The 72089-nt window shown below is 41.4% G+C and overlaps 1 non-coding gene and 2 pseudogenes across 10 annotated transcripts; 2 read left to right on the top strand and 1 right to left on the bottom strand.

The window, feature by feature from the left end:
- The first annotated feature begins 11646 nt into the window (after positions 1 to 11646).
- LOC123573464 (translationally-controlled tumor protein-like) lies at positions 11647 to 16129 on the top strand (annotated as a pseudogene).
- Positions 16130 to 27177: 11048 nt separating this feature from the next.
- Positions 27178 to 28184, top strand: LOC102139500 (aminomethyltransferase, mitochondrial pseudogene; annotated as a pseudogene).
- Positions 28185 to 43104: 14920 nt separating this feature from the next.
- Positions 43105 to 64138, bottom strand: LOC101866450 (4-hydroxybenzoate polyprenyltransferase, mitochondrial). Of its 10 annotated transcripts, XR_012434835.1 has the most exons (9): positions 63853 to 64111; positions 60900 to 61045; positions 58403 to 58569; positions 53074 to 53195; positions 51328 to 51413; positions 50779 to 50865; positions 49100 to 49233; positions 46836 to 47024; positions 43105 to 43641 (listed from the first exon to the last, which is right to left on the bottom strand). It is a non-coding gene; the product is annotated as a 4-hydroxybenzoate polyprenyltransferase, mitochondrial (transcript). The 10 variants fall into 10 exon arrangements; XR_010586825.1 differs by lacking the exon at positions 60900 to 61045 and having other exon boundaries at positions 63853 to 64138; XR_012434836.1 differs by lacking the exon at positions 60900 to 61045 and having other exon boundaries at positions 51328 to 51408; positions 63853 to 64138.
- Between the last annotated feature and the right edge of the window lie 7951 nt (positions 64139 to 72089).

Genomic DNA, 72089 nt, shown 5'->3' with positions numbered 1-72089 from the left:
TCACTACAACTTCTGCCTCCTGGGTTCAAGTGATTCTCCTGCTTCAGCCTCCCAAGTAGCTGGGACTACAGGCATGTGCCACTACGCCCAGCTAATTTTTGTATTTTTAGTAGAGACAAAGTTTCACCATGTTGGTTGGCCAGGATGGTCTTGATCTCTTGACCTTGTGATCTGCCCACCTCAGCCTCCCAAAGTGCTGGGATTATAGGCGTGAGCCACTGCGCCCGGCAAGTGTCATGATTTCTGCAAAGTACTTTCAAAAGGCTCAGCCAAATATAAACAGACAGACACATAGACACACACACACACACACACACACATACGCACACACACACAGAGAGACAGAGAGAGAGAGAGAGAGAGAGAGAAAGAAACAGAGAGAGAGAGAGAGACAGAGAGAGAAAGAGAAAGCAAATATGGTCAAATGTTAACAACCACTGAACCTGAGCAAAGGATATATGGGTCTTTATTGTAGTTTCTTTCAGCTTTTATTAGAATAAAAAATTTCAAAGAAATAAATTTAATATCTAAAAGAGTTTTGTGATTCTACCAGGAAAGAAGGATATGGAAAATTCCGTCTAGCTCATGGTCTTCAGAGCTAGATAAAAGACATTATATTAAAGATTTGCAGAAATATGGACGCTGACCAAGCAGACTGGGTGGGGATGTGGTCCTCTGCAATGAGGCAAAAGTGAGAAGTAGAGATGTAGACTATGTGGACTCTAAGGGCTACAGGACCACCCCATGAGAGTCACTCGAAGGAGGGCTCGGTATGTTCCATCAAGGTCACCAGCAACATTCAGTCATCCAGAAGGCATTGCCTGGAAAGGCATCTCTCAAATTGTTGGGTTGGCACAACTGTCTCCCTGGTGAATGTTATGGGCTGAATTGTGTCTCCCCCTCCAAATTTATATGCTGGAGTCCAAACTCTGAGTATCTCAGAATGGGACTTTATTTGGAGATAGGGTCTTTATTTATTTTTTATTTATTTTTATTTATTTTGAGACAGAGTCTCACTCTGTTGACCAGGCTGGAGTGCAGTAGTGCAATCTTGGGTCACTGCAACCTCCGCCTCCCAGGTTCAAGTGATCCTCCCACCTCAGCCTCCCAAGTAGCTGGGACTACAGGTACCTGCCACCATGACTGGCTATTTTTGTGTTTTCAGTAGTAGATAGAGGGTTTTACTATGTTGGCCAGGCTGGTCTCGAACTTCTAACCTCAGGTGATCTGTCCACCTCAGCCTCCCAAAGTGCTGAAATTTCAGGTGTGAGCCATCATACCTGGCCTGGAGATAGGGCCTTTAAAGAGGTGACTGATTTAAAATTAGGCCATTAGGGTGGGCCCTAATCCAACCTGACTGGTGTCCTTATAATAAGAAGAAATTTGGGGTGGGGGTGGTGGTTCGTGTCTGTAATCCCAACACTTTGGAGGCTGAGGTAGGAGGATTGCTTGAGGGCAGGAGTTTGAGACCTGCCTGGGCAACATAGCAAGACCCCATCTCTATAAAAAATACAAAAATTTTCTGGACATGGTTGTGTACACCTGAGGAACCTGAGTGGGAGGAATTGCTTGAGCCCTGGAGGTTGAGGCTGCAGTGAGCTATGATCGCACCACCGCACTCCAGCCTGGGCAGCAGAGCAAGGCCCCAACTCAAAAAAAAAGAAAAAAGAGGAAATTTGGACACAAAAATAGGCACTAGGGATGTACACACAAAGAAGAAAGACCACTTGGGAACACAGTGAGAAGGCTGGTCTCTGCAAGCCAAGAAGAGAGGCCTCGGAAGAAACCAAACCAGCTGACGCCTTGGACTTTCCAGCCTTCAGAACTACGAGAAAATAAATTTCTGTTGTTTAAGCCACTGAGTTTGTGGTATTTTGTTATAGCAGTTCTTGCAAACTAACATGGTGGGTAATCATATTTCAACCTTGCGAAGATTTAGATTTAGGAGTAGAAATGTTTAAGAGGATATTACCTATGGTATTAATATTTTTGTATTAATGCAGAACCTATACATTACTTACTGTAAGTAGTTGTAATGTTTAAGAGAATTTGGTCTGGTGAAACTAGAGATCAGTCTTGTGTTTCCTAAACACCAAAGGGAGTAAGTGACTTACATTCTAAGTCAGATTCTTACTAAGATCTCTTAAGAACTTAAAAATCACCATATTTATATGCTTGATCTACTAGATTTGTATGCATTATTTAGGTTCCCAGGAAAGTTTTGACATTAAATTGAATAATTATTGATATTAAGAAAATAAATTATGTTAAATTTATAAATGCACCTTAAGAGGTTTTAAGGAGTTTATCTAATAGCATTTTTTTTTTTTTTTTTTTTTTTGTATTTTTAGTAGAGACGGGGTTTCATTGTGTTAGCCAGGATGGTCTCGATCTCCTGACCTCATGATCCGCCCGTCTCGGCCTCCCAAAGTGCTGGGATTACAGGCTTGAGCCACCGCGCTTTGTTAATGGAAACAAACAATATTTAGGCCCTTCAAGTGGTTTGAAAATTTGCTATATTTGTGAAAGAACAACAAGAATTCTAAGTTGAACTTAAATTTTAAGGTAAACGAATTTTTTTTTTTGAGATGGAGTCTTGCTCTGTCACCCAGGCTGCAGTGCAGTGGGGTGATCTTGGCTCACTGCAACCTCCGCCTCCCAGGTTCAAGCGGTTCTTCTGCCTCAGCCTCCTGAGTAGCTGGGATTACAGGTGCATGCCATCACACCCAGCTAATTTTTGTATTCTTAGTAGAGATGGGGTTTCACTATGTTGGCCAGGCTGGTCTCGAACTCCTGACCTTGTGATCCGCCTGCCTCGGCCTCCCAAAGTGCTGGGATTATAGGCATGAGCCACCACGCCTGAAGTTTTTAAGTTGTAAATTTAGTAAATTAAATATTAATTTTTAAAGCTAAGTAACCGCTGAATAACCTTTTTCTATGCCTAAAGCCAACCTCAAGGGTATCAAAAGACTCATCTACGTTTATATTTGAACTCTGTAACTTCTGAATAATGTGCAAAGCATGCCCTCTGGGATTCGAGGGACCAGGTGTAACGGGGTTAAGTTGAACTCAAAGGTTGAACATGTAGCCTTCTTGTTTTCTGTAACTACTCTCTTTTGTCCAGAAAGCCCCATTTCCTCCGATGGGGAGATAGGGTGATGAAGTGAAAGTAGATCACCAAACAGAAACTTTCCAAGCAAAGGTAGCCAGAGTCTACTTTGGGGTTAACCTAATCTCTTTTGGGGACATGCTCCGCTTTTTAGGCATTTTCTTCTCTCCCCTTCCGTTAGCCAAGATGGCCTCTGGGAGAGGGAAAGTTTATGCACTCACCTGGCATTGGCGGGGTTGTGACTGGTTCACAGAGGGCTTTTGTTTGACCCAGTGGGCTCTTGTTGGGCTCTGGTTGCAGTGTTTTGTCTCACTGAAACCAGGGCGTTGGTCTCTGATGTCATTGCCTCTTCTTGACCTCCAGTGGCATTATTGCATTGACTCGGAGCTCTGCAGACTGACTAGGCCTTTTGAACTTTTCAGTTTTATCCAAAGCACACAGGAGGCCCCTACAAAAGAACACTTCCCAGGAAACCTTTGTCTCAGAAAATCTTTCCAAGCTCTGCCTCTGAACTACTCTCTCTGTCCTGTCCTCTACTCCAGACTTTTCCCTTGGGATTAACTTCTTGTCTCCTTGGACTAGGTCCTTTGTATGAGACAGAAAGCTGCCCTTGTGTGAGTGGGGGCTTAAGTCTCTCTTTGGTTCCACCCTCTGATCCTGGGGCAGCCCTTCTCATTCTCAAGCAGAGTCCTGGATCCCAAGACCCTAGCCTGGACCTGTATCCCATCCCCATAATTTGAGTAGGTGAAGCAAATATGATCAAATCTGGCGAGGTATGGTGGCTTATGCCTGTAATCCCAGCACTTTGGGAGGCTGAGGTGGGAGAACTGCTTGAGCCCAGGAGTCTGAGACCAGCCTAGGCAACATAGTGAGACCCTGTCTCTACAAACAAACAAACAACCCAATCTGTGAATGCCAAGATTGCTTAAGAATTCACACACAGTATTTGAAAAAGATGTAGTAAGAATTGTTAGGAACATAAAAGTTATAGGATACTAATTCCTTAAAAATAAAAATGCAAAATTTCTTCCTAATTAACTTTTTTCTAACACTTAGTTTTGAGATAATTGGAAGAAAGGTTTACATATAGATTAGCGTCAGTATTAGCCAAATAGTGCCTTTATAAAAATTACAGAGAGGCCTTTTTCTCTGGTGGTGGGGGGTGGCATACAATCCTAAGCAGGACTCACAGCGTGGCAAGGCAAGAGGAGCACAGACTGGATTTCAGTCCCTACTCACCCCTCAGGTGGTTGCTTTTTGGTAATAAACATCCTGCCCAATCATACGAAGTGGCCTGATAGAGATGATATTTATTAACTACATGACCTTGGGCAAACATCTGTGTCCTTAGAACTTTAGATGCCTCATATAACAAGTGAGAGGGGCTGACTTCTTAGGTCCTTTTTCTCCACAAATACTATGCTCCATGGCATCAGTAATTTTTTTTTTTTTTAAACTAAATGAGAGTCTTCACAGAAAGTGGAGGAAGTAAGCACCAAATGCTGGCCACAAGAAGGAACTAGTCTGAGAAGTAGAAGTGACAGAAACCCATGGGCAAAAGTGATCAGGTTATTCTAGAGTTCATGACAGGGAGAGTTGGCCATCATTAGAAATATATCTGAGACTTTGGTAAGACACATCTAAAAATTTTTCCTAAATAATAAGGTTCCCTGGACAGAGACTCCCAAAGGGAAGATGTCAAGTGTTTGGGAGAAGTGCTGCAAAATGAAATCTGTGTCTTTCAAACAGGATGATGTGGAACAGGAAAAAAAGGGGGAGAGTTATTTAAAGAGAGACACACTTGGCTAGGCATACTGGTTCAGGGCACTTTGGGAGGCCGAGACAGGTGGATCACTTGAGGCCAGGAGTTCAAGACCAGCCTGGCCAATATGGTGAAATCCCATCTCTACAAAAAAAAGAAAAAGAAAAAAAAAGCTGGATGTTAATACTCTGAGATGACAGACTTTTGGAACTGCAGATATAAAGCCTACAGACCTTAACATTAGTGTGTTCAGCCTCATGACATTTCATTAGCTTATGGCTTCTGCTCCAGAAACTCCCACCATTTCCCCATTGACAAGGGAGAGGAAGAGGGCAGTAAGAGATCATTTAAAAACAGTTGTGAAACTACCAAGGTCTGTGGTTGAGGGTTGGTTTTCTTTTCTTTTTCTTTTTTTTTTTTTTTTGAGACGGAGTCTCTCTCTGTCGCCCAGGCTGGAGTGCAGTGGCACCATCTCGGCTCACTGCAAGCTCCACCTCCCGGGTTCACGCCATTCTCCTGCCTCAGCCTCCCGAATAGCTGGGGCTACAGGCGCCCACCACCACTCCTGGCTAATTTTTTGTATTTTTAGTAGAGATGGGATTTCACCATGTTAGCCAGGATGGTCTCGATCTCCTGACCTCGTGATCTGCCCGCCTCGGCCTCCCAAAGTGCTGGGATTACAGGCCTGAGCCACAGCGCCCGGCTGAGGGTTGGTTTCCTAACCAACCTTTGTCTAGTCTAGTCTAACCTTTGACTGCAGACATCATATAAGGAACATGGTTGCCTCAGATCCAGAAGATATCAGGAAGGGCTGATTTGTTCCACACTATTTGACCAAACTGATTGCAACAAGATGTGGACAAGTTTTGCTATGAGTTTGTCCCAAAACATTGGAAAGAAACCCCACATCCTGTCACCCTCCCTGAGGGCAAGGACACTCAAGAGTTGAGAAATCTGAGGTTTAACCTGTGCTGGGGATGATGACTGATACAAAGGATATAGAACCTCACCTAATGGATTTCAAAGATTGCTGATGTAAGAACAAATGTTGATGCCCTGGTAGTAGAACAAGGGACCCCTTGTGGGTCCTGTCTTTGATCTCAGGAACACAAATCTTACATCATATTTATCACTGTGAAGGCAAAAGAAATCTTCAATGATGAGGTCTGGAAATTCTGAATATTCTATGCAAAGTATTAGAATTTCACAAGAGAGGACTTTGCTCAGAAGAGAAAAATGAATGGGCACCAAGTGGTAATTCACAGAATTGTCATTCCCATGCTCTTAACTCTCAAGTCTGTTTTGAGATCAGGAAACATGGAGTCTTTATTCTCACTGTGTCCCCTGATTTGAAGACTGTGATTAATTAAGGTGTCATTCATGACATGATGAGCCATCTTGAGATATTTGAATATCCTGCCATCACGGGAACCCAGACCTACCTCTGGACTAATTATTGGGAGGGGACTGTGGGAAAGAATAATGACTTGAAAATAGAAATCTTTAAGATGTTCTTGAGTAGAACAAACTTCTCCAATAAAGATGTCCATGTGTTTGTATTTGGCATGGATAATACCACATATTCTGTAACTCCAATTCTTTAGTATTAGCTCTTTGTGAAAACCTTCTTAGAAACAAGGTGTAGATTTCACTAGATTGTGTTTGGGGGCTATGATCCTATGAAAGATTATCCCCTACTGTGTTTGCCACTTCTGCCAATAAGACCTCTATGTCCTGTCTGCTCTCTCGTTCCCCCAAATAAAGCTGGGATTTCTGTACCATTAACTAACTGCCCAGCATACAAACCTTTAAGTAAGAAAGAAAGCTTCCTCTTAACCTTCATCAAAAAAACAAAAAAACAAAAAAACACCAAACACACAAACAAAAGAAAATCTGAACTAAGAATAGAGAGCTTTGGTACTTCTTAAGTACAATGACTAATAAAATATAAACATACTTGCTGTCTCCAGGGGGTTTATAATTAAAATCATAACATATATTGACATTGTTTATCAGGCTAAAGACTATACTAATTGGCAGGAATAGAATATTCTTTCCTTTTTTTCAAAATTATAAGTACTCAAAAATTTAAGCAATCTCTATATTCTACTTACTACTTCTAATGAAGACCTGACAATTCTACATTAATTCAATAGTAATTTTAAGCATTAGATATGTTGATTTGTAATTATCAAGAGAGACTGAGATCAAGCATTTATGTTGGTGTCTACATTACTAGAAATGATGCAAAAATAGGGCTTTAATAAAATGAAGAAACTATTTTTTTTTGTTCATATGCACCTAACACAAACTGAGATCAATATGTGCAGCCTACGTCTCTGCCAAATTTATCCTCCTTCCAGCCCTACCTTGGAGAGCGGTAATCATCTAAAATTAAACTATTTGCAGACAATTTTTCTTGGAAATGTAATACTAATGGAGGCAATTATTTTTCTTTAGGCTATAGAAAAACAAATTTTTATTTTATTTTTTATTTAAAAAAAAAATAGAGTGGCAGGGTCTTGTTGTGTCGCCCAGGGCTTGAATTCCTGGGTTCAAGTGATCCTCCCACTTTGGTCTCCCAAAGTGCTGAGATTACAGGCATTACTGGCCTAGAAAAATTCTGAAGAAGTATGATAAGACAAACTCCTCACCAGCAACCAAATTTTAGAAAATATAGTTTTTAATCTTAGGTAACTTGGGATGGCAGAAACAAACTGTCTTACTGTATATTCTTGAAATATACACTAAGAAACCTATATTCATAAGAAGAAGTCTTTTAAAAGGGATCACATTTCATAGAAACTTTATTATTGACTTACATTTAACATATGAGCTGTAGTATTTTTCTAGAATTTTATATTCATATTTGTTTTCCTGAGTTTTTTGGTTTTGGTTTTGGTTTGGTTTTGTTTTAGTTTTTGGTTTGTTTGTTTTTTATTTTTTGTTTTTTTTTGAGACAGGGTCTCACTCTGTCACCCAGGTTGGAGTGCAGTGGCTCACTGTACCCTCGATCTCCCAGGCACAAGCAATACTCAGTAGCTGGGACTACAGGCACATGCCACCATTCCTGGCTAATTTTTTTATTTTTAGTAAAGATAGGATTTTGCCATGTTGCTCAGGCTGGTCTCAAATTTCTGAGCTCAAACAGTCCTCTTGCCTTGGACTCCCAAAATGCTGGGATTGCAGGCGTAAGCCACCACACCAGCCTATTTTTTATTTTCTTGAGTATTAAAGGCATTCCATGACTATTGAAGTCAACTAGTTTAAGTTTAATGAAGACCTGATTAAAGTTAAATATTCACCAAAATAAAAACAATTATTATCACCAAAAAACCACCAATCTTTAAAAATCATTCCAAAAAATTAAAGTATCCACATAGCATCCCTGCAGGGACTATATTCAGCATGAGAGATGAAGTAGGGAATTTGTCACAGAACATTCAGCAGACAAACTTAAAGAGGGAATTTTAAAGTAGCTTTCAGAACCTAGGCTCAGAGGCAGTACTCAAGTGAGGTCCTGCTGCAGATGACAACTGCAAAAGAAAATGAACACTGATTTTCTCCAAGTTAGACTCATTTATTTAGCTGTTACTCATAAAGTAGAAGCCAGGTAAGCAGTAGTGTTGACTCATACATAATTTGCAAAGAGTTGATAAATTTGGACAACAGTAGTGGGACTGCTTTATAGTTTCAAAAGCTTCTTAACATCTTCTCTGTTTTGAGTTGATCATCTTGATGAATTATCTTCAGATCAAATTATAAAAGCCAATCTGCAATGGAACAAGTTGGAGGAGATTTAGATTCACTAAGAAGTTCTCTAGAGAAAAGTGTTAGTTTGTTTAAAAGAAATACTTTAAACTGAGGGAATTCATCATGACTAGACCAGTCCTACAAGAAATGTTTGAGAGTCCTTCATCTAGAAGTGAAAGTGTCAGGCCTCTGAGCCAAAGCTAAGCCATCATATCCCCTATGACCTGCACATATACATCCAGATGGCCTGAAGCAACTGAAGATGCACAAAAGAAGTGAAAATGCCCAGTTCCTACCTTAACTGATGACATTCCACCATTGTGATTTGTGCCTGCCCCACCTTAACTGAGCGATTAACCTTGTGAAATTCTTTCTCCTGGCTCAGAACCTCCCCTACTGAGCATCTTGTGACCCCCACCCCTGCCCATAAGAGAAAAATCCCCTTTGACTGTAATTTTCCACTACTCACCCAAATCCTATAAAACAGCCCTACCCCTATTTCCCTTTGCTGACTCTCTTTTTGGACTCAGCCCGCCTGCACCCAGGTGAAATAAGCAGGTTTGTTGCTCACACAAAACCTGTTTGGTGGCCTCTTCACATGGATGCACACAACAGAAAGGATGATTTCTACCATCAAGAAAACACACAAGAGTGTAAAACTCACTGGCATAGCAGATACACAAATGAGAACGAGAAAGGAATCAAATGTTACCACTACAGAAAACCACCAAACCTCAATGATAAATAATGAAAGAGGCAAAAGATCAATGAGACAAAAAGTTGGTTTTTTGCAAAGGAAAACAAAATTGATAAACTGCTAGCTAGATTAACCAAGAAAAGAAGAGATAAGATCCAAATAAACATAATCAGAAATGAAAAAGGAGACATGACAACAGATACCACAGAAATGCAAAAGGTCATCAGAGAGAATTATGAACAACTATATGCTCAAAAACTAGGAAACCTAGAGGGAATTGATTAAATACCAGGAAACACACTACCTCATAAGACTGAACCAGGAAGAAACAGAAAACCTGAACATGAAGGGGTGGCCTGCCCCTCCACACCTGTGGGCGTTTCTCGTTAGGTGGAACGAGAGACTTGAGAAAAGAAATGAGACACACAGACAAAGTATAGAGAAAGAAAAAGTGGGCCCAGGGGACCGGTGCTCAGCATACAGAGGACCGGCGCTGGCAATGGTCTCTGAGTTCCCTTAGTATTTATTGATCATTATCTTTACCATCTTAGAAAAACGGAAATGGCAGGATAATAGGATCATCGTAGGGAGAAGGTCAGCAGTAAGACATATGAATAAAGATCTCTGTGACATGAATAAGTTTAAGGAAAAGTGCTGTGCCTTGATATGCATATGCAAATATCTCCATAAACCTTTTTAGTGCATAAAGAGCAGCATTGCCGCTGGCACGTCCCGCCTTCAGCCCTAAGGCGGTTTTCTCCTTTCTCAGCAAACAGAATATACAATCGGGTTTTACACCAGATGTTCCATTGCCCAGGTACGGGTAGGAGACAGATGCTTTTCTCTATCTCAACTGCCAAGAGGCCTTCTTTCCTCTTATACTAGTCCTCCTCAGCACAGACCCTTCACGGGTGTCAGGCTGGGGGATGATCAGGTCTTTCCCTTCCCACGAGGCCATATTTCAGACTATCACATGGGGAGAAACCTTGGACAATACCTAGCTTTCCTAGGCAGAGGTCCCTGCGAACTTTGGCAGTGTGCGTGTCCCTGGGTACTTGAGATTAAGAGAATGGTGATGACTTTTCACAAGCACACTGCCTTCAGGCACTTGTTTAACAAAGTACACCCTGCACAGCCCAAAATCCATTAAACCTTGAGTCACCACAGCACATGTCTCTTGCAAGGACAAGGTTGGGGGTAGGGTCACGGATTAACAGCATCTCAAATACAGAACAAAATGGAGTCTCTTATGTCTACTTCTTTCTATATAGACACAGTAACAGTCTGATATCTTTCTTTTCCCCACAGAACAGACCAATAATGAGATTACATCAGTAATAAAAAGTCTCCCCACAAAGAAAGGCCCAGAACTGGATCACTTTACTGCTGAATTCTATCAAGCTTATAAAGAACACCAATTCTTCTCAAATCATTCCAAAAAATTAAAGAGGACGGAAATCTTTCTAATTCATTCTGTAAGGCCAGCATTATCTGATACTAAAACCAGACAAGGACACACACAAAAAAGAAATCTATGAGAGAAAAATACCTCTCAGGAACATAGATGTAAAAATCCTCATCAAAATACCAGCAAACTAAATCTAACAACACATCAAAAATATAATACACTATGATCAAGTGGGATTTATCCCAGGAATGCAAAAAATGGTTCAACATATGCAAATCAATAAATGTGATACATTAACCAAAGGAAGGACAAAAACCATATGATTATCTCAATAAACACAGAAAAAGCATTTGATAAGATTTAACATCCTTCATGATAAAAACTCTCAACAAGTTAGGCATAAAAGAAACATACCTCAAAATAACAAAGGCCATATATGACAAACCCACAGCTAACATCATACCACTTGAGGAAAAGCTGAAAGCCTTTCCTCCAAGAACTGGAATAAGACAATGATGCTCACCTTTACTATTCTTATTCAATATTGTGCTGGAAGTCCTAGCCCGATCGATTAGGAAAGAGGAAGAAATAAAGGCATAATCCAAGTTGGAAAAGAAGTGAAAGTGTCCCTCTTTACAGATGACATGATCTTATACCTAGAAAAACCTAAAGACTCTACCAAAAAACTCTTACAAATGATAAATAAATCCAGTACAGTTGAAGGATACAAAACCAATACACAAAAATCAGTAGTGTTTCCATACAACAAAGATGAACTAACTAAAAAGAAATCAAGAAAGCAATCCCACATTTCCACCCACTTCCCCACCTAGTGCCACTCTGGCTACCCTGCACTCACTCTGAGCTCCAGGCTCCTGCTAAGTTAGTGCCCCCATGGTCTCCCTTTAGCCACTATCATGATTATCTACCCTGGCATCATCAGTCATAACAGTTCTCCAACATGTATAAGATTTGGGAGATTGCAGACAGGCTTGCCTGGAGGTGGAGGAAAAGATGGTAAGTAGGACAGAAGGTAGCACTCAAGACTTGTTCACTGGTGGAAATGCCTCTGCTGAAGGCCCCCTAGAGCAAAGGTACCTAAAGCACAGTAATCACTGGTGTTGATATTGTCAGGAACCTCACTTACAGGAAACCAGCTTCACAAAAGAAGCCTACAAGAAGTACATCAAAGATTACATGAAATCAATCAAAGGCAAATGTGGAGAATAGAGACCAGAAAGAGTAAAACGTTCTGTGACAGAGGTTACAGAACAATCAAGCACACCCTTGCTAATTTCAAAAACTCCAGTTCTTTACTGGTTAAAACATGAATCCAGATGGCATGGTTGCCCTACTGAACTACCATGAGAATGGTACGACTTCATATATGATTTTCTTTAAGGATGATTTAGAAATGGAAAAAATGGTAACAAAGTTGGCAATTTCTTTGGATCTATCACCTGTCATCATAACTGGCTGCTGCTTGTCATCCATACAACACCAGTACTTAAGATGGATTGGACTGATATAATCTTGAGCTCTTCATTTATTTTGACTATGATTTATTTGGAGTGAAGGCAGTTTTTAAGAAAACTATGTCAGGCTGTCTAAAAATAAAATGTACTTAAACTAAAAAAAAAAAAAAAAAAGCAATTCCATTTATAATAGTTAAAGAAAGAAAGAAAGAACATACCTAGGAATAAATTTAACTAAGGAGGTGAAAGACTTCTATAAGGAAAACTGTAAAACACTGATGAAATTGAAGAGAACGCAAAAACAGAACAACATACTATGCTCATGGATCAGTAGAGTTAATATTGCTAAAATGACCATACTACCAAAGCAATCTACAGATTCAATGCAATTCCTATTGAAATACCACTGACATTCTTTTCAGAAATAGAAAAAAAAAAAAAAATCCCTAAAATTGGTATGGCACCACAAAAGACTCTGAATAGCCAAAGCAATACTGAACAAAAGCCAAGCTGGAGGCATCACACTACCTGACTTCAAAACACACTACAAAGCTATGGCAGCCAAAACAACATGCTATTGGTATACACATAGACATATAGAGAAATGGATCAGAATAGAGAACCAGAAATACACTCCATGTACTTATAGCAAACTGATTTTGACAAAGGCACCAAGGACATACACTGGGAAAGGAACACCCTCTTCGATAAATGATACTGAGAAAACTGGATAGTCATATGCATAAGAATGAAACTAGACTCCTATCTCTCACTACTTATAAAATCAACTCAAAATGCAATAAAGACTTAAGCATAAGATCTGAAACACAAAACTACTAGAACAAAATGTAGGAAGAATGCTTTCGGACATTGGCCTAGGGAAAGATTTTATGGCTAAGACTTTAAAAACACAGGGAACAAAAACAAAAAATAGACAAATGAGACTATATTAAACTAAAAAGCTTCTGCTCTGCAAATGAAACAATCAACAGAGTGAAAAGACAGAGTGAAGAGACAACCTGTAGAATGGGAGAAAATACTTGTAAACTATTCATATGACAAGGGACTAATATCCAGAATATATAAGGAACTCAAACAACTCAATAGCAAAAACAAAATAAAACAAAAATACCCTCAAATAATCCCGTTAAAAAGTGGGCATAGGATCTGAATGGACATTTCTCTAAAGGAGACATCCAAACTGGGCACGGTGGCTCACACCTATAATCCCAGCACTTTGGGAGGCCAAGGCAGGAGGACTGCTTGGGCCCAGGAGTTCAAGACCAGCCTGGGCAACATAGTGAGACCCTGTCTCTATTAAAAAAAAAAAAAAAGGCATGGTGGCATGTGCCTGTGGTCCCTGCTATTTGGGAGGATGAGGTGGGAAGATCACTTGAGGTGGTACATGCCTATGGTCCCGCTACTTAGGAGGCTAACGCTGGGAGAACAAGCCTGCAGTGAGCCGTGATCACGCCACTGCACTCCAGCCTGAGTGACAGAGTAAGACCATGTCTCAAAAAAAGGAAGACATACAAATGGCCAACAGGTATTTGAAAAAAAATGTTGAACATCACTAATCATCAGGGAAATGCAAATCAAAGCCATGAGATAACATCTCACCCCAATTAGAATGGCTATTATAAAAAAGAAAAAACTAATGCTGGTGAGGATGTGGAGAAAAGGAAACTCACACACTGTTGGTGAGAAGATAATTTGTTACACCCATTATGTAAAACAGTATGGCGGTTTCTCAAAAAACTAAAACTGGAATTACTATTCGATGCAGCAATCCGAATACTGGGTATCCAAAGGAAAGGAAATCAGTATATACAAGAGATATCTGTACCCTTGTTTTTTTGCATCATTATTCACAATAGCCAAGATATGGAATCAACTTCACTATCCATCAATGGATAAATGGATAAGGAAAATGTGGTGTGTATATATATATATATATATATATATATATATACACAATGAAATACTATTTGGTCATTAAAAAAAAAAAGAAATCCCATCATCCACAGCAAAATGAATAGAACTGAAGGTCATTATGTTAAATAAAATATGCCAAACACAGAAAGACAAATATCACATGTTCTCATTCATATGTGGGAATAAAAATGGTGATCTCATGAAGGTAGAGAGTAGAATGACAGTTACTGAAGGCTGGGGAGGGTAGTGGGTAGGGAGATGAAGAGAAATTGGTTAATGGGTACAAACATACAGCTAGACAGAAGGAGTAAGTTCTAGTATTTGACAGCAGAGTAAAGTTACTATAGTTAACAATAATTTATCGTATATTTCAAAATATCCAGAAGAGAATATTTGAAATATTCCCAACACAAAGAAATGATAAATGTTTGAAGTGATGGATATCCTAATACTCTGATTTGATCATTATACATTGTATGCATGTATCAAAATATCAGTCATTTGTATAATTATTATGTATCAATGACAACATTCCTGAAATCCTAAAAAAAAAGACCTTTAAAGAACCAGTGAGGGTAAAGGATAAGACCAAGGTCCGGCTCAAGCAACAGAAGATAGTTACAGAATTATTGTGCACATTCTGGAGAAGAAGCCATGTTGTTCCTAAGAGGGAAAAGAAATGGAAAAGGAGGGAAGAGAAAAAGTTGGATAAGAAGAAGAGAAGCAAGCAAGAGGATAGAATGCAGGGCCAGTATGGTGGCTATGGTCTGAATGTGTGCCCCAAAATCATACGTTGAAACTTAGTCACCAATATATAATATCAAGGGGTGTGTTCTTCGGGAGGTGATTAAGTCATGAGGGCTCCTTGCGTGTGAATGGGATTCATGCCTTATAAAAAAGGCTTCACACAGTATTTGCCCTTTTTGCCCTTCTGCCTTCCACCATGTGAAGACACAGTATCCAAGGCTCCATCTTGGAAGCTGAGCCTGAACCCTCATTAGACACAGAACCTGCTGGTGCTTTGATCTTGGACTTCTCAGTGTCCAGAGCTGTCAGTATTGAATGCATGTTGTTATAAATTACCCAGTCTCAGCTGTTTTGTTAGCAGCAGGAACAGACTAGGACACCAGCCCCCACTATTTATGAGTTTTGGCCTGTTCATACTGGCTCAAGAGAGCCAACTGGGTCAATTCCACGTTCAATGACATCACGTGGATAGTGCAAAATCACCGATGGGTATTTATATCGTGTAAACTGGCACATGCTATAAATCAGGGCTCACCAATGCCATCTTTCCTCTGGGAGCCTGTTTCCCTCAACACCTCTAGGTCTGGGGCAAGAAGCCAACATAACATTGGTCTGAATATTTATTTATTTATTTTGAGACAAAGTCTTGCTTTGGACCTAGAAGTCAACATAACATTGGTCTGAATATTTATTTATTTATTTTGAGACAGAGTCTTGCTTTGTCACCCAGGTTGGAATGCAGTGGCGCGATCTTGGCTCACTATGACCTCTGCTCCTGGGTTCAAGTGATTCTCCTGCCTCAGCCTCCTGAGTAGCTGAGATTACAGGTGCCCACCACCATGCCCAGCTAATTTTTTTTTTTTTTTTTTTTTTTGTATTTTCAGTAGAGACAGGGTTTCACCATGTTGGCCAGGCTGGTCTCCTGACTTTAAGTGACTTGTCTGCCTCCCAAAGTGCTGGGATTACAAGTGTGAGCCACCGTGTCCGGCCAGGTCTAAATATTTGTAACAAGCTGTTAAATAAAATATGTTCTACCCTCACATCTTGACAAATATACTTTTATAATGATCTGGAAGGGCAGGATCCTATTTAGAATTCTCAGACTCCTTGGGGTCTCCAGATTATGGAGCTAGCTGGCTCCCTGGCTGCCCATCCCTGGTCTGAGGGCAGTTCCTCTGTTATTTCTACCTATGCCCCATCCTACACCGCAAAGGGCTTTGTGGACACATGTGTGGACACCTGATGCTGCACAGCTAAGCTGTAACCACACCCACTTCATAAAATGTGTGTCCCCTGGGCTTCCTTAGCCTCTAGGGTTGTGTACTCCAGCTGTGCAGTCTGCCCTTAGGAGGACTTAATCAGGAAAGAGGCTGTACTGGCCCTGTAAATAGGCTCCAAGTGGTTTGGGCAGATAATTCTGTGGTCTAAGGCACCCAGACGTAGATGAATAGTATGCCATTGTATAGACCACTTTGGGTAATATGGACATTTTAACAACTTTAATCCTTCTAGTCCATGAGCATGAGCTATCTTTCCAATTATTTGTGTCTTCTTCTATTTTTCTAATGATTTTTTAAAAGTTTTCAGTGTATTGATTTTGTGTCCTACAACTTTACTATATTTGTTTATCTTAACAGATTTTGGGGGGAGTCTCTGGGGTTTTCTATATATAAGGACACGTTATCTGCAAACAGGTGTAACTTAACTTCTCCCTTTCCTATTTGGGGGATGTCTTTTATTTCTTTCTCTTGCTTAATTGCTGTAGCTAGGATTTCCAATACTATATGTTGAATATAGGTGGCAAGAATGGACATCTTTGTGTTGTTCTGATCTTAGAAGAAAGGCTTTCCATTTTCACTGTAGTGTAAAATATTAGCTGTGAACAAAGTCTGCATTTTAAAACACCTGTTAGATTCTTACTGGGAGATGCTGAAGGCCTCTACATGTAAGAGATAGGGTAGGGCTTTGTGTTGCTGTTCCCTCCAAACTCACTAAATTTTGGCATGTTACCCTGGTATCCAGCCCTAGATGGAATTCTGCTACCTCTGTCATCATTAGCAAGCAGGCATCCTCTTCTTACAAGCTCAGCTCAGTTCCTTAGGCACTGTATCAGTTGAGATAAGGAAAAGCTGCTGTAATAATAACACAGCGGTTTAAAGCAAGAGACCGAGGTGAATGTTCCAAGGTGGCAGGTGGTCTGCTTCATGAGCCACTCAGGGGCTCAGGTTCCTTCCAGCATGATTCTGCACTACTGGCTGGGCCTTTTGTTGTCTGCATAGTAAAGTTCTAGCCAACCAAATGGCAGGAAGGGAACAAGAAGGGAATATGCCTCAGGAGAGGCATATTCATGTTCTTAAGGTGTAGGCCCAGAAATCTAGGTATACATTCTTCTATTCACATGCCATCGGGTGAAACTTAGCCACATGACTACAGCTATCTCTTAGGTGAGCTGGATGGGTGGGGTAGCCAAGCCCCTAGGAAGAAGAGGAGAATGGACTATCTGGTAGAAAGCTGGTTGTCTCTACCATTGGCACACTGCCAAGTATCTTGCAGGAAAGAATTAATCAAGGCAGATGCAATAATATTCTAGAGGCAAGTTAAGCTCACTTACTATTCAGAATAGGTACGAGAATCTTCAGGTCCAAATCAGAGTCTAAGCCATGAAGACCACTCTGAAAGATATAGATAGGCAGCTGGGCTTATAAATTTTATGCTCTCCTATACATATAAGGACACAAATTCTTCTACAGTATTGCTCATTAATCCACATATTTTATTTCATTTTTATTTATTTATTTATTTTTATGCGGAGTCTCGCTCTGTCACCCAGGCTGGAGTGCAGTGGTACGATCTCGGCTCACTGCAACCTCTGCCTCCCGGGTTCACGTCGTTCTCCTGTCTCAGCCTCCTGAGTAGCTGGGACTACAGGCGCCCGCCACCACGCTCGGCTAATTTTTTGTATGTTTAGTAGAGATAGGGTTTCACCGTGTTAGCCAGCATGGTCTCAATCTCCTGACCTCATGATTCGCTCACCTTGGCCTCCCAAAGTGCTGGGATTGCAAGCGTGAGCCACTGCGCCTGGCCTCACACATTTTATTTTTTAAATTTAAGTTTATTTTTTTTTTAGACATGGGGTCTTGCTATGTTGCCCAGGCAGGATTCAAACTTCTGGGCTTGGCTGGGCATGGTGGTTCATTCTTATAATCCCAGTGTTTTGGGAAGCCAAGGCAGGAGGATTGCTTGAGGCCAGGAGTTTGAGACCAGCCTGGGCAACATAGCAAGACACCATCTCTACAAAACAAAAACAAAAACAAACAGACAAAAACCTCCTGCATTCAAAGAATCCTCCCACCTCAGCCTTCTGAGTAGTATCACACACACACAAGCCACTGTGCCTGGCTAATCCACATATTTTAAACACCACATATTTTGCCAACTAAAAACTATTTCTATCATTTAAAAAGTATATTAACAACTCGTACATTGAGATAGCAATAGTCAAACCACTTGTAATAGGTCCTCTGGAATGTGGAGATCTGAGAAAAACATTTCAAGGCCACGCATGGTGGCTCATGCCTGTAATCCCAGCACTTTGGGAGGCCGAGATGGGCGGATCACGAGGTCAGGAGATCGAGACCATCCTGGCTAACACGGTGAAACCCCGTCTCTACTAAAAAAATACAAAAAACTAGCCAGGCGTGGTGGCAGGTGCCTGTAGTCCCAGCTATTCGGGAGACTGAGGCAGGAGAATGGCATGAACCTGGGAGGCGAAGCTTGCAGTGAGCCGAGATCACACCACTGCACTCTAGCCTGGGCGACAGAGTGAGACTCCATCCCAAAAAAAAAAAAAAAAAATTTCAAACCTGTCCTGGAGAGTATATTCCTGATTAGGGCACTTCAAATGCTAAATTCCTATTTCTAGGTTAAAAGTAACAAACACGCATATATCACATTGTCCAGGCCCTTTATGCATATTGAAAACATTCATACCACACACACACACTCACATACACATGCACACACACACACACACACATGCACACAGGAAATACAGAAAACTATGCACCAAAATAGAGATGATTATTACTAGGTAGGGTCTATTTTGTGCAGGTATCAACATATAAATATTCCCAGAGGAATTTCATAATTCACGATTTCGTGAAGACAACAAAAGAAGTAAAGAATGACTGCATCTATTCTGAACTTGATGCAATTCTGAAGTCCTGATGTCAGTCGCTCCTTCTTCCTTTCTAAGGCACTGATGGTAACAATTCACTTCTGTGGTCAGGGGACTATTTCCAGGATGGCCTGGATCCTATTTTTGCCATCCCATACTGCTCTCACACCACACTGTCTGAGAGGTCTACTTCTGCATCTGGGCCCTTGTTATAAATGAAAGTAGTTCTTCTTTGCTTTGGTCCTGGATCAAAAGATAGCCCTCAACTACTGAGTCTTTAGCAATTCCTTTGCATCTGATTGCAGATGCAATTGAAAATTGCAATATAACTGCAGTTGCTTTGCCTGTGAAAAGGCAATATAACTGATGGTTGAAAGCAAAGATTCTTTCAGTTCCCTCATCTGAATAATGAGTTGGCAGATGTAGGGTGCTTAGGACAGCACCTGGCACGTAGTAAGTAGCACTGTGGGTGCCAGCTGTTATCATTTCCCTATTATCTGTTTCTCTTGACAGACCTTAGATAGTGGGACTTTGAATCTTCTTCACTTTATTTTATTGTTTTAATTAATTAATTAATTTATTTATTTTTTAAAAAAGATAGAGTCTCACTCTATTGTCCAGGTTGGAGTAAAATGAGCCAATCATAGCTCACTGTAACCTCAAACACCTGAGCTCAAATGATCTTCCTGCCTCAGTCCCCCAAGAAGCTAGGACTACAGGCATGCATCACCTCACCCAGCTAATTTTTAAATTTTTGTAGAGATGAGGTCTTGCCATGTTGTCCAGGTTGGTCTTGAGCCCCTGGCCTCAAGGGATCTTCCTGACTTGGCATCCCAAAGCTCTGGCATTACAGGTGTGAGCCACTGTGCCTGGCCTCCACTTTATTTTAAGAAGGAAACCACAGGTAAATACTCTTACACTTTATCACTCTTGACACTACCCTTCCACAAGTTAACTGCAGGAACAGGGTCAGATGGCTGCTGGGGTTGTTTTGAAACTTGACATGATTAAGCCTGTGATGCCAGGATAAAAAAAAAATACTTTTCTCTTGGCCTTTATTTGTTGTCTGCCTTTTAGACATTTAACTATCAGTCTTCCTACATGAAGGAATAAATGGGGTTAAAAACAAAAAAAGAGTTTTTCCCGTTCCGAGATGGCCAAATAGGAATAGCTCTGGTCTGCAGCTCACAGTGTGACTGACGCAGAAGATGGCTGATTTCTGCATTTCCAACTGAGCCTCCACTGGTGCTACTCAGGCACACAAGGTCTGGAGTGGACCCCCAGCAAACTCCAACAGACCTGCAGCTGAGGGACCTGACTGTTAGAAAGAAAACTAGCAAACAGAAAGGAATAGCATCAACATCAACAAAAAGGACATCCACACCAAAACCCCATCTGTAGGTCACCAACATCAAAGACCAAAGGTAGATAAAACCACAAAGATGGGAGAAACCAGAGCAGAAAAGCTGAAAATTCTAAAAACCAGAACACTTCTTCTCCTCCAAAGGACTGCAACTCCTCGCCAACAATGGAATAAAGCAGGACAGAGAATGACTTTGACTAGTTGACAGAAGTAGGCTTCAGAAGGTTGGTAATAACAAACTTCTCCGAGCTAAAGGAGGATGTTTGAACTCATCACAAGGAAGCTAAAAACCTTGAAAAAAGATTAGACAAATGACTAACTAGAATAAACAGTGTAGAGAAGACCTTAAATGACCTGATGGAGCTGAAAACTATGGCACGAGAACTACGTGACACAAGCACAAGCTTTAGTAACCAATTCGATCAAGTTGAAGAAAGGGTATCAGTGATTGAAGTTCAAATTAATGAAATAAAGTGAGAGAAGTTTAGAGAAAAAAGAGCAAAAAGAAATGAACAAAGCCGCCAAGAAATATGGGACTATGTGAAAAGACCAAAGTAAAGTTTGATTGGGGTGCCTGAAAGTGACAGGGAGAATGGACCCAAGTTGGAACACACACTTCAGGATATTATCCAGGAGAACTTCCCCAACCTAGCAAGGCAGGCCAACATTCAAATTCAAGAAATACAGAGAACACCACAAAGATACTCCTCAAGAAGAGCAACCCCAAGACACATAATTGTCAGATTCACCAAGGTTGAAATGAAGGAAAAAATGTTAAGGGCAGCCAGAGAGAAAGGTTGGGTTACCCACGAAAGGAAGCCCATCAGACTAACAGCGGATCTCTTGGCAGAAACTCTACAAGCCAGAAGAGAGTGGGGGCCAATATTCAACATCCTTAAAGAAAAGGATTTTCAACCAAGAATTTCATATCCAGCCAAACTAAGTTTCATAAGTGAAGGAGAAATAAAATCCTTTACAGACAAGCAAACACTGAGATTTTGTCACCACCAGGCCTGCCTTACAAGAGACCCTGAAGGAAGCACTAAACATGGAAAGGAGCAACCAGTACCAGCCACTGCAAAAACATGGCAAACTGTAAAGACCATCAATGCTAGGAAGAAACTGCATCAACTAACAGGCAAAATAACCAGCTAACATCAAAATGACAGGATGAAATTCACACATAACAATATTAACCTTAAATGTGAATGGGCTACAAGCCCCAATTAAAAGACACAGACTGGCAGATTGGATGAAGAGTCAAGACCCATCAGTGTGCTGTATTCAGGAGCCCCATCTCATGTGCAGAGACACACATAGGCTCAAAATAAAGGGATGGAGGAAGATCTACCAAGCAAATGGAAAGCAAAAAAAAGCAGGGGTTGCAATCCTAGTCTCTGATAAAACAGACTTTAAAATAACAAAGATCAAACAAGACAAAGAAGGCCATTACATAATGGTAAAGGGATCAATTCAACAAGAAGAGCTAACTTTCCTAAATTTATATGCACCCAATACAGGAGTACCCAGATTCATAAAGCAGGTCCTTAGAGACCTACAAAGAGATTTAGACTCCCACACAATAATAATGGGAGACTTTAACACCCCACTGTCAATATTAGACAGATCCATGAGACAAAAAGTTAGCAAGGATATCCAGGACTTGAACTCAGCTCTGTACCAAGCAGACCTAACAGACATATACAGAACTCTCCACCCCAAATCAACAGAATATACATTCTTCTCAGCACCACATCACACGTATTCCAAAATTGGTCACATAGTTGGAGGTAAAGCACTCTTCAGCAAATGTAAAAGAACAGAAATGACAACAAAGTTTCTCTCAGACCACAGTGCAATCAAATTAGAACTCACGATTAAGAAACTCACTCAAAACTGCTCAACTACATGGAAACTGAACAACCTGCTCCTTAATGACTACATAATGAAATGAAGGCAGAAATAAAGATGTTCTTTGAAACCAATGAAAATAAAGACACAACTTACCAGAATCTCTGGGACACATTTAAAGCAGTGTGTAGAGGGAAATTTATAGCCCTAAAATGCCCACAAGAGAAAGCAGGAAAGATCTAAAATCAACACCCTAACATCACAATTAAAAGAACTAGAGAAGCAAGAGCAAACAAATTCAAAAGCTAGCAGAAGGCAAGTAATAACTAAGCTCAGAGCAGAACTGAAGGAGACAGAGACACAAAAACCCTTCAAAAAATCAATGAATCCAGGAGCTGGTTTTTAGAAAAGATCAACAAAATTAATAGTGTGGGGAAAAGAAAGAAAGATCAGACTGTTACTGTGTCTATATAGAAAGAAGTAGACATAAGAGACTCCATTTTTGTTCTGTATTTGAGATGCTGTTAATCTGTGACTCTACCCCCAATCTTGTCCTTGCAAGAGACATGTGCTATGGTGACTCAAGGTTTAAAGGATTTTGGGCTGTGCCTGAAGGCAGCTTGCTGGTTAAAAGTCATCACCATTCTCTTAATCTCAAGTACCCAGGGACACGCACACTGCCAAAGGTCGCAGGGACCTCTGCCTAGGAAAGCTAGGTATTGTCCAAGGTTTCTCCCCATGTGATAGTCTGAAATATGGCCTCGTGGGAAGGGAAAGACCTGATCGTCCCCCAGCCTGACACCCGTGAAGGGTCTGTGCTGAGGAGGACTAGTACAAGAGGAAAGAAGGCCTCTTGGCGGTTGTTGGCAGTTGAGATAGAGAAAAGCATTTGTCTCCTACCCGTCCCTGGGCAATGGAACATCTTGGTGTAAAACCCGATTGTATGTTCTGTTTACTGAGAAAGGAGAAAACCGCCTTAGGGCGAAAGGCGGGACTTGCTAGCGCAATGCTGCTCTTTGTGCACTAAAAAGGTTTATGGAGATGTTTATATATGCATATCAAGGCACAGCACTTTTCCTTAAACTTATTCATGTCACAGAGAACTTTATTCATATGTCTTACTGCTGACTTTCTCCCTATAATGATCCTATTATCCTGCCACTTCCTTTTCTTTAAGATAATAAAGATAATTATCAATAAATACTAAGGGAACTCAGAGACCGGTGCCGGCGTGGGTCCTCTGTATGCTGAGCGCCGGTCCCCTGGGCCCACTTTTTCTTTCTCTATACTTTGTCTCTGTGTCTCATTTCTTTTCTCAAGTCTCTCGTTCCACCTAACGGGAAACACCCACAGGTGTAGAGGGGCAGGCCACCCCTTCAAATAGACCGCTAGCAAGACAATAAAGATGAAAAGAGAGAAGAATCAAATAGATGTAATAAAAAATGATAAAGGGGATATCACCACTGATCCCACAGAGATACAAACTACCATCAGAGAATACTATAAACCCCTCTATGCAAATAAACTAGAAAATCTAGAAGAAATGGATAAATTCCTGGATGCATACACCCTCCCAAGACTAAACCAGGAAGACATTCAATCTCTGAATAGACCAATAACAGGCTCTGAAATTGAGACAATAATTAATAGCCTACCAACCAAAAAAAGTCCAGGACCAGAAGGATTCACAGCCGAATTCTACCAGAGGTACAAAGAGGAGCTGGTACCATTCCTTCTGAAACTATTCCAATAGATAGAAAAAGAGGGAATCCTCCCTAATTCATTTTATGAGGCCAGCATCATTCTGATACCAAAGTCTGGCAGAGACACAACAAAAAAGAGAATTTTAGACCAATATTCCTGATGAACATCAATGAGAAAATCCTCAATAAAAGACTGGCAAACTGAATCTGTTATGCCCAGACCGTTTGTTCCCCGAAGAAGACCACCAGAGTCCAGAGTCAAAGCCAAGCGGCAAGGATCTTTACTGCAAGTTCGAACTTGGTCCCTCCATTCCACAGCATACAAGAGGGCCCCGAACAATGCGAGTGCTTGCTTTTTATAGCCCGATGTAAACAGGATATGTAAAGTTACAGGGGAACAAGGTAATTCTCTCGGTTACAGCACATTTAGCATTTTTTATTGGTTCCCGCTGTGTCCTTATCGGGGATTTCCTAGGTGGTGTTTTTCTGAAGTTTGAGAGAAATATGGAGGAATGTGTTTGTGCTGGGCTCAGGAAGGTGGGAGATATATGGGGGATGTGCCTCATTCCTTTCAAATCCAGCAGCACATCAAAAAGCTTATCCACCACAATCAAGTTGGCTTCATCACTGGGATGCAAGGCTGGTTCAACATATGCAGATCAATAAATGTAATCCATCACATAGACAGAACTAAAGACAAAAATCACATGATTATCTCAATAGATACAGAAAAGCCTTCCACAAAATTCAACAGCCCTTCATGCTAAAAACGCTCAATAAACTAGGTATTGATGGAAGGTATCTCAAAATAATAAGAGCTATTTATGACAACCCCACAGCCAATACTGAATGGGCAAAAACTGGAAGCATTCCCTTTGAAAACTAGCAGAAGACAAGGATGCCCTCTCTCACCACTCCTATTCAACATAGTGTTGGAAGTTCTGGCCAGGGCAACAGGCAGGAGAAAGAAATAAAAGGTATTCAATTAGGAAAAGAGGAAGTCAAATTGTCCCTGTGTGCAGATGACATGATTGTATATTTAGAAAACCCCATTGTCTCAGCCCAAAATCTTCTTAAGCTGATAAGCAACTTCAGCAAAGTCTCAGGATACAAAATCAATGTGCAAAAATCACAAGCATTCCTATACACCAATAACAGACAAACAGAGAGCCAAATCATGAGTGAACTCCCTTTCACAATTGCTACAAAGAGAATAATATTCCTAGGAATCCAACTTACAAGGGATGTGAAACACCTCTTCAAGGAGAACTACAAGCCACTGCTCAATGAAATAAAGGAGGACACAAACAAATGGAAAAACATTCCATGTTCATGGATAGGAAGAATCAATATTGTGAAAATGGCCATACTGCCCAAGGTAATTTATAGATTCAATGCCATCTCCATCAAGCTACCAATGACTTTCTTCACAGAATTGGAAAAAAAACTAAAGTTCATATGGAACCAAAAAAGAGCCTGCATTGCCAAGACAATCCTAAGCAAAAAGAACAAAGCTGGAGGCATCACGCTACCTGACTTCAAACTATACTACAAGGCTATGGTAACCAAAACAGCATGGTACTGGTAGCAAAACAGAGATATAGACCAATGGAACAGAACAGAGGCCTCAGAAATAACACCACACATCTACAACCATCTGATCTTTGACAAACCTGACAAAAACAAGAAATGGGGAAAGAGTTCCCTATTTAACAAACGGTGCTGGGAAAACTGGCTAGCCATATGTAGAAAGCTGAAACTGGATCCCTTCCTTACACCTTATACAAAAATGTATTCAAGATGGATTAAAGACTTAAATATTAGACCTGAAACCATAAAAACCCTAGAAGAAAACCTAGGCAATACCATTCAGGACATAGACATGGGCAAGGACTTCAAGACTAAAACACCAAAAGCAATGGCAACAAAAGCCAAAATAGACAAATGGGATCTAATTCAACTAAAGAGCTTCTGCACAGCAAAAGAAACTACCATCAGAGTGAATAGGCAACCTACATAATGGGAGAAAATTTTTGCAATCTATCCATCTGACAAAGGGCTAATATCCAGAATCTACAAAGAACTTACACAAATTTACAAGAAAATAAAACAAACAATTCCAACAAAAAGTGGGCAAAGCATATGAACAGACATTTCTCAAAAGAAGACATTTATGCAGCCAACAGATACATGAAAAAATGCTCATCATCACTGGCCGTCAGAGAAATGCAAATCAAAATCACAATGAGATACCATCTTATACCAGTTAGAATGGCAATCATTAAAAAGTCAGAAACAACAGATGCTGGAGAGGAAGTGGAGAAATGGAAACACTTTTACACTGTTGGTGGGACTGTAAACTAGTTCAACCATTGTGGAAGATAGTGTGGCGATTCCTCAAGGATCTAGAACTAAAAATACCATTTGACCCAGTGATCCTGTTACTGGGTATATACCCAAAGGAGTATAAATCATGCTAATATAAAGACACGTTGTACACATGTGTTTATTGCAGCACTATTCACAATAGCAAAGACTTGGAACCAACCCAAATGTCCATCAACAATAGACTGGATTAAGAAAATGTGGCACGTATATACCATGGAATACTATGCAGCCATAAAAAAGGATGAGTTCGTGTCCTTTGCGGGGACATGGATAAAGCTGGAAACCATCATTCTGAGCAAACTATCACAAGGACGGAAAACCAAACACCGCATGTTCTCACTCATAGGTGGGAACTGAACAATGAGAACACTTGGACACAGGGTGGGGAACATCACACACCGGGGCCTGTCATGGATTGGGGGCCTGGGGGAGGGATAGCATTAGGAGAAATACCTAATGTAAATGACCAGTTAATGGGTGCAGTAAATCAACATGGCACGTGTATACCTATGTAACAAACCTGCACATTGTGCACATGTACCCTAGAACTTCAAGTATAATTAAAAAAAAAAAAAAAGAGAGAGCAATAATTTTTTTTTAAAGAAAAAGGCACTCCATGGGCAGTGTTCGAAAGAAAGTCTAAAAGAGAGTTCCTCACTTCCTGTGCATTAAGTTTATCTATATACTTACCTGTTCCCTTTAATAACTGTAGTTTTTGCTGGTGTTTAAATATGCTAAGAACTACATCTCCCAGCGTGTGTGGCAGAGTGGTGGCCTCTGTGCACCATCTGCACCCATCAAAGGGGACAATGCAGTGGGCTGTGAGCACAGTGGCCCATCGGGGTTTTCTCCTGCAGGCATTCCCTCCTGTCTTGTGTCATCCACTTAGTTGTGCACAGACCAAGATACATGGTGGCGACCCGGTGAAGCTGACGCAGAGTCTAGTGGTTGGAGACATTGCCAAGCTAAGGCCAAACCAGAGGACACTGTTGCTGTTTACCGATGACTTGATTGTGACCAGCACTTCTGAGGGGCATCTATATGTGATGTCCAACACTGGCTGCTGGGAAAAAGACTTGGCCTTCATGCAGGTCAAGGTCAGAGAACTTCAGAGGCAGGGCAGAGATGTAGGCCTGGAGGTGGTAGATACTGCCCTGCTAGCCCTGCAAGGGCCCCCTGTGGCTCAGGTGCTATAGGCCGCCGCGGCAGCTGACCTGAGGAAACTGCCTTCATGACTAGTGCTGTGATGGAGGTGTTTGACATGTCTGGCCGCCACCTTACCCACTATGGCTGCACAGGAGAGAATGGCATGGACATCTTGGTGCCAGCAGTGGGGGCAGTTCACCCGGCATCAGCTTTTCTGAAAAACCCAGAGGCGAAGCTGGCAGTGCTGGCAGCTTGTGCCTGGAGGCGGGCCTCTGGCTGTATGGGAGTGACACTGATGAACACACTACCCCTGTGGAGGGCAGCCTCAGTTGGACATTGGGGAAGTGCCACCGAGCTGCTCTTGACTTCCCTGGAGCCAAGGTCACTGGTCCCCAGCTGAAGGGGAAGTGCAGTGGAGGCTTGTGGGGTTGATGTGTGAGGGGGCCCTGATGCAGGCACACAGTCCCACCTGAGCATTGAGGGTCCATGACTGGTACTGTGACCAGTGGCTGTCCCTTGCCCAACCTGAAGAAGAATGTGGCAATGGGTTACATGCCCTGCCAGTGGTCAGCCAGGGACAATGCTGCTGGTAGAGGTGTGGCAGAAGCAGCAGATGGGCGCGGTCAGCAAGATGCCCTTTGCATCCATGAACTGCTCTGCCCTCAGGTGAGGATGGCTCAGGGCAGGGCCACCCCCTCCAGAAGTCTTGCCCTAGAGGGCATCCTACAAGGGCTTTCGCAGGAAGCTGAGGCAGAACTCACTGGGGGTGGGCAGCTAAGGGGGAGGTTGGTTCTAGTTATCTGGTTAGGGGGGTCATACCACCTACTCTCCCCACCCAACCCATGCCACTCCAGCTCCAGGACCCCATTTCTGAGTGACAGACCAGCCCATTCAATGTCTTCTTTCGGTCCATGATCCCACTGACCTACTCTAGCCTGATGGAGGGAAATGAGAAGCTCTGGTTCTGCCATCTCTCCCACTCTGCCAGGTGCCGGCTGTGGAACAAAGGCTTGCCTTTGTGGGGAGGATAAAACCTGCCCAACCTGCCTCACCTTGGTTATTCGCATTGCAAGGAGTCATTACCATGGGCAGTGTGGGCTCAGGCCACCCCTCCAGTTTGCTTTCCATAAATGCAAATTGTCCCTACTGTGAATGAGGAATGACTCACAGGCATGCGCCACCACATGAACCGCCACACCCAGCCATAAAGTTATTTTTAACTCAGGTTTATTTACAAAGAAATGGAATCCCAGAGAATCCAGAGAGGCAGAGTCAGAGTGACTGCGTTTAACCACCAAAGACAAGAAGCGTGGGCATATTTACAATACAGGGCAGCAGGAACGTATTGCTAACCAGTTGCCTTAGCTCACAAAGACCTGTGGTGGTAACTGATCATAGTGTTCCTAGGAACAAAATGGATGGGTAGTCAAAAATGTAGCTTGCATCATTATAGTGGAAAGTCACAGCCTTTTACCCAGTTTTCAGACTTAATAACTTTACAGATGCAGAGGGCCTTGATTGAAGAATGTCTCTGGTGGTCCACCCTAACCAGAGCCATGCAGGCAGGAGAATTCTGGGACATGTAGTTCAGTCTAGCCAAGTCTAGCCAAGTCGACAATTATAAAGCCACCACTCCTAAGGAAGACGCAGAGCAGGGATTTGACCATAGGTGGTCAGGAGTCGCAGGCTCCACTCTTAACTGTTACTCTATTTTACCTCCTTGGGGTACCCAGGTTGGTCTTGAATTCCTGGGCTCAAGTGATCCACTGCCTCTGCTTCTCAAAGTGCTGGGATTATAGGCATGAACCACTTTGAGAAGCAGAGGTGCCATAAAGTTATTTTTAACTCAGGTTTATTTACAAAGAAAATGTATCACAGACCTTACGTAGTTCTGGGCCACGAGGCTGCCTCAATGAACTTTCCATCTATTGAGCTTATGGTAAATGTTCCACCATCTTCTAATTGGAATCTACACTAATGGCCAAATAATACGTAGACTCGAAAGTATGTATGCTTTACAAAAAAATTACACTTACATTAACATACCTGATTCTATCCTGAAGTGGAGCCAAAAGTCTCTGTAGTTTGTTTAACAGATTCAAAATAGTAGAGAGAAAATTTCAGCAAATCACCGTACTATTTTGCTGTCCTCCCTCCCAAACAATGCAGCAGCTGAGTGGTGGCTGGACTGCCGGATTCTGGGGGTGCTGGTCTGCCCGGGATTTTCATAGTTTAGTGCAGAAACTCCCATGCCCTGGCAAACCAGGAGGTTTGGTCACCCTAGCTGGGGGATAAGCAGGCCTTACATGCCCACCTAGGAAGGTCTGAGTTTATCAGTACGGTAGCATCATGAACACACAGGCACCAGGTACAGCTTTCCAGAAGCCTCTTTTCTCAAAGAAGAAAAGACAAGATCATAAGCCCCACAAAATGGCAGATTTGCCACTGGATCCAGTTGCCTTGTGCTTTCCTCATCACTCACACTGTGGTGGGCGTGAGCTGGAGTTCCAGGCCCTCCAGACCAGGGTTGAGGGTTTTTTCACCTCAACCTGCAAAAGAGACACCCACAGAGCTTTTCCAGTCTGCAGGTGCCTTAGTGCAGGAAGTTGTCTCCTGGTTCTTTTCCTGGAACATGCCGGAATGTTGGTGTGCAGGTTGCACATGGTAAATCCAGTCCCACATGCCTATCTCCCTAAGCCTTTGGAGTCTCTCTTCCATATTGTGACAGGAAAGCTCTCTAGTAAGTGCGCTCATGTGAATGAATTTAGCCTGCTCTAGTGTTCTATTCCATTATTCTTGTTTGAACATCTTTAGGATGTACTTCCACACATGTTCCCCAGGTCTCTGAAGATACACATTAGAAAAGTGTGGCAATTCTTTTGGCGTATAAACTATTTCTTCCTGGGTCATGGTGGGTCCCTGTCCTACTGGAACGTGCTGAGATTTGGCAATAATCATGAGTCTAGTGGCAACACGGGGTGGTTGTGGTAGATTTAGAGCAGAATGAGTAACTCCTTTTAAGGCATTTGTCTCCAGATGAGCTTATCACAGATATTTAAGCAGAGGAAAGCTAGTCTTCTACCGAGAGCAAGCTACTTCCACAGGAGAGGGAAGCTCAAAACTATGCATTCAACTCTTGTTGTAAGTCAGTGACCCACACTCTTAAATTGTATGTTTAATGTTTTAGTGTTATGCCCAGACCATTTGTTCCCCAAAGAAGACCACCAGAGTCCAGAGTCAAAGCCAAGCGGCAAGGATCTTTACTACAAGTTCGAACCTGGTCCCTCCTTTACACAGTATACAAGAGGGCCCCGATCAATGCGAGCGTTTGCTTTTTATAGCCCGAAAGTTGCAGGGGAACAAAGAAATTCTTTTGGCTCCCGCGCTTTCAGTAACCTTGAACGGCTGTCTCCTTATCGGAGACTTTCCAGGTGGTGTTTGTACTGGGCTCAGGGAGTTTGAGAGATATATGGCAGTATGTGGTGGGATGGGAGGATGGGATGTGTTTGTACTAGGCTCAGGGAGTTTCGAGCCCGGGGGCTGAGGAATGTGCCCAGCTCCTTTCATTAGCAGTATCAGCCCTCTGGCTGTAAGCAATAAAAGATTCTTTTAGGGCTATCTCAAAGCTCTGTGGTCCGCTAACGATGACTTGAGCTGAGAGTTAAAGGATTTGGGCTTGTCATTTTTCTTTCTGCTAATACTAAAGTATGCTCAGAAAAGTCCGTCTCACAGCACATCCCTTACAGTCATCATGTACTGCCACAACAGTTAGTTGCAACTGCCATTTTGGCTCCTAAGACACTTGCTTCAGTTATAACTTCATTACAATTAGCCACAAGTGCTAGCTTGATGTGTGATGTCCCTGCACGCCACAGGTCACTAGCTTCCCATTTCCCATTGCTAAGGAGCTCAGTGCTGTGCTGAACTCCAAGGACAGGGTCAACCCTCAGATCCCGTCTCCGCAGGTCTATCTCCTAGGACTGCTCCCAGCACCAGTTTGTGGCAGTTGGATTCTGTACTAGTCCAGAATCGGAGTATAATTTGAACAGGGAAAGTTTAATAGAATTATTAACTAGAGGAGGGAAATAACTAAAAGGGGTAAGCAGAATGCTAAAGAATACTCTAGAGCTGAGAAAAGTACTTGAGGAAGAAGCAAACTTGGAAGGGATTCCTCTCGTCAAGCTGGAATTCAAGCTCTGCTGGAGAAGGAGTGGCTGCAGTCCACTGGAGGGTGGACAAGTTTGCTGGGTTGACCCAGGCCAGAGGCAGTCTAAGTCACTGGACAGGCAGGTAATATTCTTCTAGGGAGTAGGGGGACAGAAGCTGGCCAGAAAACCACAGTTAGGACAAGCAAGTGGGAAACATGTCTCCGGAATGTACGTGGGAAGGTTGGGAAACCACTCCAAGGTGTAGGAGGGCTGAGGCTAGCGGATGGACCTGTGCAAAGATTGAGGGCATCAAGAACCCCTTTACTGACTGCTTGTCATGAGGCCTGGTGTTAGGAGGGCTGCAGCCGGGTGGTCACAGAGCTGGAGCTGCTGGCTTGCCAAGGGACTGTGCCCTCTCTGTGCACACTGGTATGTTACTTTGCTAGGTCTCCCACAACAGAGGACCACAGACTGGGGGGCTTCAGCAACAGAAATGTATTTCCTCACAATCTGCAGCTAGAAGTCCAAGATCAAGGTGTTGGCGGGGCTGGTTTCTTCTGGGGACATCTTTCCTTGGCTTGTCTTCCCCCAGTGCCTTCACATGTTTCCTTTTGTGTGAGTCTGTGTCCTCATCTCCTCTTCTTGTAAGGACATGAGGCATATCAAATTAGGGCCCACACTAGTGACCTCATTTAACCTTAATCACCTCTTTAAAGACCCTATCTCCAAACACAGTAGCATTCTGAGGTACTGCAGGTTAGGATGCCAACATGAATTTTGGGGGGACACAATTTAGCCTGTAATAGTTGGGGAGGAGCATTACTGGATGTCCCTGCCATACGTTGCATACAGCCAGGAGCAGAAGCAAGAAGCCAGTGGAAGCACACCTGACCAGGAAGAAGCCCATTCCTCCTGCAGTGTCCCTCTAGCGCCCTCTACTGAAAAAGTCTGACACCCCACTCACTGCGAAGGAGAAATGTCTACAGGATTCAACTCCACTATTGCAGAGTAGATAATGAAGGACGGATTGAGAGCTAAGAGGCAATAAATTAATAACTAGCACACTGGTTCCTCAGCTTTCCCAGCATTTCTGTGAGTTTTCTAATGTCCTCTAGAGAAAATGTGTGCCTAAACTGAGCGGTTTACAACTGAGAACACTGGCAAATTTGTAGTTTCCCACTTTTTTTTTTTTTTGACAGTAGTTGTGCATTATGGTACCTTCAAGTGGTCATTTTGGGAGGAATAAACAAATTTTCCCTGGGATTTTACTATTATGATAAGTATAAATTAAAAATTATCTCCATTTAGCTTGGCATGGTAATGGGCTGTGGAAACAAGACCAGAAATCCAGCTTTTCCGTTGTTCCTTGTATCTGCCTGATTCATTCCCGCTTCAAGGCTGATACACTTGCTTTTCCTCCTTCCTGGAACTCTCTTCCGTCAGGTATTCACATAACTTCCTCCCTCACGTCAATTAAACCTCTGTTCAACTGTCACTCGGAAATCCCTCCTTAGTACTCTATCAAAAATAGCCTCATTTCCCCAAAACTCTCTTTCACCAGGCTTTAGTTTTCCTTATAACAACTTACTACCATGTTATATTACTTAAAGTAGCCTATGTACTTATTTACCTACAGAGTTATTCACTTATTATTAAAATGCAAGTTCTAGGAGGGTAGGGATATGTCTTGTTCATTGAGGTATCCTCAGAACCTAGAATAGTGTATGGCATATAATAGGTACTTGATAAATATTGATTAAGTGAAGGAACGTAGGTTTCAGAAGATAATTGGTTTTTCCAGAGCACAACTCCACATGCAGGCATATCTACAGCAATGAAAATTTAGCCCCAACTTAATTAGGATGGCAACGATATAATTGTGTTTTGATTATTCTCACCCTCACTTGGTAAAAATGACTTTCGTTCACTTTTTAAAAATTGTGGTATGGTTAGCATACAGTAAAATTCACCTTTTGTGTGTGGGTACAATCCTAAGAGTTTTGGCAAATGCCTGTAACTATGTAAAACCATTGCAATCAAGATATAGAACAGTTCCATCATCGTCCAAAATCTCCTCTTTCCCTTTTGTAGTCAGATACTCCTCTGACCTCCAGTCCCTGGCAGCCACTGATCTGTTTTCTGTTCTTAATAGTTTTGCTTTTTTCAGATTATCACACAAAGGGAATCAGGTAGTATATAGTTTTCTGGGTCTGCCTTCCTTCACCTAGCATAATGCATTTGAGATTCATGCATTTTGCTACATATATCAGCTGTCTGTTCCTCTTTATTGCTGTATAGTATTTCATTATACATACGAAACAAACTATGTATCATAGTTTGTTTATTCTTTCACCAGTTAAAGGACATTAACGTTTTATCTTTTTTTCCAATTTGGGATTATAATGAATCAAGCTATTAATAACATCCATGGACAGGTTTTTGTGTGAACATAAATTTTCTTTCCTCGTGGGTAAATACCTAGGAGTGATTTTGCTGAGTCATATACTCAGTGCATAGTCAACGATAAGAAATTGCCAAGCCAGGCTGGGCGCGGTGGCTCACAGCTGTAATCCCAGTACTTTGGGAGGCTGAGGTGGGTGAATCACTTGAGGAGTTCGAGGTGGGTGGTCCCAGCTACTTGGGAGGCTGAGGCAGGAGAATCGCTTGAACCCAGGAGGCGGAGGTTACAGTGAGCTGAGATCACGCCACTGCACTCCAGCCTGGGTGACAGAGCAAGACTCTGTCTTAAAAAAAAGAAAGAAATTGCCAAACTGTTTTCCAAAGTGACAATACCATTTTGCATTTCTACAAGCAATGTATAAGAGTTCCAGTTACTCTACATCTTCACCACCATTCGCTATAATGTGGGATGGCTATGGACTTTGGAAATAAGACTAGAAATCTGGCCTTCTTGTTACCTGAATCTGCTTAATTCATCCCTGTGTCAAGGCTTATGCACTTGCTGTTCCATCTTCTTGGAACACATTCACGTGTGTTAGTGTAACTTCATTCACATTTTATTTTAAAGGAGAGCCTATCTATGTACACATAAAGACCAGTTAAAAACAGAATGAAGAAAATCAGAAACATAAATCCATGAATGAGGAAAAATTATAAAATTGTATGCCTTTCCCTGCATTCTTCACCATGTGTCAGAGATCTTAACAATTTTCAATTAGTAATTAACTAATCTGTGCTAAAAATGTTTTTATTTGTAACATGTTTTTAAGTGGATTTGTTTAAAATATTCAGTGTGTATTTTGGCCCGGCACAGTGGTTCATGCCTGTAATCCCAGCACTTTGGGAAGCCAAGGCAGGCAGGTCACCTGAGGTCAGGAGTTCGAAACCAGCCTAGCCAACATGGTGAAACCCTGTCTCTACTAAAAATACAAAAATTAGCCAGGCGTGGTGGCAGGCACCTGTAATGCCAGCTACTTGGGAGGCTGAGACACAAGAATCGCTTGAATCCTGGAGGCAGAGGTTGCAGTGAGCCGAGATCTTGCCACCGCACTCCAGCCTGGGACACAGAGTGAGACTCTGTCTCAGAAATAAAATAAAATAAAATATTCAGTGTGTATTTTTAGCAGTGTTTAAAAAATACTGACCAGAGCCATAAACTTTCTCCAGATTCTAAAGTGTGTCTTTAACACTTTCCTCTCTTCAAGGAAATGACGTAAACCAAGAGCAATTTATATTTATGAGGCATTCCTGCAATGGGACATGACCTCTGATCCCAATAATTCTTTCACAGATGCTGTGTTGACATTTCTATTGCTTAAGTATAAAGCAAGTAAAAGCCATGATTATTTCAGTTTGTTACTATGCCAACGCTGCCTAAGAAAAAAATTACTAACTTGAATTTTCAAGATTGTTCAAGAGTTTTAAACCAGGTAAACAAATATAAATCTAGTTAACATTTGCATGCACTACTTTCCATTTCTTTACACTGAATTTATACTTTATTAATGGGGAGGATATCCCTATATATATATATTTTTTAATATTTATGTATTTTTTGAGACGGAGTCTTGCTCTGTCCCCTAGGCTGAAGTACAGTGGCATGATCTCAGCTAACTGCAATCTCTGCCTCCCGGGTTCAAGCAATTCTCCTGCCTCAGCCTCCTGAGTAGCTGGGATTACAGGCATCTGCCATCACGTCAGGCTAAGTTTTGTATTTTTAGTAGAAACAGGGTTTCACCATGTTGGCCAGGCTGGTCTTGAACTCCTGACCTCAGGTGATCCACCCTCCTCAGCCTCCCAAAGTGCTGGGATTACAGGCCTGAGCCACTGTGCCTGGCCTTGTTTTTTTTTTTATTTTTTGAGACACATCTGAGTCACTGTTGCTGGTGGGATATCCGTTTTAAAATTCATCTATAATTTTTACAAATTCCCCACTGTTTGTCTCCACCTTTCCCCCACACCCTAAATTGACACCATTTAAGAAACTCAGGCTTAGAAACTGAGTTTCTCCTGAAATAGAACCTGAAAAATCAGCTTCCTCTTAAGTGAATAGTTCCTCATAGAAGGTTTCCGGAAAGATAAATCCTCTGGAGAAGAAAAAGAGTGCCAAAAATGCCTGAAGGCAATGAATCACATACTATGCTATCAAAAGCTTTATATACGTGATTCATTCCACAAATATTTATTGAGAACTTACTATGTACTGGGCAGTATTCCAGACACTGGAAATAAAGTATGATGATTCAAACAGAAAATAGCTGTGCCCTCATGAAGTTAGGTTCCTGTTAGTGAGGACACACACCAAAGAAAATAAGTAAAACAAGTTACAGTCATGTGCTACACAATAATGTTATGGTCAATGATGGGATACATGTAGGGCAATGGTCCCATAAGATTATATTGTATTTTCACAGTACCTTTTCTGCGGTTTTTTTTTTTTTTTTTTTTAAGGCAAGGTCTTACTCTGTTACCCAAACTGGCATGCAGTGTTGTGATCACTGCAGCCTGTACCTCCTGTGTTCAAGTATTCCTCCCACCTCAGCCTCCCAAGTAGCTGGGACTACAGCTATGTGCCATCACATCCAGCTAATTTTTGTATTGTTTGTAGAGATGGGGTTTAGTCATGTTGCCTGGGCTGGTCTTGAACTTCTGGGTTCAAGTGATCCTCCTGCCGTGGCCTCCCAAAGTGGTGGGATTACAGGTGTGAGCCACCACACCCAGCCCTTTTCTGTGTTTAAATATGTTTAGATATACAAATACTTACCATTGTGTTACAATTACCTACAGCATGAAGTAGGTATGCTGCACAGGTTTGTAGCCTAGGGGCAGTAGACTATATACCACGTAGCCTAGGTGTGTAGTAGGCTAGACCATCTAGGTTTGTGTACATGAACTCCATAACGTTTGCACAGGGATGAAATTGCCTAATGATGCATTTCTCAGAAAGTATCTCCATCTGTAAGTGACACATGACTGCATATCATACGTTTTAATACAGAGAAAAATAAAGCAGCGAGAGAGAAAAAGAAGTTTGTGTAATCGTATGTGTTAAGTTTTAGAAAATGAAGACAACGGTTTCACTGAGTTGGTGACCTTTAGGCAAATACTGAAGGAGGTGAGGAAGTAGCCATGGCAACATCTGAGAAAGCATTCCAGGAAGCCCAACGAGGCCAGAAGGCTGCAGCGGCACTGGCGAGGGAGGGAGTGGATGAAGAGCCAGGAGGCAGCAGGAGCCAGCTCACTGAGGGTCCTTCAGCCATGCTGAGGGCTTTGGCTTTACGCTGGGAGAAACGGGGACGTGTGAAATGGGGAGGTTCTGAGTAGAGGCATGACATACGCTGACTTTGGTTGTAGCAGGATCAGCCTGGCTGCTATGGTGAGGACACATGAAAGGGGGCAAGGGAGAGGGAGTGAGACCGGTTAGGATGCTATTGCATTAATCCAGTGGGGAGAAAATGGGGACTTGGCCAGGGTGGCAGCTGAGGAGGTGGTAGGAAAAGATTAGATTCTGCATGTGTTTTGAAGGTAGAACCAACAGTCTTTTCTAATGTCTTGAATATGGAATGTGGGAAAAAGGCATTATGGTTGATTCCAAGGTTTTGGTCGGAGCAAAAGGAAAAGTAGATACCATTAATGAGATGGCGAGGAGGGTGGGAGGAGGAGGTTTGAGACTGAGGTCAGGAGTTCACAATATATTGAATTGGAGGTGCCTATTTGGCATTCATGTTGAAATATCAAGTAGGCAGTTCAATATTCATTTCTGCCAAGTGCAAGTTCAAAAGGGAAGTTAAGGCTGGAGGTGCACATTTGCGAGTAATCAGGGTACAGATAACATTTAAAGTCAGGAGTTTAGATGAGATCATTTTCTCACGCAATTCTTAAAACACTAGCATGTGGAAGATACTATTTTAATCCTCATTTTAGATATAAAGAAACTGGCTGGAGAGGTTTAACTAGTTCACTCTAAGTCATTCAGTTAGTAACGGTAGGGACTTCAATGTTCATTCTTATCTCTACGAGAGAGTTTTCAAACTGGGCTCTGTGACAATCCTAAAAGAAAGGAAGGCACAGTTTAAGGGCACTGTCTCTGATTTCCATCTGTATGCATTTGTTGGGGTTTTATGTACGATTTTACTTGGAAAAAAAAAAGTATTTATGCTGAGTGAGGTGACTCATGTCTGTAACCCCAGCACCTTGGGAGGCTGAAGCAGGAGGACTGCTTGAGCCTAGGAGTTCAAGACCAGCCTGGGCAACAAAGCAAGACCCTGTCTCTACAAAAAGAAAGAAAGAAAGAGAGAGAGGCCAGGCGCAGTGGCTGATGCCTGTAATCCCAGCACTTTGGGAGGCCAAGGTGGGCGGATCACTTGAGGTCAGGAGTTGGAGACCAGCCCGGCCAACATGGTGAAACCCTGTCTCTACTAAAAATACAAAAATTAGCCAGGCATGGTGGCACACGCCTGTAATCCCAGCTACTGATTCTGAGCTTATTGAAGATAGAAACTGTCTAATTCATCTCTGCATTTGCAGCAACTAGCCTGTGCCTGCACACAGATGTTCAACAAATGTTTGATGACTGTCTGAATAATACATATTAATTGGAACAACTATAAAAATGTTAAATATGCTGCCTTCTCCATGGAAGAGATAGTTCAGTATAAAGCATGAAATCCAAAATCCCATCACAGTTAATAAAATGATGATCTTGTAAAATGAGAGCACAAGTCTGTCAGATATCAGATCTTGGGGATATAACCAATGAACGAGATAGCGTACATCAACAACAATAACCAAATGGGCAAAGACATGAAGGCAACTTACAAAGAAGAAGTAAAAATGCTCTATAAACACTTTGAAAAAGATCAACTACTTTAATAATCACAGAGTTGTGAGTGAAACCACATATTATTCTTGCCTACGTGTCAAGGTTTTAAAAATAGTATCTCTTCATATTGGCCAAGGTCTGAGAAAGAGGCTCTCATGCACTGCTATTAGCAATGTGTACCTTTCTGTAGGGTAATTTGAGAAAATGAATCCAAAACCTTTAAAATGTGCATACCACCATACTCCACCCTCCACACCTACCCTCCAGTCCCTGGAAATGTACCTGCACATACACGAAGACATTCTGCTTCTAGGATTTTTCCTAAGGAAATATTCACAGACATGTCCAATGATACAAATCTATTCATGGCCCTAGTGCTTGTAAGAAGGAAAAAAATGCAAATATTGAAATGCTATGCGTTCAATGATAGGATTAATTAAATTGCAGTGGATACATATAATAAAAACCTATGCAGCCAAAAAACACCAATATATTGAAAGAAGCATTAATGACATGGGAAAATATTAAGTGAAAAAAGTAGATTTTAAAAAAGAAGTATAGTATAACCTCCGCCTCCCAGGTTGAAGAAATTCTCATGCTTCACTCACCCTCCTGAGTAGCCGGGATTGAATTACAGGCGTGTGCTACCAAGCCCGGCTAATATTTTTTGTGTTTTTAGTAGAGACGGGGTTTCACCATGTTGGCCAGGCTGATCTCAAACTCCTGACCTCAAGTGATCCCCCTGCCTTAGCCTCCCAAAGTGCTGGGATTACAAGCATGAGCCACCATTCCTGGCCTGATTCATTTCTAAAGTTAAAAATTAGTTACTGTATGACAGCAGCTATATTAAATGTGTTGCATAGTCTCTAAATTATACATTAACCCTAAGAAATAGGCGTCACCATTGATACAGGGCAAATGAGCTCCCAAGTGGAGCTTAGTCCATGAGGGTTCTTGGCTTTGCCCGGGAAAGAAGGGCAAAGGGCAAGCCAGAGGTAGAAGAAAACACCTTTATCGAAAAGGCAGTGTTAGCTCCAGTGTTGTTAGAGCTGTGACTGCTCCTGCAGAGCGAGGCCACCCGGTGGGCAGAGAGTAGCATTACTTATATCCTTATATAGTTTTGATGATATGTACATGAAAATGTTTTTATAACGTTACCTTACATAGTCAACTTTTTGTATGTAGTTGAACAGCATTAATAATTTCTAGCCGGGCGCGGTGGCTCAAGCCTGTAATCCCAGCACTTTGGGAGGCCGAGACGGGCGGATCACGAGGTCAGGAGATTGAGACCATCCTGGCTAACACGGTGAAACCCCGTCTCTACTAAAAAATACAAAAAAAACTAGCCGGGCGAAGTGGCGGGCGCCTGTAGTCCCAGCTACTTGGGAGGCTGAGGCAGGAGAATGGCGTGAACCCGGGAGGCGGAGCTTGCAGTGAGCTGAGATCCGGCCACTGCACTCCAGCCTGGCCGACAGAGCATGACTCCGTCTCAAAAAAAAAAAAAAAAAATAATAATAATAATAATTTCTAATGGTTGCACCTAACACCAGGTCTGACAAATAACTCTAATGTTAGTTCACCTGATGTACAAAAATTACAAATGTTTACTGAGTGCTTACAGTGTGGTATATTGGGGGTATTTCAATGATTAAGACAAACAAGGTCCCACTTATCATGAAATCTCCATTCTCGCAAGGGAAGACAGATAATTTTTAAATCCATGAGAAAGGTATTATGATTATACCTATTTGAGTATTTGAGTCACAGAAAGGTCAGGAAACTTTCCCAAGATCACCCAACTGGTAGGCAGGTGTTAAAGCAGATTCCAACCCTGGCAAGCTGTCGTCATAACTTTCTTACTTCCTGCTCCCCTGGCACCCACCAGCCTAGAGAGAGAACCAGCCCAGAGGGTGGAGGGTGTACTTTTAGTTGGAGGAAACAGTAGGGTGAGGCCAGATTATAAAAATCTGGTAGAGGTGTTAAACAATTTAGCAAAGAAATCCGGGAAGAGGGAGAGGCAGCCCTTGTGATGTGGTATATTGGGGACATTTCAATGAGTAAGACATACAAGGTCCCTCTTATCATGAAATCTCCATTCTCACAGGGGAAGACAGAACATTTTGAAATCCATGAGAAAGGTATTATGATTATCCCTGAGTGAGTCACAGAGAGCTCAGGGAACTTGCCCAAGGTCACCCAACTGATAGGTATTAAAGCAGATTCCAACCCTGGCAAGCTATGGCCATGACTGGCGTTCATAACTCCTGCTCCACTGGCACCCACCAACTGCTCTGGGAATTCAGAGGGCAGGTCAGTTAGAGCTGGAATAGTTGTATTCATTTTGTTTTTAGACCCTGTGGCTCCCATCCTATCTCCACCCCCATCATGAATTTGTGGTAGATCATTGACCACAGTTTAAAAAGTTCTTTCACATGATTTCTATTGAAAAACTCACAGTGACTTTGATGCAGAAGAGTAGGGCAAGGACCCTCCCCGCTGAACAAATTCCCAAGGCGATGCTGGTCATTTCAACTATCACAAACTCCTGCAATGCTCCTTTCAATTCTCCCAGGGACTGACACTCCTGATCTAGATGGATGACTGCTGTGTGTCTTTCCAACTCGAGTTGCAAGTCTGTGATTCTAGAGACTAATAATGTACTTGATCGTTTTTTCTTTTTTAAAATCTGTTCCTTACCCATTTATATTATTTTTTCAGTGTTTCTACTGGGAGAAGGAAGGAAAATGAAAAAGAATTAAAATAATTCAATTACGTTTAAGCAGCTTTTTGAGAATAAGCTTTTTGAGCGTATATGAACTAATGTTATGTTCTCTTGTCCCATGGATCACAAAAAAGTTGCAGGACTTTTAGTGATTTAAAAATTTGCTCTATTTTTAACTTTCATAAACTAAGGAGAATGTTGTAAAATTGAACTACATTGTACTCGCCCATCTTTAACTGGAAAGGGTTAAGATGTTTTAAGCATTTTAAAACATACGGTCATATCTGTAAGAAAACAGAAACCAACACACTTAAACTCTGTCTATTCTGTTAAAATCAAAGTCAATCATATTTCCTCAAAAGTAGGGTACTATGTTCCTAATTCTTCTTCCCTTCAACTCACTGCTGCTATAGCAAAGTTACAGCTGCAACAACTGACCCAAGTCATTTTCAGTGACTCAGTATTTGCTGAGTAAACAGTTAATTTTTCCTATGCTTGTCAGTGCCTGGCATATGTAAGTGCTGTTAGCTGCATCATCTTCATCATCGTCGTCGTCATCACGCAATTTTATATTTACTGCTGCCTACACCCACATATACAAATGACTGTCTGCCCTATAGCCTACTGTCTATGAGAGCAATTTAAATCAAGTAAGACATATTTTAGGTTGCTAATGTTAAGAGCTGAAGAGAAAAAGAAAAAAAAAAGCAAGGGGACAGGAAGTATGGGTGGTATATGTGAGATTTTTGAAGGTGGCTAAGAAAAGCTTCTTAGAGAAGGTGACATTTAAGAAAGGTTCTGCAGTGAAGAAGTAAGACATGATCTGGGGAGAACTTTCCAGACAAAGTGAAGAGTAAATGCAAAGGCCTTGGGGTAGGAGTCTGCCCAGCCTGATTAAGGAACAGTGAGGCCAGTGGGGCTGCAGGTGTGAGTGTGGGAAGTCAGACACGAGGCCAGATCACGGAGGGCCTGGCAGGTGGTAGGACTTTTGTTTTGTACTGAGTGACCTAGGGAGATCCTGGAGGGTTCTGGGGAGAGGAATGACATGACCTTACTTAGGTTTTAAGAGAATTACTCTGGTTTCTGTGTTGAGAACATTCTGAAGGTGAGGGTAGGTAAGGGAAAAAACAGTAAACATTTAAGTATCACTATCCTATAAACTATAATGGGATAAGATAAAAAAGATATAGACAGAAAATCAAGGTAGTCTCTGGTGACTGCCTACTTCTTTGTTCTGGTCACTGTGACTGCACATAAAAGACCAAATCTCCCAAATAAAAGTCAGGGTTGGTAAACAGTGGTACGTGTGGCTATAACAGCTAAATACTTCTATTTGCTTATTTAAATTATCCTAAAACATAAAAAAACAGAATTGGTTTCCTAAATTACAGTTTTTGGCAGTGACTAAAGGTCACAATAAAGAACAATAAGCCCCAACTTTCCACAGCAGCTTTTATTTTTCCCTTAAAAAAGAGTCCATTTTCTTATAGAGACATTCATTTACGAAAGACCCACATCAGGCTTTTTCTAAAGTGCCAAAACTTGTACAATCCTCATAACTTCAGGTGAGAATTACAATGGGCAGAAGAATGTATCAAGTAAAATACTCAAGGCCATCTCAAATCCTGAAGAGTCCCTGGTTTCTGTGACACGGGGGAATTTTGCTAGCAAATAATTGAATTAAAATCCAGGTAAATATGTTCTAAATCTTCAGGTTCTTAATTCTTTAACATATTGTATCAGATTTTATATTCAAATCTAATTATATTTTGGAAAAAAGTTTTAATAATTCCTAGAAAAATTTCATTCATTAATTTTCTATTTTATTCTCTGTACTCTTCTTTGTTTTGTCTGTCTTCTTTTCTTTCCACAAATTCCCGAGGACAATCCCTAAAAAAACTATTAGTCCCAGTGTTCGGTTGGAGATAAATTTATTCCAACAATCCTCAGGTCTGTGGATGTCTACAGTGTAAATCTGCAAGAGAGGAATACAAAGTTGTATTAATACCTAGTCTGGACTTTGGGTCATCACAAATAAACATGTTAACACAGAGGAGGAAACAACAAATACAAAAAATACAAATACAAAAGATAAAAAATTAGCTGGGCATGGTGGCACATGCCTGTAGTCCCAGCTACTCAAGAGGCTGAGGTGGGAGGATTGCTTGAGGCCAAGAGGTCAAGGCTGCAATAAGCCATGATCACCCTAATGCACCCTCCTAGCCTGGGTGAGAGAGTGAGACTCTATCTTAAAAACAAGAAAAAGAAAAAGAAAAATTTACCATATTTTTCAGTTGGAATCATCCAAGCTGTTTCCTAAGAACTTTCAGTTAAGGGCTGCATGAATGCTTGTGAGGCAACCCATACTAATTTTAGTTCTAACTATTTAGAAAGTTCTTCCTTATACTAACGGATCTAAAATCCGTCTCCCTGCAACTCCTACCCTCCAGTTGTGGTTTTAGTGTCTGGAGCAGTTTCTCAATGGAGAACAAGTACCATTTGGGCAGGACAACTCTCCATGATGCAGGGTAATCTGGTGCAGCACAAGATACTGACTGTATCTGGCCATCATCCATAGAGTCACCCCTCCTAGTTTATTATGATAACCAAAAATGCCCTCCCACATTTCTAAATCTCTCCTGTTGAGGGACCTACATTTAGAGAAGGGGAGCTACATACCTAAATCTGTTGCTAGTAATCTAGAACAAGCATACTCCTTTTTCCCCATGCTAGCCCTGCAAATAACACGAAGGAAGTCTCATGTATGTTCCTATCTTCCTTAGGCATGGGGGACTATTCTTTATTATGTGGTCTGCAGACTTACAATCATCATGATTTCCTTTATCTTTAAATACTAGAAGATAGCTATGACCGTCTCTAAACACTGTATCGAAAACTGGACAGAGAGGCCAGGCGTGGTGGCTCATGCCTGTAATCCCAGAACTTTGGGAGGCTGAGGTGGGTGGATCACTTAAGGCCAAGAGTTCGAGACCAGTCTGGCCACCATGGCTAAACCCCATCTCTACTTAAAAAAATACAAAAATTGGCTGGGCACGATGGCGTGTGCCTGTGGTCCCAGCTACTAAGGAGGCTGAGGAACAAGAATTGCTTGAAATCAGGAGGCGGTGGAGGCTGTACTGAGCCAAGATCGTACCACTTCACTCCAGCCTGGGTGACAGAGGGAAGACTCTGTTTCAAAACAAAAAACAACAACGACAACAAAAAACTGGACAGAGGACCATAAATGCAATTTAAAATATAAAGTGGGCTCCAAGTATTTCTTTCTTCTTCCTTTGAGACAGTTTCCTTCTGTCGCCCAGGCTGGAGTGCAGTGGCACCATCTTAGCTCACTGTTACCTCTGCCTCCCGGGTTCAAGTGATTCTCCTGCCTCAGCCTATCGAGTGGCTGGAATTACAGGTGCACAACACCATGCCCAGCTAAGTTTTGTATTATTAGTAGAGACAGGGTTTATCCATGTTGGCCAGGCTGATTTTGAACTGCTGACCTCAAGTGATCTGCCCACCTCGGCCTCCCAAAGTGCTGGGATTATAGGCGTGAGCCACTGTGCCTGGCTGAGTATTTCTTATAATATTTGTGATTGTCTTAATAAATTTTGCCTTCCTGTACTATTTAATATTCAGGTGTTTAAATATTAACCTATACCCATTATCCAGACCAGACAATCAAATGACAATGTCAGTCCTCATGGAACTGAGCTATGACCAAAAAGGGATGCTGAGAAATTCTGAAGGGAAAAATGGCGACATCCTGGAAAGTCACCAATTCACATTTTAGTTTTCACAGTGAGGAAAACAGTGGAGGGGACACAGCATATGGTTTATAGACATCAGATTCTGATTTCCTTCATACCATATTATGTAAGTCTTGCCTACACTGCTAGTAACTGGCAATAATCTGTATAAAATCAGTCATCTAAATATAGCTTCATGAATACCTTTTTTTTTTTTTTTTTGAGATGTTCTGTCGCCCAGGCTGGAGTACAGTGGCATGATCTCGGCTCACTGGAACCTCTGCCTCCTGGGTTCAAGCCATTCTCCTGCCTCAGCCTCCTGAGTAGCTGGGGTTGCAGGTGCCCGCCACCATGCCCAGCTAACTTTTTTATTTTTAGTAGAGATGGGGTTTTGCCATGTTCATGTTGGCCAGGCTGGTCAAACTCCTGACCTCAGGTGATCTACCATGAATACCTTTTTGATTCTGTTTAATGAAAATAACAATAACATTGATATAAAAATATAGTCAATTTATTAGCAAGCGATTTAATCAAAATTAGATTTAGTTCATTCATTTTACAAGTCAACAATGTAGATTCTCAACATAAGTTTGTGACAGGTAGGGGATGTGGTGTGGGTGAATATCCTGAAATGACAGCTTCCTGCTCTCTACTGGCAGAACTTTGACATGGTCTGCATTTCCTGTCTTATCTGGCCTTGGTCTTTATGCCAGCAGAAACCAAATTTATGAATAATTAGTCTACTAATCATCACTAGAAACCCAGTTTTTTTTTAAAGCTTTATCTGTCAGTTTGCTTTTAGAGTAATTCAACTCAAACCACAAGCTTCAGATATTACTGAAATTTTTCCAACCATGAATTCAGAAGTAATTCCAGGAAAATCAGAGAGGAAAATTTGGATTTAGGCCTGTATTATTTTTTTTTTAAATAATATAGCTTGGTTGGGGTTGGTAGCTCACACTGGTAATCCCAGCACTTTTGGGAGATCAGGCAGGAAGACTGCTTGAAGCCAGGAGTTTAAGATCAGCCTGGGCAAAATCTTAAGACCCCATTTCTACAAAAAATAAAAAAAATTAGCCAGGCATGGTGGTGCATGACTGTAGTCCCAGCTACCCAGGATGCTGAGGTGGGAGGATCACTTCAGCCCAGGAGTTAGAGGTTGCAGTGAGCTGTGATTGCACCATTGCGCTCCAGCCTGGACAACCCTGTTTCAAAAAAAGTTTAGAAATAAAATAAAATACTATAGCTAGCTTTCTTATAAGTTGAGGCCAGAGGGCAGGGGGCTCTGTTAAAGGTAGTATAAGCCAAGTAGTTGTTTAAGAAGTTCCTTGCCAGGTAAACAGAGGGCATACTGTTTAAGTAATTTTTATAATTTATACTAAGGAAGTATGAGGGACAAATAAGAAAAAGGTCAAACCTGGTGAGTCAGATGGGCTCCTACAGCACCCAGGGCAGCGTAGTAGGGAGCAGTCTGACCACTGTTCACACCCACTAGGCTCAGCGCCCCCAGCATTGCAACACTGAAGCCGCTGAGCCACAGCTTGGTGTTTTCTCCAAACCGCAGAGCCGTGGACTTAAGACCAATCAAAACATCATCTCTTTTGTCCTAATATCAGAAAGAAAAATAAACTGTTTTTTGAGATTTAGTTCACACACCATAAAATTCACATTCTGAAGTATCAGATTTAGAGTTTTTTAGTATATTCACAAGGTTGTGCAACCAATTACCACTAACTACTTTCAGAAGAAATTGTCTTTTAAAGAACATGCAGATACACCATAAGCGGTGAAAGATGACAGTAACTCAGAAACAGGCTGATCAGTAATGAATATGCAGGTCAATCAAAGTTAAATACCACTGCTAAAATCACCATCCAGCTTCATTTCTATATATCATTGTATTTGTTATAATCCTATAATGACTCTTAACTATATTTTTACAGTGTTAGGATTACAATTCAGCTCTAATTCTTCCCATAGCTCCTCTCTACCTCCGAGTTCTCAAATCTCAATAATCTCCCATACATTTTAGTTTCAATCTTGCAAAAGTCACAGATGCAGAAAAATGCTCACTTACCACCTAACCACATCCACTCATTTTCCACTTCTAGCCCAATCGATCCCTTGCCTTTTCTATCAAATCCTGTTTAGGTAGAGCTAGGTCTTGATGATATAACCACATGTAGCTGCCTGGTTTCTCCCAGTAAGTTTACTTGTAAGCATCTTCATATACTGTTGTAAATAATGATGGTCACATGAGATCAGTGGCTGCATGCTGAACTCTCTGCACTGACCTACAGGCAGACAGCAACCTGACAGGCTTCCCTTTGGGGCCCAAATCCAAATAACAATGACTGTGGATGTTTCTGTTTTTCCTTTCATACTACAATCACCTTCAGGGTGCAAACTGTCTGTAATTATGTGAACCACAAAAGTGCCAATGAGTATGTGGTGTTTTCCTGAAGTTGTTAATCTAATTGGAGTACCGGTATCCTAAGCACTGGTTCCAGACCTTACTGCAAAAAGTACAGGCATCTCTTCTAACCGTAAGTCAAGTTTCACTTTGGAAGTAAGGCTGATTACAGATCTGCCTTTTCAAGATACTACAAATGTAGCGGGGCATAGGGGGTTTAGTGGAAGAAAACAGGATGAAATCCAGACATATTCTTCAAGTAAATGGTTGAGAATACATAATCATATTTCAGAAAAATACTGAGAAAAACTTTTTTGAAAACTTCATAAATGCATTCTCAGAACATGTACTATCAAATCATCACACTGTATACCTTGGATGTGCATAATTTTATTTGTCAATTACTCCTCATATAAAGCTGGGGGAAAGTTTATAAATGTAAAAGAAAAAAATGAGTTTTTAGAATTGAATTTATCAAAAAGGCAAAATCAAAAGCTATAAAAACGCATATAATCCTTTACGTCAATAATACCACTTCTAAAACTTTAACTGAAAAACTCCTATTCAAGAAGTATTAATGATTAGAACAATATTACTTATAATTGTGAAAACTCAAACAACTTAAGTAGTCAAAATAGAGAAACTGTTAAATTTGTTTCAATTATGGCACATCAAATTTATGGCATGTTAAATTGGGGCATAGACTATCTCATAGTCCACAGTCTTAAAGCGACAATGACAAAGAATTGGTAAAAATATAGGAAAATGTTCACTAACTACACCAAGTATAAAACTTGCATAATTCAACGATTAGAGGGACAGGAGAATGTAGTGGTTAAAAGCAGTGTCTGAACACTGGGCTTGAATCATAGTTCTGCCACCCACTCACTGTCTGACATGACAAATACTTCTTCACATGTTTCCTCTTCTGTTAAGTGAGGTTAATGTTTCAGTACTTTCCTCGAAGGCTGTTGGGGGATTAAGTTTGTAAAGTACTTAAAACAGTGCCTGGCATATAGTACATACTACTTAATTGCTTGTAAATAAAATAAATGAGTTGAATTTTGGTAAACACATATAAACATAAAAAAAATTTTGTTGGAGCCATGGAACTGTGAATGACCTTCTTTTTAGAAAAAAAATTCTTCCTCCTTAATTTGGTTCTTAAAAAACAACAACAAATTTAAGAAAAAAGGTTTTCTCCTTAATTTGGTTCTTTAAAAACAGCAACAACTAAACCCAAGTTAAGAAAAAGATAATTTCTTTACCTGATGGGCATAAATAGTATCATATATTAGTGTCCACATAACTCCAGAAAAATAAAGAGGCAGGCAAACAGATGGATCACAGGAACCCTTGATAGCAGACCATCCAAGTAATGCTCCCCAATTAAATGTCAAGCCTACAATTAGCAAAACACAAAAAGGGGGAAAGTCTATACGTACTTTAGAATCCTAAAGGGAAGGAGTGGCATCGGAGCGCGTTCAGTGCTCCTGGGTATCAGACTCAGTGTGTGCTGCTTTCTGTGGGTTCCTTCCTTAAACCCTTTCAACCCTCGGTGGTAATTATTAGCTCCATTTTACAAAAAAGAAAACAGGCTCAGAGAGGTGAATAACTAAAGTAACAGAGCTAATAAAAAGAATAATATCCCCTAATTAAGTAAATAGTAGGTTTAAAGAGAAGATTTATCCCACCTAGTATGGTGCGTGGCACTATCAATAACAGTAGATGCTGGGATCTGACTCAAAAACCCATGTTCTTTCTGTTAGCACTCTGCCTCCCCTACCAGCTACAGAAACAAGAATATACATAGGAACACTGATTTATTCTACAAGGGCATCGTCTTTGAGGACTGTAAACAAACACCTACAGGCTGACAGCTCTCAAATCTCCACCTGCAAGCCTGATCACTCTCCTAAGCTCCAGACTGCATACTGAACTGTCTGCTGGACTTCTCTGCCTGCAAGTTGCTCATGTACCTTAAACTCAATGTGTCTCAGATACCTTTTCTCAGAAACCCCTTTTCTCCTCCTATATTACCTATTTCCACTCATGTCCCCTCCTTAACTGATTAAGTGCCTCTCCTTTGTGGTCCCGTAGCGTTCCTGCCTGCCACGTTGTACTGCAATGACCTGTTGATCTGTCATCTCCATCTCCAGCTCCTTAAAGATGGTCAGTGTGTTTTAGTCATTTTTATTTTCCCAGTACCTGCTGCAATTCCTGGCACAAAGTAAATGTAGGGGTTCAATAAATGTTTGGAGTAAATATACCAGCTTCTTAATATTATCTTACAGATAGGAAATGCTTATACTGAGAATATAATTTCAAATTTAATAAACAGAACATTCAATGAGAGGATCTTAGAAAAAGACAAATATTCTACCACAACTTCCCCGCAAATCAGGCTCACATCAGTTTCCTGAGTTGCTTTTAGTTCTTTCATTTACTGAAAAAAATGATTCAAAGAACTAGAGTCATTCTAGGAATATTCTAGGAATAGAAAAGTCTGGGAATAGACGTTTTTGCAACAGATTCTGATACTGGCTTACCTAACTATCTTCCTTTTTTTTTCACCAACAAGTATGTATTCAGTACCTACACTGTGCCAAGTGCTATGCTAAATGCTGGGCCACAGTTTATTAACTGGAGACCACAGGAGGCTCTCAACATATTCTTGGTTGAATTAATGCTGTTGAAATGAGTAAGTGCCGGATTAGAATCCTACGGTAGCCCAGAAGAGACTAACTTCTTCCTGAGAGGCTTCATAGAACAGGAGCTGTCTAGGCTATCACATACACTTTAACCCTTATTTTCCTGCCACAGAGGGCTTCCTACCCCATTCCCCAAATTCTTCAGGGCATCTAGATTAAACATTTTTTCATGACATACCGAGATTTTTAAAACAGCATTTCAGAAAGCAATGATGGCCAGGCGCGATGGTACACACCTGTAATCCCAGCACTTTGGGAAGCCAAGGCAGGCAGATCGCTTGAGTTTAGGCGTTTGAGACCAGCCTGGACAACATGGCGAAACCCTGTCTCAACAAAAAAAATACAAAAACTAGCCAGGCAGGGTTGTGAATGCCTGTAATCCTAGCTACTCAGGAGGCTGAGGTGGGAGGATCACTTGAGCTTGGGAGGTCAAGGTTGCAGTAGGCTGAGATTGTGCCACTGCATTCCAGCCTGGGCAACAGATCAAGACCCTGTCTCAGAGAAGAAGAGGGGAGAGGAGAGGGTAGGGGAGGGGAGGAGAGGGGGAGAGAGGAGAGGAAAAAATAATGATGATGATGATGATGATAACCCTAATAAACATGCAATATTTCTTAGCTAATAAAAATAGCCAACTGCTCTCCTTTAAAATGTGAAAATCTACTATTGGTTAGGAAAATCACATGACTGATTTGTCATTTCATCTTTACCTATCTACCTACCTATCTCTCCATAAAAATGTTGTTTGCAGGTATCAAAGGAAATACTTAGAGTTATTTTAAGCTCACCCAAGGCTAGTTGAGGCCAGTATGTAATTCTTTTCATTAGTGGGTAGGTGATGACGAGAAGTAAGGATCCTGCTCCCAGAGCTATACTGAAAAGAGGAAACACAATTAAAGTGATTATTACCACTACCTCTTAGAAACCACAAAATACTTTAAGACAACGACATAAGTAATACTAATTGGAAAATATATTTTATCTTAAATTATATTTTATGTAAGTTATCTTCCTAGACTTTGACTTTCCCTATTATAAAGGATGAGTAGAAAACTACTTTAAATGTTATAAAACAACCAAACAAAATAATAGCTAACACATACAGTACTTTCATGTATTAGGGACTATTCTAAGTGAATCACATTTGTTAATTCATTATAATCTTCACAATGACTCCAAAAGGCAGGTATTATAATATGAATGTTTATTCTCTTCCTTTTTGGCAGATGGGAAAACTGAAGCACAAAGAAACTAAGTAGTTTGCTAATTGTTATATAGCTAGTCATAGCAGAGCCCAGATTCAAACCTAAGGTAGTCTGGCTCCAGAGTCCAACCTATCCACCACCAAATGTTAACTACCAAATGTTACTGCCTCTCTGAACTGTTTGCAAACATTAAGGCATCTAATAAACTGAGACGTCCTAACTAATAATTAGAGTCAAGATATCCCTCCTTATATGCATGATGCGGTGTTACTTTTCTAGAAAAAAGGAAACACCTGTGAAAACGTGATAAAATAAGATGTTCTTAGGACCTCAAAGTTTATCTAACACTACCCCTTCCAGAAATAACCTTCCAAAGGTATTTTCATGTAATTGATGCTATCAGGGCAAGGCATGCAAAACTAAGTCTAGTCTCTATATAAAGTAACTCTTTTTGTCTTTCTTCTCTGGCATTGAAGTACTTTGTAAATAGCAATCTGATACACAAAAGTTTCGTTTTGTCTCATTTAAGAGATATAGGAATGAGTCCTCCCACTTCTTTCTTCAGTCATTGATTAGTAACACCACCCTGGGAAAGACATAGTTCTTTTTGCAAAATGAGTACAATCACTTCTGCTTTAAGTCTACTTTAGAGGTACTGTCAGCATATATAAAATTATACACTATGTGTGGCTGTATACACACACATCCACGCATGCACTTAGAAAACCTATGAAATTGCTTTGTGTCACTTAGGGAAAGTAGTACAAATACTGAAGGTGGTTCAAAACAAATTAAATGTTCATTTCTTTTCTTTTTTTTTTTTTTTTTTTTTTTTTTTGAGACGGAGTCTCGCTGTGTCACCCAGGCTGGAGTGCAGTGGCCGGATCTCAGCTCACTGCAAGCTCTGCCTCCCGGGTTTTTACGCCATTCTCCTGCCTCAGCCTCCCGAGTAGCCGGGACTACAGGCGCCCGCCACCTCGCCCGGCTAGTTTTTTGTATTTTTTAGTAGAGACGGGGTTTCACCATGTTAGCCAGGATGGTCTCGAACTCCTGACCTCGTGATCCGCCCGTCTCGGCCTCCCAAAGTGCTGGGATTACAGGCTTGAGCCACCGCGCCCGGCCAAATGTTCATTTCTTAACTCCTTTGGCTGAAAGCATTCTTGAAGCAGATTTAAAAATGTGTGGTGAGTTACTTACACTTGCTAACTTACAGTTGCTTGATAAGTAGCAAATGAACAACTTTGTGATAAAGATATTTCATTTTATTCCTACTTTCTCCATTTCAAAGGAGAGGTTTTATACATGATGTGGGAAACATGTTTAATATACCTGTAGTAATTCAGACACAGAAGAACACCCAGTGCCAAGGTTAGCTGTCCCCCAAGAAAAACAAAGGACTGAAAAGTTGAAATGTCTCCGGCGGCTATTGGACGACTGGCTGTTCTTGTAACCTTGAAACATAAAAACAGATACCTGAACTTCATGTAATGACTCAATCATTTACTTAAACATTTAGTGAAGAGACTGGCCCATGGTGGGCACAAATATGAATGAAGAGAGAAATCAACATTTTAAGTACTGGCAGGAATCAAAACTTCATATTTAAAACAGCTTTGAAAAGAACTAAAAATTCCCACCACTAATTCTCTTTTCTCCCATCCCCATCTCTAAACAAACAAAGGAAATTCCTGGCTGGGTGCAGTGTGGCTCAAGCCTGTAATCCCAGCACTTTGGGAGGCTGAGGTGGGAGGACTGTTTGAGGCCATGAGTGCAAGACCAGCCTAGGCAACATAGGGAGGTGCTGTCTCTACGAAATAAAATAAAATAAAATAAATTAAATTAGCCAGGTATGGTGATGTATGCCTATAGCCCCAGCTATTGGGGAGGCTGAGGCAGGAGGATTGCTTGAGCCTAGGAGGTTGAAACTGCAGTGAGTCATGATCGCACCAAGCTCTCCAGCATGGGTGACACAGCAAGACCCTGTGTCAAATAAATAAATAAATAAATAAATAAATAAATAAAAGACAAAGCAACTTCCTTATCAGCTATTTAGCTATAACATGTTCAATTTCCACAGAGAAAGCCTAAAATATTTACGAACTGGCACAATCTCAGCTCACTGCAACCTCTGCCTCCCAGGTTCAAGCGATTCTCCTGTCTCAGCCTCCCAAGTAGCTGGGATTACAGGCTACCACCACCATGCCCGGCTAATTTTTTGTATTTTTAGTAAAGACAAGGTTTCATCATATTGGCCAAGCTGGTTTCGAACTCCTGATCTCAAGTGATCCGCCTGCCTCGGCCTCCCAAAGTGGTAGGATTGTAAGTATGAGCCATGGCGTCCAGCCCTTTTAATCTTCTTAACAGGGTCCTTAACAGATAAAAACTTGTTGATGAAGTGCAAATTCAATTTTTCCTCTTATGGTTGTGCTTTTCGTATTTCTCACAGCTTTCAAGATTTTAAAATTTTCTTTAGTTTTCAGAAGTTTGATTATAATGTATTGAGGTGAGGATTCTGTGTGTTTATCGTGTCTGGAGGTTGCTCACCTTCTTAAATATGTAGGCTTAAGTCTTTTGCTAAATTTGGGGCTTTTACAGCCAATATTTCTTCAATCATTTTTCAGCCCCAACCCCTTTCTCCTACTTTTCCAAGACTCATGAAACGAATATTAGATCATTTGTTATAGTCCAAAGGTCTTCAATTTTTCAGTCTATTTTCTGTTTTCCAGATGGTGTCATTTCTATTATTCTATCTCCAGTTCACTGATTCCTTCCTCTGTCCCCTCCATTCTGCTGTCGGGCCCATCCACTGAATTATTATTACAATTATTATTATCTTTCAGTTATAAAATTTCCATTTGGTTCTCCTTTATATTTTCTATTTCTTTGCTGAGAGGTGGTATTTTTCATTTGTTTCAAGCATGTTTGTAATTGCTCACTGAAGCATATTTATGACTGCTGCTTTAAAAATCTTTCTAAGAAATCCTAACATCTTTGCCATCTCAGTGTTGTTCATCTGCTGATTGTCTTTTTTTCACTCAAGTTGAGATTTTCCTAGTTCTTGGTATGACAAATGATTCTTAACTGAAATCTGGACATTTAAGTATTATGTCATGAGACTATGAATCTTATTTAAACCTTTCATTTCAGTTGACTTTTTTTGACACTGCTCTGGCAAAAGAAGGGGGTGGGAGATGCTGCCTAATTGCTTCCAGCTGGGGTTACAAGTTCAAGTTCCCAATCTGGTTTCCACAGGTCCCTGCCCAGTAGGCTTTTTATTTTTATTTTTTTCCTGTCTGTGCCCAATGACATTTCCAGATTTCTGGCTTCTTCAGTTCCAAGTCTGGAATATATGAAGAAAAACAAAATCTAGGAAAGTCTTTGGGTACTGAGGTCCCTGGCCAGTCTGCCACCTTTTCTCCACAGTCCTCTTATGTTTTTTTTATGTATAATGTCCAGGGGTTTTAGTCATACTTAGTGGAAAGAATAGGAAAAATACATCTATTCCATCTAGTCCATCTTCCTGGAAGCAGAAGTCAGAATCTGTGTAATTAGTTTTAACTCTAGTCAAAAGTGTGGGATGTAAACGTTTAGGGGAGAGTCTGCCTACTAAATAAGATAAAGCAATTTAGAATTTTGCAGTTTGGCTTCAAATACTTAATCTCAGATGTTCACTTATGTAAACAGACCCAGGCTTCATAAACTGTTAGTAATTTATGGCACTATTTTTCATTTTCTGGAAGGCTTATACTAAGCTAGAAATTTTTTAAGTGATGAACTACTATTAACATGTTCGAGAGTTATCTTGAAGTGATATATGCCAGAAGCCTCATTCATAGAGTGTACAGAATAAAAACTGACCGGGATGTGTGGACCTCCAAATCAAGAAAGTGTGTATCTCATGTTTGTTGGTTTCTTGTATGTCTTCTTTTGAAAAATGTCTGTTCATGTGCATTGCCTACTTTTTAATGGGGTTATTTTTTTCTTGTTGTTTGAGCTCCTTGTAGATTCTAGACATTAGCCCTTTGTTGGATGCATTGTTTGTAAATATTTTCTCCCCTTCTGTAGGTGGTCTGTTTACTCTGCTGATTATTTCTTTTGCTATGCAGAAGCTTTTTAATTTAATTAAGTCTATTTGTCTATTTTTGTTTCTGTTGTGTTTCCTTTTGGGGACTTAGTCAGATATCACTAATCATCAGAGAAATACAAATTAAAACCACAATGAGATACCATCTTCTATGCCAGTCAGAATGGCTATTATTAGAAAGTCAAAAAACAGACATTGGTGAGGATGTGGAGAAAGGGGAACACTTATAAATGGTTGGTGGGGCTGTAAATTAGTACAATCTCTATGGAAAAAAGCATGAAGATTTCTCAAGAACTAAAAACAGAACAACTAATTCAACAATCCCACTAGTGGGTATCGACCCAAAGAAAAAGAAATCATTTTGCCAAAAAGACACCTGCACTCGTACATTTATGACAGCATTATTCACAATAGCAAAGTCGTGGAATCAACCGAAGTGTCCATCAATGGATGACAAGATTAAAAAATGTGGTATATATACACCGTGGAATACAAGGCCATAAAAAAGAATAAAATCATGTCATTTGTAAAAGCGACATGGATAGAACTGGAGGCTATTATTATTAGTGAAATGACTCAGAAACAAAGTCAAAACCACATGTTCTCACTTATAAGTGGGAGTTAAACAACGGGTAGACAGAAACATACAGAGTGGAATAATAGACACTGGAGACTCCAAAAGGTGGGAGGGTGGGAGGGAAGCGGAGGATGAAATACTACCCATTAGGTCATACTACATATGGGTACACTAAAAGCCCAGACTTCACCACTACACACTATATCCATGTAACCCAACTGTAACTGTACCCCTAAATCCATCAAAACAAAGACATTTTTAAAGAAAAAGAAAAAAGGACAGTGTGCATCTCCTGGCAAATTAAGGCATCCCAATTGTGTCAGAGAAATGCTTTACCATACAGCTCCTGCCACTCTTCTACTACACCCCATATCCTCCAGCCACACGCAGTCCATGTAGTTGCTGTTATCAAACAAATACTCATCTCACAGCCATGCCTCTGGACCTGCTGTTCCCTCTGTCTAGAGAAACCTTCACCCTCTAGCCCACTCTTTTTTGCCATCCTATTCTTTTAGAGTTCAAAGGTCACCCCTGCCTAGAAAGTTATCTCTAATCCTCTCCCTTAGGTTGAGGTAAGTGGTCTTCAGCGAGTTCCCTGGTGAATACTATTCTCAAAAGACTTTTGCTGTATTATAATTACTAAACCCTGAATGTCAGGAATGTTGTATTTCATCAATGCAATCCTAGAACCTGCCACTGGGTCTTCCACATAGCAAGTACCCAATAAATGCTTTTGAATTAAAAAATATATTAATGGCCAGGCGCGGTGGCTCATACCTGAAATCTCAGCACTTTGGGAGGCCGAGGCAGATGGATCACTTGAGGTCGGGAGTTCGAGACCAGCCTGACCAACATGGAGAAACACCATCTCTACTAAAAATACAAAAATTAGCCGGGCATGGTGGTGCATGCCTGAAATCCCAGCGAGTCAGGAGGCTGAGGCAGGAGAATCGCTTAAACCTGGGAGGCGGAGGTTGTGGTGAGCCGAGATCACACCACTGCACTCCAGGCCTGGGCAACAAGAGTGAAACTCCGTCTCAAATACACACACACACACACACACACACACGTAACACTATTCTATTAACGAAAAATTATTATAGGTATGCCTTGCTTAAGGAAAAATCAGACTACATAAAAGGCAAACTAGGAGTGATTATTAACTTTATATAAGTTTATGTAAGATTATTCACTTTTTATAATTCAATGTGGGTTTCTTTTAAAATCAAATTTCAATTGATTATTTACTCAAGCATTTAATGATCTTGTACTAATTATGGCATACTTGCTAAGATAAAAAGGCAAATAAGATGGCCCCTTTCCTTGAGAAAATAACTATTGAAGAACAAGGAAATAATTATACACATGCATTAGAATAGGTACAAAAAAAATCCAGAGAAAAATAATGCACCAAACTCTTAACAGAAGTTTTCTCTAGGGGATAAGAGGAGGAGATAAGGACAACTTGCACTTTTCCTTGGTTGCAATTCTATATTGTCTACATTTTTCAGAACAAGCATGTATTATTTTTCTAAGGAGAAAAAATGGGTAAAGTTATGTTTTTAAAAGAAACAATTATAGGAAACGCTAACAAGGGCTGCCTTGATTCACTTGATTTATGTAAGAATAGTTAGGGCTCTAAAATACATCTCAAAGGAAGGGATGACAGATCTTTGGACACTTGAAGGTTCAGGATGGATTTTTCACTTTCACTCCTAACCTTTAACTCCCTCATCCTCAGTCTTCCAAATTCTCAATTCACTTTATAATAATAAAGTACACACCTTGCCCCTGGGGCTACTCTTGTGTTGAGAAAGGAAGTATTGTACTCTGCACTTTGCAATACCAGCTATTCAACTGATCCTGGCACTTTCTATGCTGGATTTCTGTAGTCACTGAATGATCTTGTTGCTTTATATGGCATTCAAAAGCGATACCACTATGTTATTCTGCAGAATTGAGAAGAGCCTCTCTATTCCTTTTCAGGATGAAATTACCTTTTTATCATAGTCCTGGTCCCACATATCATTAATAGTACAGCCTGCTCCACGCATCAGAATAGCTCCAGTGCCAAAGAGGGAGAGCATGTACCAATCTGGAAAACAACCTGGTTCAGCTGCCAAACCAATGCTCCAGGTACATGGTAAATACAGCAGCCAGGTTCCTAAGCAAAAATAAAAAGACAAAAAAGGTATACATTTAAGTCAGTTAACTGTCTTCATTTGTTTAAACACCACATACCAAAGAAATACAGACACTATAAGTTAAAAAAAAAAAAAAAAAAAAAGACAAAACTGAGAGAATAAATTTGCAACTCAAATCACAAAGGACTCCTTACTATGCAGAATGCAGAGAAGAAAGAGATCAACAGTTCAATTAAAAACTAGACAAAACACATAATAAAAATTCACATAAAAAATACAAATGGCTCTTATACGTATGAAAAGATACTCAACTTTGAGAACCACATGAAAACTACATTGAGATAAAAATGTTCACCTATCAATGGCAAAACCCAATGTCTGACAACGCACTCGAAGGAGTTGAACACTCTTATGTATTTCTAATGAGGTTACAAAATGGCCCTACCTTTGTGAAGGACAACTTAAAAATTGTTTATTGTGTGTTTATACATGTATATAAATATATATATGTACCTACATATAAAACATTCATACACGAATGTTAATATGCTCACAGACCATGTCGGGAAGAACACACCAGAAACAGATAATAATGGTTGCTTCTAGGGAGGGGAACTGTGTGGACAGGAGACAGGGGTAAGAGACTTGCCTTTCACTCTACACCCTAGCACCTTCTGAATATTGTATCATATACACACATTACCTACTCAAAAAAGTTAGCAAAAATTTCCTTTACTATTGTTAGTACAATACACTAAGATGGTCTAGTTTAATTTTTATCTTTTTTTTGAGACAGCATCTCACTCTGTCACCCAAGCCAGAGGGCAATGGCATAATTGTAGCTCACTGTGGCTTCAAACTCCTGGGCTCAAGTGATCCTCCTGCCTCTGCCTCCCAAGTAGCTAGAACTACAGGTGCAAGCCACCACGCCCAGGTAATTATGTTGCTCAGGCTAGTCCCAAACTCTTGGCCTCAAGTAATCTTCCCACCTTAGCCTCCCAAAGTGCTGGGATTATAAGTGTTAGATTTTTTGTTATTTTGAACTGAGTACTTTGCAGCTACAAGTACAAATGGGGTTAGTTCTTAGTACTTAACCAATAAACTAGATGAAATTAAGACAAAAACAAATAGATTATATAAAAGACTTCAAATATGAACTTTAATATTCTACTTCTAAAAGAAAGTCTTTCAACTGATGTTTGGATATGCTGCCTATTAGATACATTCTGCGCTTTCCTTCCCTATGGAGGGATACAAGAGAAAAGGGATCTGGGGCTAAAGAAAGTTCAGATCCTGAAGCAAAAATGGTCAAATGACCAAAGTCTCTGGAATCATGTTTAAGCTTCACTAGGTTTAAGCTGTATTCATTTACACATATTGATGAAGCATGTACTCTGTGCCAGAACTGTGCTAAGAACTGGGAATACAATGGTGGCTAAGACAGAGGTGGCTTCTGCCTTCATGCAGCTCATAAATAAAAAGGAAGAAATGCAGTTAAATAAGCAATAACAATAAAAGATCAATCCAACAACAGGACAAGAACAGGGTCCTTCAAAGGCATAAAACAAAGCGTCCAAGTTAGTTAGCTAGTTTTGGGAGGCGGTAGAGAGGAATCAGAGTGTCTTTTCCAAAGGGGATTTACATTTCCACAACAGAAAAAAAAGTTAAGGAGAAGCCTCAAGCTAACACCTTGAGAAGTGGCCAGTCCAGACCTAAATTCAGGTTGTCCTGGACAGACTCATACTTGGTACACCCCACAGTAACAATGGTTAACATTTACGGAGTGTTCATGAAGCGTCAGGCAGTGTTCTAAATGCTTTATATGTCTAAACGTATTTAATCTTCAATGACATCTTTATATTAAACTTAATTATTTATTTATATATTTATATTAGAGATAGGGTCTGGCTCTGGTGCTGAGGCTGGAGTGCAGTAACAAGATCATAGTTCACTACAGCTTCTGACTCCTAGGCTCAAGCAATACTTCCGCCTCAGCCTCCCAAGTAACAACCTTACATAGTAGGTATTGTTAATAACCCTATCTTACAGATGAGGAAACAGATAAACAGAGTGGTTTAAGTAAAACATAGTAGATGTAACTACTTTCTTTACCCTGGAGCTCTGAGTATAGTTCACAAGGGACAGAGGAATAGCTGATCCTATCCTCCTAGGCTAGAGAAGAAAGAATACCACTTCACAGCTATTATTTCCTGGTACAATTAGAACTAAAGGTTCCACTAAAAAGAAAAAAATTCTAGACAGAAAGATGTGTAACCACCTATAGTGTTTTCTATCAGGAACAAAACTTGCTTGGCCAAAAATCTGTATTAAAAGTACCATATTCACTTACTGATAGGAATCTGCAGAGCTCCCCTACAGATGACATGGGTTCCTACAGTGAAGGGGAAAATAAGACTTCTCAGTTCTATGTCTGCCACTTGTAAGTTGAGTGACACTAGACAGTAAAGTATCTTAAGGCTTAAGTCTTCATTTCATCTGTAAATGAGGGAAGAGAACAGCTACCTCAAAGAGTCGTTATGAGCTGACAATATTAATGATGATGTTATAACAATAATAACAGATACATGGCCCTTATTGTACCAGGTGGTTTCAAAGAACACTTTTGACTCTCACAACAAGCCTATGAGATAGGCACTATTTTTATTACAACCATTTTACAAGTACAGAAACTGATGCGGAGAGGGAGTAATTGTGCCCAGGACCACACAGGTAAAAAGTGGCCAAGGTGGTATTCCAACCCAGATGGTCTGGCTGCAGTCTGTGTCCTAAGTCCAACGCTGTCACTCTGTACACCCTAAATCTCTCCATACACTTCAGTTTCACCTGTTTTGTCCCTACTGATTCTTCGCAACATTTTTTTGTCTTCCATATGACACTTTCATTCCCCACACTTTTCTGTGAAGAAAGATGCAGAGGTAGCACAGACAAGAGACAAGTACATTGCAAAAAGAAATGTTTCTTGTAGAAAAAAAAAACTCTATGGGAGATGAAATAAAATGAGCAAGTTCTGAGGGGTGATGAGCAGATCAAAGACAGATGATCTTTAAGACATCATCACCCATAAATGTGGTAAAACAAAAAATTACACTTCCAATTTGGTGGAAAGAGTGCCACCTGCTGAAACTTTCCGGAATAAGGTAGTTTGGCCCATTTGAAAGAAACCATTGCCTTCTCAAAAACAATGAAACCTGCTATTGATCAACGAAGGTAACAAGCTATAACTTCAATAAAGTAAAACAATGAACATACAATTACCCCACAAAATAAGAATTTAAATAAAGAATTATCAAACCTGGAATTCTACTCCTGTCAATTACTGTTCCTGGCATGTGTTAGGGGTTCAAATGAATTCTAACATTGTACTATGTAGTTTTCTGAAAAATCCTGTAATGATCACCTTATTTAGAACCAAACCATGCAGGCTAGTATCTTCCTAACATATACAATCTGTAAGTACAATATTCTCCAATCCCCACTTCTAAGATAATAATGGCTGTTTCTTCAGCACATATTATGACAGGCACTGTTCTAAGCACTTAACATATATTAATGAATTTTCATGACCTCACAAAGTCCACATTATCATTAATAGTATCTTCATTTTACAGATGATAAATGGATGCCCAGAGAGGTGAAGTAATTTAACCAAGGTCCCTAGATAAGCAGGGTGGAGGTTCACATCCAAGAGGTCTGGCGCCAGAGTTTTGTTCATAACCCCTTTGTTGCCTCCTGTTACACGGCGGAAGGTCCAGCCACTAAGATAGAAGCCAGAGGTTTAACTGGGGAAATGGGAATAATGGCAGATGTTCATCTATAAGCCTACACTGCCACTCCATGCCACAGACTCCAAGAACAGAATTATAGTCAGGCTTCAGATTGGAACTGGGCTTGGAAATGTATGCCTCTCAACATGAATCTCCCCAAAATGCATGGGGGTCATACACAGCCTCCCAATGATGTCAGGGCTGTCCCTATCATTCAATGGGCTTTTATGTTTTAATAGCTGACTGTTATAACTTAGTGCTCTAATCCCAAATAGGTCGTGCATAAATCTAGAATACCAAAAGCAAGGCCTAATTTGGGTCTTGTATGGGCAAAAGTGGAGTGAATGTACCTAGGCCTTTGAATACATCCCCATACACTGCAATGGCAAATGTCATCATCTAGATTGGCATCCTCCACTTCTCCCTCCACGTTATCCAGCTTCTTCAGACCCGTTCTTGTCTAGTCTCGTTTCCCATTTTCCACACCCACTTGGTGTTCCAGGTCAGGCTTATAATCGTAGTGTTCTAACACCCCATCCTTGGTTCTTTGCAAAAATACTTCTCGCACTAAGATCTCTTCTCTCCTTTGCAAAATCAACTTGTCCCTTGGAGTATAATTTCTTCTTGAAACTTTCCAGCAAGGGACCCACAGCAATTTCTCTTTTTCCCTGTAGCACTTGCTATCTGTACCACTCATATTTGATCCATATTTTCCTAGCTCACCAAATAGTCTTTTTCAACTAGACCAGAGTTCCTTGAAAGCAAGGAGTTTCCATAGCTCTTTCTATCTCTATGGCCGGACAATGTAGTAGGAACTTATTAATTCACTTAACACTACTTGAGTAGCCAATCAACCAATAAGAGCATAAGGTTAGTGGTGCTATTAAGAAAAATTGTGGATAAAGCGATAGAAAGTGAGGTTGGTAGGTGTTAATTAAAATAGGAAAGTCAGGGAAATCTTCCTGTCGGGGGCGATTGTGAGCTGACAGGCAGTCCGTAAGCGCTGTCTCTGCTGCGTTCAAATGAATTAAATCTTTGCCTTATGGGTGACACAGGCAAAAGAGCTCCGACTCAGTATCAAAACACAGAGTTCTAGTCTGGCTCTGACGAGGAGCCTTAGTTTCCTCAGCGTCTTAACTGTCTTAATTATTGTCTTTGTGGGCCTTACAAGATTGCGGGGAGGATCAAACATTCTAATAAATAAATGAGGGCCACGAGAACGGAACCTTCCGCTTGAGTCACCATTTAAACAAGTATTTGTGGAAAGAGAATTATCTTGCCCCGCTTCAGGTGCTCAGGATGCAGACAGACGTGAAACTGTCGAGTCCTTTAGGAGACTGTCCAGACTGCGTGTCCCGAAGCGACTCGCCCCTGGGCGCACGGCAGTCGGCAGCCAAGCCCAAGCTTTCATGCTCTCATTTCCATCACTTCCGGGCCGGCCGCCGCGGACAGCTCCGCGGAGCGGAGTCGGAGGCTGCTACTTGCAAATTCCCGGGCTGCCCGCCCGCCCGCACTCACCAATGGGTTTGTCCAACCGCATGAGGCGCAAGTACGGCTGCAGGGGGCGGGGCGCGGAGTTCACCACCGCCGCAGCGGACAGGCTGAGCTGGCGCCCGCGCGGCCCGGGACAGGCGGAGGGCTGCAAGTCACCACCGTGGGGCGCGCCGGTCGCACGCGCCAGGGTGAAGGAGCGGCCCCGCCAGCCCGGCAGCGACGCCAGTGCCACAGACCACAGGCCCCGCGCGAACCCCGCGGCTCGCGAGCCCAGCATGGCGCTGGGGAGGCCGGGAGAGCTCGGATTGACGTCATTCCCCAGCGGGCATGCGCAGTGGCATCCGCAGGATGCAATCCAAGTCTGCCAGGCTGGGCGGCGGCGTGGACAGAAGCTTTCCTCATCCTTACTTGAGAAAAAGGGGTCATCGTGGTCGCTTACTGTAAAGGAGGAATACTTAATGTAAAAGGAATTCCTGTTGGCAAAAGGCAAAAAAATTACGACAAATGTAGTTGTAATTTTTTACAACTCGATCTCGATTGACTTTGTGATTCTGTTATCGGGCAACACTAAAACAGGGGTCTCTGAGGAAACAAACAAAAAATAGAATCGGGCAACACCTTATTCCATAAAATAGAATAAGTGTTCCAAAGAGTCGAGCGGAGGAAGTTGGCTTTATAGACAGAAAAAGGGCTGAAGAAAGCAGAAGCGAAGAACAAAAAGCGTATTGGTCACTTCAAATTACTTTCACTGCGAGGAGGGGACAGGGAAACAACAGTAGAGAAGTAACTGATTGGTTAACATCAGGTTACTCCAGGTTAAGGACTAAAACAGGAAACTTAATTGTCATGACGATTGCATTTTGAAACGGCCTGGTTGGAAAATTGGCTGTTGTCTCTCTTTCCTGACTTCTCAGAATGTCAGATACAACTTAGTTTTAGTTTGGTGACTTGGAACTTTAGCATGGGTGACTCTTGATTCTTAGTCTGATCTGTTGAGACCTAGTGCAGGAACTTAGTTCAAAACAATGGCCCCCTATAATTTAACACTATTATTAGCTTTCTCCATAAAATGAAAAGGATAGTGTTTATACATATGAAACAGTTGTACCAGGAAAAAAAAAAAAAAAAAGCTTTGAAAAACGTACTGAATCCAAAAGAATTTGCATACACGTTTAGCCATTTTAAAACAAAAAGGGCACCAAGTGGCCACATACAAGACTGTTAATTAAAACCGCATTCAGGATTAAGGGATGCTCATTACACAAGTGAAAATTTTAAATTTGACAGCCCTTCAAAGGAGTTCGTGTAATCAGCAGACAACCAGCGTGTGTGACGCTAAGAACCTGGAGCTGAAAAGTCAGCACTCTTTTTTTTTGAGACAGAGTCTTGCTCTGTCATCCAGGCTGGAGACCAGTGGAGGGATCATGGCTCACTGCAGCCTCCACCTCTTGGGCTTAATCAATCCTCCCATCTCAGCATTCTAAATAGTTGGAAACTACAGACACGAGCTACCATGGCTGGCTAATTTTTAAATTTTTCGTAGAGAGGAGGTCTCACTGTGTTGCCCAGGCTGGTCTGGAACACCTGGGCTAAAGCGATCCTCCCGCCTCAGATGATCAGCACTCTTTCATAAGCAACTCTGTATACCGCTGTGTGCCAGGCACTTTACATGTATCATCTCATTTAACCTCTCACTGAGTAACCCTAGGCAAGTCACTCGTCTGGATTTTAATGTTCCAGGAAGTTGACTTAGTCTTTAGGCTCCTTTCCATAAAACCTGTACAATGATTCTGTGACTTCTTGCACATCTTAAGTACAGCAAGTTGGATGCCTGGCCACTTTAGTGTAATGAGGCAGGGGGTACCTAGCCTTTCTCCTGCCTGCAAAGAATAAAGGCCAACAGGAAATTGAGTAACACTCCTAGTTGTTTAGATGGGAGACGATTTAGATCTGACTCAAACCTGAAAAGGGTGTAATATTAGTCATGTATTGCATCCGTGACTTTCCAATTTAGGTCCAAACTCTTTGTTTAAAGAAATATATTAAGAATTTCAAGATGGCAACAGCAAGACATTAAACCAAGTACAAGGTCCTTCTTAGCGTAGGCCCTGGGTGACTGCACAGGTACCCATGATGCTGACCCTTCCCAGAAGTGATACAATCCTAAGATATTTGGTCCAGTTAAAGTGCACAGGAAACTGAGACATCACTCTGCTAATTTGTAGAACAAGAGAACAGTCACATAGAGTAGAGCCCTAACTTTCAGGAGTCTCCTCTGGACTAATGTCAAGGCACAGTATGCCCTTGGGAAAGCCATTTAACTGCTGCAAACTCTTCAGAAAAGGCAGAGACTAGGCTTTCTCTAAAAGGGCCTGTAAGGCTCCAATTCCTCATTTTGGATTGGGCAGGAACTCATTTTGTTTTAAACCTATTACACACAGGAACTGAAATGGTTAATTTTACATGTTAATTTGGCTAGGCCATAGTGCCAAAATGTTTGGTCAAAAATTATTCTGGCCAGGTACTGTGGCTCACACCTACGATCCCAGCACTTTGAGAGGCCCAGGTGAGAGAATTGCTTGAGCCCAGGAACTCAGGACCAGCCCGGGTAACATAGTGAGACCTCATCTCTACTGAAAATTCAAAAATTAGCTGGGAATAGTGGCATATGCCTGTGGTCCCAGCTACTTGGGAGACTGAAGTGGGAGGATTGCTTGAGCCTAGGAGGTTGAGGCTTCAGTGAGCCATGATCATGCCACTGCACTCAGCCTGGGTGATAGAGTGAGACCCTGTCTCAAAAAAACAAACAACAAACATCTTTCATCTTTTTTATAGTGGCCGGAAGAATGAATTACAATGACTGACAAGGCTTTGGAAACAAGACAACCCCTCCCCACATCACAAGGACTGAGAAAGGTAATCAAGTAGATTTTGCAGTATGTTCAGAGGTGGTAAGTGGTATGGAGAAAAGAAGAGTAAGGGGGAAGAGTAGGGACAGGTTATATGTATACTTAAATACGGTAATTGGGGTGGTAGGGCAGTCCTGATGTCACTTTCTCAAAGACTTGAAGGAGGTAAGGGAGTAACTATGAGAGATCTGAGGGAAGAATATCACTAGATACTCTTAGAGGGATGGCTAGTGCAAAGGCCCTAAGATGGGAGCAAGCTTGAAACATTTTCTTAATAAGAGCAAGGAGGCCAGTGTGGATAGAGTAGAGTGAGCAAAAGGGAGGGAGATCAGGGATGAGGGCAGAGAGGACTAGGGACCAGGTTGTATGGGGCCTTACATAAGGTAAGGACTTTGGCTTTTCTCTAAGTGAAATGAGGGGAAGCCATTGGAGGATTGTGAACAGAACAGTGACATGACCTGACTTCTATTTTATTTTATTTTTCTCTCATAGTTCTTGTCTCATACTGACTTATATTTTAAATTACTCTCACTACTGGGTTGAGAGTAAACTGTAGGCAAGTAGTGATAGAAGTAGGGATATTCGTTAAGAGGCTGATGAAGCTCAGGTTGGTGGCTCACATCTGTCATCCCAACACTTTGGGAAGCTGAGGCAGGGGGATCGCTTGAGCCTAGGAGTTCAAGACCAACCTAGGCAACATAGTGAGACCTCATCTCTACAAAAAATCTTTTAAAAAATTAACTGGGCGTGGTAGTGCACTCCTTTAGTCCCAACTGCTCAGGAGGCTGAGGTAGGAGGATCACTTGAGCCTGAGAGGTCAAGGTTGCAGTGAACTATGATCACACCACTACACTACAGCTTAGGTGACAGATCAAGACCCTGTCTCAAAAAAACTAGACAAGTAAACCATTATTCTGGTTGTTTCTATGAGGGTGTGATATGGTTGGGTTGTTATGGGAAGTGAGGGACCCTGAACAGAGGGACCAGCTGGAGCCATGGCAGAGGATCATAAATTTTGAGGATTTCATCTTAATATGGACATTTATCAGTTCTCAAATAATACTTTTATAATTTCTCATGCCTGTCTTTAATCTCTTAATCCTGTTATCTTCATAAGCTGAGGATGTACGTCACCTCAGGACCACTGTGATAATTGTGTTAACTGTACAAATTGATTGTAAAACGTGTGTTTGAACAACATGAAATCAGTGCACCTTGAAAAACAACAGAATAATAGCGATTTTTATGGAACAAGGGAAGACAACCATAAGGTCTGACTGCCTGTGGGGTCAGGCAAAAAGAGCCATATTTTTCTTCTTGCAGAAAGCCTATAAACAGACATGCAAGTAGGAAACATATTGCTAAATTCTTTTCCTAGCAAGGAATATTAATAATAATACCCTGGGAAAAGAATGCGTTCCTGGGGGGAGGTCTATAAATGGCCGCTCTGGGAATGTCTGTCTTGTACAGTTGAGATAAGGACTGAGATAAGCCATGGTCTCCTACAGAACCCTCAGGCTTACTAGGATTGGGAAAACTCAGCCCTGGTGAATTTGTGGTCAGATCAGTTCTCTGCTCTCAAACCCTGTTTTCTGTTGTTTAAGATGTTTACCAAGACAATACATGCACCACTGAACATAGACCCTTATCAGTGGGTCTGCTTTTGCCCTTGTCCTGTGATCTTTATTGGACCCTTATCAGTGGTTCTGCTTTTGCCCTTTGCCCTGTGATCTTTTTGGACCCTTATCAGTGGTTCTGCTTTTGCCCTTTTCCCTGTTCCCTCAGAAGCATGTGATCTTTGTTAGACCCTTATCAGTGGTTCTGCTTTTTGCTCTTTGAAACATGTGATCTTTGTGCCTACTCTCTGTTCTTATACCCCCTCCCCTTTTGAAACCCTTATTAAAAACTTGCTGGTCTGAGACTCAGGTGGGCATCACAGTCCTACTGATATGTGATGTCACCCCTGGAAGCCCAGCTGTAAAATTTCTCTCTTTGTACTGTCTCTCTTTATTTCTCAGCCGGCCGTCACTTATGGAAAACAGAAAGAACCTACGTTTAAATATTGGGGGCAGGTTCCCCCAATAGATTGTGTCCTCACCCAAATCTCGTCTTGAATTGTAGCTCCCATAATTCCCACCTGTCATGGGAGGGATCCAGTGGGAGGTAATTGAATCATGGGGGCAGGTCTTTCCCATGCTGTTCTTAAGATAGTGAATAAGTCTCACAAGATCTGATGGTTTTATAAAGGGGAGTTCCCCTACACAAGCTCTCTTGCCTGCCGCCATGTAAGATGTGACTTTGCTCCTCCTTCAACTTCCCCCATGATTGTGAGGCCTTCCCAGCTATGTGGAACTGTGAGTCACTTAAATCTCTTTCCTTTATAAATTATTCAGTCACAGGTATGTCTTTATTAGCAGCACCAGAACAGACTAACACAGTAAATTGGTGCTGATAGAGTGGGGTGCTGATGTAAAGATACCCGAAAATGTGAAAGCGACTTTGGAACTGGGTAACAGGCAGTTTGGAGGGCTCAGAAGGCAGAAAGGTGGGAAAATTTGGAACTTCCTAGAGATTTGTTGAATGGCTTTGACCAAAATGTTGACAGTGATATGGAGAGTAAAGTCCAGGCTGAGGTGGTCTCAGATGGAGATGAGGAACTTGGGAACTGGAGCAAAGAGGACTCTTGCTATATTTTAGCAAAAAGACTGGTGGCATTTTGCCCCTGCCCTAGAGATTTGTGAAACTTTCAACTTGAGAGAGATGATTTAGGGCATCTGGCAGAAGAAATTTCTAAGCAACAAGGCATTCCAGAGGTAAATTGGGTACTGTTAAAAGCATTTAGTTTTATGTATTCACAAAGATAGGGTTTGGAATTGGAACTTATGTTCAGAAGAGAAGCACATTAAAGTTCAGAAAATTTGCAGCCTGATGATGCAATAGAAAAGAAAACCCCATTTTCTGAGGAGAAATTCAAGGGGGCTGCAGAAATGTGCATAAGTAATGAGGAGCCAAATGTGAATCACCAAGACAATGGGGAAAATGTCTCAGGGCATGTCAGAGGTCTTTACAGCAGCCCCTCCCATCACAAGCCAGGAGGCCTAGGAAGGAAAAATGGGTTTGTGGGCTGGGCCCAGGGCCTTGTTGCTTTGTGCAGTCTTGGGACTTGGTGTCTTGCATCTCAGCTGTGGCAAAAAGAGCCCAATGTACAGCTTAACCCGTTGCATCAGAAGGAGCAAGCCCCAAGCCTTGGTGGCTTACATGTAGTGTTGTGTCTGAGGGTGCACAGAAGTCAAGACTTGATGTTTGTGTATCTCTGCCTAGATTTCAGAGGATGTATGGAAGTACCTGGATGTCCAGGCAGAGGTCTGCTACAGGGGCAGAGCCCTCAGAAGTGAACTTCTGCTAGGGCAGTGCAGAAGGGAAATGTGGGGTGTGAACACCCACAGAGAGTCCCCACTGGGCCACTGCCTAGTGGAGCTGAGAGAAGAGAGCCACCATCCTCCAGACCCCAGAATGTTAGATCCACTGACAGCTTGTACTGCACACCTGGAAAAGCTGCTGTCACTTAATGGCAGCTCATGAACGCAACCAGGAGGGGGGTTGCACCCTGCAAAGCCACAGGCTGGAGCTGCCTGAGACCATGGGAACCCACCTCTTACATCAGTGCGACCTGGATGTGAGACATTGAGTAAAAGATCATTTTGGAGCTTTAAGATTTGACTGCCCTGCTGGATTTCAGACTTGCACGGGGCCTGTAGCCCCTTTTTTTGGCCAATTTCTTTCATTTGGAACAGGTGTGTTTATCCAATGCCTGTACCTCCATTATATCTAGGAAGTAACTAATTTGCTTTTGATTTTACAGACTCATAGAGGGGAAGGGACAGTCATACCTTGTCTCAGATGAGACTTTGGACTGTGGACTTTTGAGTTAATGCTGAAATGAGTTAATACTTTGGGGGACTGTGGGAAGGTATGATTGATTTTGAAATGTGAGGACATGAGATTTGGGAGGGGCCAGGGGTGGAATGATATGGTTTGGCTGTGTCCCCACCCAAATCTCATCTTGAACTGTAGCACCCATAATTCCCATGTGTTGTGGGAGGGACCCAGCGGGAGGTAATTGAATAATGGGGATGGGTCTTTCCTGTGTTGTTCTCATGATAGTGAATATGTCTCATGAGAACTGACAGTTTTATAAAGGGGGGTTGCCCAGCACAAGCTCTCTTGCCTGCCACCATGTAAGATGTGCCTTTGCTCCTCCTTCAACTTCCAGCATGATTGTGAGGCCTCCCAAACCATGTGGAATTGTGAGTTAATTAAACCTCCTTCCTTTATAAATTACCCAGTTTGCAGTATGTCCTTATTAGCAGCATGAGAACAGACTAATACAGGATGTTTTAGGATGAAATTAACATTTAAATAGGTGGATTTCAAGTAAATCAGATTGCCCTCCATAATGTGAGTGGGTTTCATCCAATCTGTTGAAGGCCTGAATAGAACAAAAGACTGACGTACCTCAGGCAAGAAGGAATTCTCCTAGCAAATGGCCTTTGGACTTGGACTTCAACTGCAACATTGGCTCTTTCCTGGGTCTCCAGCCTGCCAGCTAGCCCACCCTGCAGATTTTGGATTCTGCAGCCTCCATAATTGCTTGAGCTAATTCCTTAAAATAAATTGGCCAGGCACGGTGACTCACACCTGTAATCCCAGCACTTTGGGAAGCGGAAGTGGGCGGATCACAAGGTCAGGAGATCAAGACCAACCTAGCTAACACGGTGAAACCCCATCTCTACTAAAAATACAAAAAATTAGCCAGGCATGGGGGTGGGTGCCTGTAGTTCCAGCTACTCAGGAGGCTGAGGCAGGAGAATGGCATGAACCTGGGAGGCAGAGCTTGCAGTGAACCGAGATCTTACCACTGCACTCCAGCCTGGGTGACAGAGTGAGACTCTCAAAAAAAAAAAAAAACTCTCTTTATATCTTTATATACATATATATATATTTATCCTATTGGTACTGTTTCTCTTCTCTAGAGAACCCTAATGCAGAAATGTTGCACCAAGTGGATGGAGAATAAATTCATTCATCCCACAAATATTTGTTTAAATGGTGCATCAACCAGAATATTCCACTTTATATATACCCTTCATTTGAACAGATTTACATGTTTGAAGCACTTCTACATTCATATTTTTCATCTCTACTGTATTTCATCTGATTTTTGTGGTGGGCCCTAGAGAAGATGTTTTAGGTTTAAAAAATATTTATTGGTCAGGTGTGGTGGCTTATGCCTGTAATCCCAATACTATGGGAGGCTGAGTCAGGCAGATCGCTTGAGCCTCGGAGTTCAAG

This window comes from Macaca fascicularis, chromosome 5 (genome assembly GCF_037993035.2).
Source record: "Macaca fascicularis isolate 582-1 chromosome 5, T2T-MFA8v1.1".
Lineage (NCBI taxonomy): Eukaryota > Metazoa > Chordata > Mammalia > Primates > Cercopithecidae > Macaca > Macaca fascicularis.
Note: the sequence above shows the minus strand (reverse complement) of the source record. Positions and strands in the feature narration are given on the sequence as shown.